We start from the raw sequence: 72,089 nt of genomic DNA, 5'->3' as shown, positions 1-72,089 counted from the left end.
TTTGCCAAGGCTTGCCAATAGACTGGATGTGTTCTTTAGCTTTCATTCTGAGGGCAGCTATGCTGGTATTTCTAGGGTCTATTTCCTCCATCTGATATTTGTCCACAAAGTTGCTTCCGCATTGGTATGGTGGAGGTGGTCCCATGGCTCCTAATGGTTGTAAGGCATGTCCCACTGGTGCAGTGTTCATGAAGGGTGGAGGGGTGTAACTGCCTGGTAGGCTTTGTGGGGTTGTAACAAACCCTGGGAGGCTTTGCAGTGGGGTTGTGTTGGACATTGGTGGTGTAAGCCAAGAGTCCAGTGGTAGACTGCTGCTGATTGCACTTAGGCCAGAGGACTGAGGGGATCTATTAAAGGAAAGCATGGGTGAATCTTGTAATTTCATTGAGGTCACCTCCAACTTCTCCTGCCTTCTCCATTTAGCTCTTCTGTTCTGAAACCACACCTGAATAAAGAAAAATAGATATGAGTCTCATTGAATCATAGGAATAGAAACAGACATGTATGTCTAATATAGTATGAGTACCAGAACTTTTTTCAACTGTAGACATGTTTTGTACTAGTTACTGCTAAATGCAGGTTTATTTGTGTGTTTAGGGTGTTTCCTTCCTTTCCTTCCTTTTACTTAGATAAAACCAAAGGAAACTAGGCATGATAGCATTAATATAGATATTAAAAATTAGGTCCAGATGTGCCTTCTCAAGATAACAGTTATCAAAAATCCACAAATTTGACACAAAGGGATATGACTAATTGTAATTTAAGATAGTCTCCACGATTGGTTCCAAATAGTCACTTCATAGAGATTTCGTGCTGGCTACGAAAATAAGAGAAATTACAGAGAACTGAAATGGCTCACTTGACAGTAGCCAATTGAGTAATGAAATGTCTCAACACCAATCCAACCAGCGGTGTTAACCAGATGGCTGTGTTCTAAGATGAAAGCAGGCAAGTGCAATAGTAGAAAAATTGTTCTACATTCTTTCTTAGGGGAAAAAAGAGAAATTAGATAAATATGAAGAATTAGCAGTAAACTCTCATGTGTTTCACCTGACACCGTGGATTTAGTCATTGCAAGAAGAATATAAAGGCTTTCAACTTTTGGACAACTTTTCACAGAATTACTTCCAAATTGACAACAAATTTGAGGGAGAAGAATCCCTTTTTATGGTAATCACACACCAAACTTGAAAATAATAGGAATGAAGGATCCTCTGCTCTGCCGCCTTAAATCCTAATAAACTCGAGGAAGCTGAGACATACACAGTACGCATATTAAGCATAAAACTGGAATGTCTTCTCAGGTTGCAAGTTGCAACAGTCCCACAATGGCCTTGATTTCTTTTGTATGAATCAGCATCCGAAATAATTTTAATCTCTTACAAAAAAAAAAGATCTAATAATTTAACTACAAAAATGTCCATAGATGTTTATGGTGACTTCCACGGATAAATCATTTGGATAGTATTTGTGCCTCTAGATCAGGTCTGACACGGCTCATGAAAAGTTAACATTTTTTATATTTACACATTTAAAATGTTTTAGAGACAGCAATATCTACCCTACCCTAAATCCCTGTCTTATCTATGTGTTTACATTTATGAACTACTGTGCTACTTATACATTCTTCTTAAATAAAACGTATGTTGTTTTTTTTTTTTTCAAGGGGTGCAAATAAAAAGGAATTCTGAAAGGAAAAATTTAACTGCCTAAAATGTAGATACCAGATGTTGTAGAACTACAACTCCCATGATGCTTTGCATGACTTTGGAATACCTTCGTAATGACAAAGCATCATGGAAGTTGTAGTTTTAAAACATGATCTAACTTTCTGGACACCTCTATTCAAGATAGTGACACCAGTCAGAAAGCAATTTAAAGGGACACTATAGTCACCAGAACAACTCCAGCTTATTGAATTTGTTCTGGTGAGTAGAATCATTACCTTCAGGCTTTTTGCTGTAAACACTGTCTTTTCAGAGAAAATGCAGTGTTTACATTACCGCCTAGTGATAACTACACTGGCCACTCCTTAGATGGCTGTTAGAGATCCTTCCTGGGTCGTGGCTGCCTAAAATGCATCCACACATTCAGTATCTCCTCCCTCTGCATGCAGACACTGAACTTTCCTCATAGAGATTCATTAATTCAATTCATCTCTAGGAGGAGATGCTGATTGGCCAGGGCTGTGTTTGAATCATGCTGGCTCTGCCCCTGATCTGCCTCCTTGTCAGTCTCAGCCAATCCTATGGGGAAGCCTTGTGATTGGATCAGGCTACCACTTCTGATGATGTCAGCAGACAGCTTGTTTTTCTGAGGCAGAAAGGGCACAGCCAGCAGCTTCAGGCTTGAATACAATAAGATTTTTACTATATTTATGGAGGCATGAGGGGCCCAGGGGGGCTAGATGGTGGTTTTAACACTATAGGGTCAAGAATACATGTTTGTGTTCCTGACCCTATAGTGATCCTTTAAGAATATTTTTTAGTCTCTAAATCCATAACTTTACCCACAACCAGCAGCTCATTGTATGTGGGGATGTTTAATTAGATCTTTATAACACTCAATATGACGTTTTAATGGCCATCTGCTTGGAATTTGATCCTTACAAGTCTGTTCACTGTGTGTGAGGGAAGCAACCCTTGTTAATAAGGGGATGTTCTTTAATTGTCCTTTAATTAATCACATTAACTGTTTGCTTGTTGGCTTGGGAAGCCAGTGAGACTATTCATTTCTTCAGAAAACATTTTGAGAATTGTTTGGAAATGAATTCTTGCATTGGATACAATGTAATTCTCAGGGTTTTTGACATGCTCGCTGGTTGAGCAGTGGTCCAGGAAAGAATCTCTAGGGAGATATATTTCCCTTAAACTCCTTGTTATCGGCTGTACCATCTTTGTGTTAGTTCTGTTTTAGACTCATAGAGTTTTCATCACTTCTCTACTGTCTGCCGTGCATGCACAAAAGTACAATACAGAGGTCTATGGAAGATCCCACAACACCATGGACTTCTCTGCACAATGTGTGAGAAAATAGTTTTTCCCAGCGCCGTTGCAAGTGGCTGATATTTCTCATGTTTTGTCAAGCTTGAAAATTATCATATGTGTCTTATGATATCCTTTGGTTGTGTCAGCATTTCTGTTGTAGTCCAACACTGTCATTATGAATTATTTCAATGATAAAATGATTGTGTTTTTGCAAAATACTTTCATGTGACAGAGTCCTACTGAGGGTTAATTCAGGTATTTTGCAACCAATGAGGGTCATTTCAGAGAAGCCACATAATAAATTGAATAAATTTCTTCCAAACGTCTGAGTCCACATTGCGCCAAACATATGTCCCCAAAAATGGCTCCTGCCATTTACAACTTTAGAAACTTTCTTTAGTAAATCAACAAAAAAACTAACAGGGTTAATCACTAAAGTGAGAATTCAAAGTGAATTTCAAATGTAAGGACAAAATAGCTGAACTGGATAAATTCTCTAAGTCAGGTATGCTTCCAGTTTGGCTACTTGGGTCTAAAATTTGACATTTACTTTAATTTTCACTTCAGTAAATAATCCAGTGAAATTCTTGGCCATACTTAGCCATCTGGTAAAGGCACTCACCACCCTGTACATGATCAATGGTAAATACACACCCTGTACATGATCAATGGTAAATACACACCATGTACATGATCAATGGTAAATAAATACCCTGTACATGATCAATGGTAAATACACACCATGTACATGATCAATGGTAAATACACACCCTGTACATGATCAATGGTAAATACACACCCTGTACATGATCAATGGTAAATACACACCCTGTACATGATCAATGGTAAATACACACCATGTACATGATCAATGGTAAATACACACCATGTACATGATCAATGGTAAATACACACCCTGTACATGATCAATGGTAAATACACACCCTGTACATGATCAATGGTAAATACACACCCTGTACATGATCAATGGTAAATACACACCCTGTACATGATCAATGGTAAATACACACCATGTACATGATCAATGGTAAATACACACCATGTACATGATCAATGGTAAATAAATACCCTGTACATGATCAATAGTAAATACACACCATGTACATGATCAATGGTAAATACACACCCTGTACATGATCAATGGTAAATACACACCCTGTACATGATCAATGGTAAATACACACCCTGTACATGATCAATGGTAAATAAATACCCTGTACATGATCAATGGTAAATACACACCATGTACATGATCAATGGTAAATACACACCCTGTACATGATCAATGGTAAATACACACCCTGTACATGATCAATGGTAAATACACACCATGTACATGATCAATGGTAAATACACACCATGTACATGATCAATGGTGAATAAATACCCTGTACATGATCAATGGTAAAACACACCCTGTACATGATCAATGGTAAAGAAATACCCTGTACATGATCAATGGTAAATACACACCATGTACATGATCAATGGTAAATACACACCCTGTACATGATCAATGGTAAATACACACCATGTACATGATCAATGGTGAATAAATACCCTGTACATGATCAATGGTAAATACACACCCTGTACATGATCAATGGTAAAGAAATACCGGGCCTGTTTATGGCAAATACACACTCTCCATATACTATACCACGACTCTGTATAAGGGAAACTAAACATACCCTGCATATAGTAAATATACACTCACTATATACAGTAACTATACACACTATATACAGTAAATATACACTCACTATATAGTAAATATACACTATATACAGTAAATATACACTCACTATATAGTAAATATACCCTCTATATACAGTAAATATACACACTATATATAGTAAATATACACACTATATACAGTAAATGTACACACTATATATAGTAAATATACACACTATATAGGAAATATACACACTATATATAGTAAATATACACTCACGATGTAGTAAATATACCCTCTATATATAGTAAATATACACACTATATACAGTGAATATACACTCACTATATAGTAAATATATACACTATATATAGTAAATATACACTCACTATATAGTAAATATACCCTCTATATACAGTAAATATACACACTATATATAGTAAATATACACTCTATATACAGTAAATATACACACTATATATAGTAAACATACACACTATATAGTAAATATACACTCACTTTGTAGTAAATATACCCTCTATATACAGTAAATATACACTCACTATGTAGTAAATATACCCTCTATATACAGTAAATATACACACTATATACAGTAAATGTACACACTATATATAGTAAATATACACACTATATAGGAAATATACACACTATATATAGTAAATATACACTCACGATGTAGTAAATATACCCTCTATATATAGTAAATATACACACTATATACAGTGAATATACACTCACTATATAGTAAATATATACACTATATATAGTAAATATACACTCACTATATAGTAAATATACCCTCTATATACAGTAAATATACACACTATATATAGTAAATATACACTCTATATACAGTAAATATACACACTATATATAGTAAACATACACACTATATAGTAAATATACACTCACTTTGTAGTAAATATACCCTCTATATACAGTAAATATACACTCACTATGTAGTAAATATACCCTCTATATACAGTAAATATACACACTATATACAGTAAATGTACACACTATATATAGTAAATATACACACTATATAGTAAATATACACACTATATATAGTAAATATACACTCAATATGTAGTAAATATACCCTCTATATATAGTAAATATACACGCTATATGTAGTAAATATACACACTATATATAGGAAATATACACACTATATACAGTAAATATACACACTATATACAGGAAATATACACACTATATATAGTAAATATACACACTATATACAGTAATTATACACTCACTATGTACTAAATATACACTCTATATACAGTAAATATACACACTATATATAGTAACTGTACACACTATATACAGGAAATATACACACTATATACAGTAAATGTACACTCACTATATAGTAAATACTATGCACTCTATATATGGTAAATATACACTCACTATGTATAGTAAATATACACACTATAGAAAGTAAATATACACACTATATATAGTAAATATACACACTATATACAGTAATTATACACTCACTATGTACTAAATATACACTCTATATACAGTAAATATACACACTATATATATTAACTGTACACATTATATATAGTAAATATACACACTATATACAGTAAATATACACACTATATATAGTAAATATACACACTATATACAGGAAATATACACACTATATACAGTAAATGTACACTCACTATATAGTAAATATACACTCTAAATATGGTAAATATACACACTATATATAGTAAATATACACTCTCTATACAGTAAATATACACTCTATATATAGTAACTGTACACATTATATACAGTAAATATACACTCTATATATAGTAACTGTACACATTATATACAGTAAATATACACTCTCTATATAGTAACTGTACACATTATATACAGTAAATATACACACTGTATACAGTAACTGTACACACTATATATAGTTAATTTACACTCTATATACAGTATATAGATACACAATATAAGATAAACTAATCACACCCTGCATGCATACTACAGATTCTCGATACTAGCCTATAGTAAATGCCCTCAATTTATATGGCAAATGCTAATGTTGTATCTGGCATATCCAAGTCCTATAATAAATACACAGCCTAGCTATAAACTGTACACACCCTCAATCTATACCATGAGTATGGCAAATTGTCCCATCCCATATTACCCACAACGAATAATCCCCATAAATGGATATCTCATGAAAATCCACACAGTACCAGACACAAACATGTGATAATTCAGTAATATTCAATAAATCAATATACAAGTACTCTCACTCAGCACCTTGCAAGTGGCAACTTCAGTGATTTCTCACATGGGAGACTAGACAATTAGCATTGTTTTAATTATTCCAATTAACAAAGTTCCCGAATTTACAGCTTTATTTATTAAAGTAAGATTTCAAATCTAAGGCCAGCGTAGCCGAGCTAAAAGCATCGCTGAATTTTGAAATTAACTTTTAATTCCCTTTGAATGCTCACTTTAGTGGATAAACCAGTGAAACTGTTAATATCTATCTATCTATCTATCTATCTGTCTGTCTGTCTGTCTGTCTGTCTGTCTGGCTGGCTGTCTGTATATCTGTCTGTCTGTCTAGGTCTCTATCTTTCAAATTGGTAACAATTAATAAATAAATATATAGTTACGTGAGACAACTCTCTGAAACTTTATATCAACTAACAGCAAGGCGAGTTCTGGAGACATGTAACATTCATATCGTTTGCAATATCAATACATATCACCGTTTAGTGAATATACCCCATAGAATGCTGCGGACATCAATAGACCTGTATTAAAATATGTGGTATAAAGATATTGTAATATGTCATGTATTGTCATTAACCAATAGTGAAATAAACGGTTTGGTGGAAAGTCACATTGTAACATTGTTTTATTTTTGTATCTTCTAATAGTTTGTCCTGGATTCATGTGAGCACTATTTGTATTACCAGCACAGTATAATTATAGTGTCTAAGCTAATGTTAGTAAATATCAGGAGAATTTAGAACATCCACAATGCTCAACGTTCTAATGGCAATCAGGATGTGCCTGGTGTCAGTCTGCCTGTTATTATGGCAATGCCTCTAAATTGGGACTGATCTGATGGACTTAATTTATGGATAATGTTATGATATGATAGATAGGAAGCCATTACCCATCAGAATTGCTAGAATTAAGTGGTATCCTGTCTAACAATGAATCGTATTCACTAAGCATCCATTTAAGGTGATTTGGCCAATTTACAAATAATGTGTTAAAATATTAGAATTGGGGAGAAAATTCTCCAAACCTGATGAGCGTCCTTATTTTGACTTTGGTTTTTCAAATCCCGGTATCTATTCATTGTCTGGTTAACAATTCGCTTAGTAGTTTGATAGATTCTACATAATATAAGGCTATTCACTAATATCGACATTTAAAAAAATGTAAGTTTAAATATCCAAGCTGTGGAAGTAGCTGAGATTGAAACTTTTTTTTCTCAGCCTCAGTTTAGCCAAAGGGAAGAAGTAAAAAAATAAAAAATAAAAAAATAAGTTGAACTGACTGAATTTGGAAAAAGTCAAAGTATTTTAATTGTAATCCGAACTCAACATTTAGGCTGGACTATCCAAGTTTAATTTAAAAAAAATAATCAAATCATATCTGAATTTGAGAATGTTCCCGTTTCAGCTTCTTTAGTGTAGGATTTTACAACTTGATTTCCAGCTTACTACAAGTCAGTGTTCAGTTATTAAATGTAATGCTGTCTTTCACATTTAGGAGAATAATTCAACAATATAAAATTAAATAAATAAAAATAAAAATGAGTGTATTTATTGCATTAACTTTCCACAATATGTGTCAATTATTCCTACATAACAATCTACAGCAAGATTTAAAATTAACCATTTATGAAAAGTTCTATATATAGTATTTATTATTAATTATTAATATTATTTATCCCGTGTTAATGTTGTACTTTGTACGTGGTTATTAAACATGAAATCGATCTCAGTTTGTTAATTCTAATGTCACTCCATTAATTAAACATTTGTATTATTTAAAACTTGAATTATGACTGTAGTTGGCGTTATTGTGGTATTCCTCATTTAATGAATAATAATTGTAATCAGCTGGTAAGAAGGAAATGTTTATAAATAAAGTAGTAGCAAACAAGCCTCTCACTGAAGGGTAGGCCCCCTTATAAAATACTGGGTGCATGCAAGCTCCCTCATTGAATAATGGTCCCCTTATAATAAACTAGGTGCATGCAAGCTCCCTCATTGAATAATGGTCCTCTTATAATAAACTGGGTGCGTGCAAGCTCCCTCATTGAAGAATTGTCCCCTTATAATAAATGGGTGCATGCAAGTTCCCTCATTGAATAATGGTCCCCTTATAATAAACTGGGTGCATGCAAGCTCCCTCATTGAAGAATGGTCCCCTTATAATAAACTGTGTGCAAGCAAGCTCCCTCATTGAAGAATGGTCCCCTTATAAAATACTGGGTGCATGCAAGCTCCCTCATTGAAGAATGGTCCCCTTATAATAAACTGGGTGCATGCAAGCTCCCTCATTGAATAATGGACCCCTTATAATAAACTGGGTGCATGCAAGCTCCCTCATTGAATAATGGTCCCCTTATAATAAACTGTGTGCAAGCAAGCTCCCTTGTTGAAGAATGGTCCCCTTATAATAAACTGGGAACATTGAAGAATTATCACCGTATAATAAACTGTGTGCAAGCAAGAGCCCCCATTGAAGGGTGGTCTCCTTATAATAAACTGTGTGCATGCAAGCTCCCTCATTGAAGGATGGGCCCTTATAATAACCTTGGTGTACCCAAACCCTGTCATGAAAAGTTGTCTCCCTTACAATAAACTGTGGGCTCGATTCGGAAAGACACTTTGCTGAAGATATTACTGACCTGCACCCTCACTTCAGGCAGGTTGACTTTCATAGCCAGTTCTTCCCGGCTGTAGACATCAGGGTAATGGGACTTCTCGAAAGCTCTCTCCAGTTCATGGAGCTGGTAGGTGGTAAAGGTGGTCCGGTTTCTCCTGTGCTTCTTCTTGGGCTGTTCATCATCAGAAAGTTTATTGGTGTCACTGCTGTTAGAGGCCGATAGGCAGGGGCTCAGGCACTCACTGGACCCTTTGGTACAGTAGGAGTCTACAGAAAAGGAAACGCAATGTTTGCATGAGAAGGGAACTTCCTTTAATGTAATGCCTTAACTGCAAAAGGAACCGCAAAGAGACTCATATTCGGCAGTTAACGGATTAAATAATCTATTCAAAGTGAATTGTGCGGAAATTATAAATTCGCAACATACCTGCTGGAGAAAAATTAAGTTAAATTAAATTAAGTCTAAATTCTTGAAATCCCTACTCCCCCCCCCCCCCCTCCCTAAAACATGCTATTTGTGAATCTATTAGGAAATAAAATCCTGATGATGTTCAAAAATGTTTAGTTGAAACCTTGAAATAATGAATGGGCTGTAATACGACCATAGAGGTAGGCAAACTTTAATTCAATAAGATATCTCACTTCATGATCTGTCAGTCTAATCAGCATATTTATCTCGGTATACTCCTAAAAAATATTTTTTTTACTGACATATTATATGCAGCTATTTTTTTTTTCTTTTTCGGATAATGGGATAAATACCCCTTATTAAAGTTAATATGATCTCTGTCTGTCTATCTAGTTTCTAACAAAGTTCATTTCTTACCCCCATATCCATCATCATGTCTGTCCTCCAGATCACTCTGCTGGGGCTGTATCTCCTCTGACATTTTGTGCAGACAGTGCTTAGAAGTCCTAGTCTCTGCTTCCTTGCCATTCCTGAGACTGCCCTCTGTCTGGAATGGGCTCAGGACACTGTCCTCTTTAGAAAATCCCAAGATGGCTTCTATGCTGTGGAGTCTGGAAGTGTTACCTCCTGGACTCCTGACCAAATGTCCAGAAAGAGAGAAGTTTCCATCTGCCATGAGGGAAGGACTGTGCAGGTGCATGGGGGGTCCTTCTTCAATTTCAAATACTGGGTTAAAATCAATTCTTTCCTTGAAAGGAGGGGAAATTCAGCTACAATATCATAGGTCCTTTGGGAACTGCAATTAGGCTATACAATTAAAAAAGGGGGAAAAATGCTTCTAGTCCCAGAGATATTTTAGTTTTCCACGAAAAAAAAGAAAGGTTTCTTAAATGTGGAATTTTAAATGACTTAGTGTGATCGTCTATCCCAGAGTGACAGACCCAGAACAAGCTGCAAATCTTCCTAAGGCAGGCTGATTCCTTTAAGCTGGCTGTATATCAGATCCTTCTGGATAGTTTATGGATGTCTGGCTGTCCTTGGAGTGGAGAGGATCATTTCTTTCTGACCTCTCCAGCAGCAGTGACTCAGCTCCAGCTTTGCTGAGATATTTTAAAGCAATTCCTGCCCTGTTGTTCTTTGTGAGTATGTCAGCTGTCCCTGCTGTGCCCTCCAAAGCTGTCACATTATCATTAAATGAGGCTTTTTGTCTTTTTGGGACAGTACCTGCAATGAGAAGATCTTGTCTATAATCCCTCCCCCTCAACCACAAAACTTGCTAGTTTGTCAGCATCAAGGACCAACAGAGCAATATTGCTTTAATCTTGTCCCCTCTCCACAAATTGGAAAAATAATTCACTATATTTCTGGAACATCACATTTTGCACTGTAGAAATATTTTGAGATGGGTCATAAATATTTTCACCTTTTCAGTGACAGAGGAGAAAGGCAATAAAACTCATTCTCGTGTACTATTCCATTCAACGTGTTTTTTTAAACTACAAGATTATAGACATTAACAGAGTCATATTAAATAATCTATTAAATTTAAAATGTGTCCAAAAAAAGTCTGACAGATGTCTGCAGGCAATTACTGAAAGGGTTTATAAATAATAAATAGGGCTTATTAACATAATCTGAATATTTCCCCCCCCCATATGAAAATGTAGAACACAGAAAATAGTATTTTTAAGTTTATTTGTATTTATTTATTTATTTAATTTAATTTATTTTTCCATCTTTTTTTATAATTTTGTAATTTAATATTAAATGTCAGGTTTTTTTTTTTTTGAAGCAGAACTTAAAAATAGTTTCATTATTTCGTAATGAATACTTTAGAATGCCATTATACTTTTGCTGCTACCTGCTCTATCGTTTAATTTTCTATTAGCTAGAATTAACTAATTAATACTCCCAATAAATCATATGAGACAGTTTTGGTTCCCCCCTCAGAACTATTTTTTATTAAATCACTGCTCTTTTTTATGGGTTACGAAGTCATTGCAGATTATATATTGTCCCCAAATATTATTCTTACAAAAATAGTTCATATATTCTGATTCATTATTTTTGGCTAATGATTTATTTATGCAATGTATTCCATGATTAGATTCATGCTTTTGATTTCGTACAGTCTAATCGAATTTTTATTATATTTTTATAAAAATTTCAAAAAGCAAACAAATTGCATCCTTTATTTACAAACGTGATGATTAGTTTTTTAATAGGCTACATTTGTGAAACATTAATTTAGAACAAATTGTATATAATACTTTTTATTGGACGAATGAAACCGATACAACTGGAATTATTCACTTCATATCTTCATAGCACAGAAACTGCATTTAGATCCGTCCATGGAGTTTTATTTGAAATTAATATTATTTTAGTAATAGTCATAACTTTATATTCACCTGGGTGTAATGAATTATCCTTAAGGAATTCCAAACAGAAAAGTCAAACAAAAATACATTCAAACAAATTCGTCAAATATTAGCTCAAATACCAACATTATAAACAGGAATCTAAAACCCCCAAAATTTCAGCAACATCTAAAAATGATTGACTAAACGAAGATTTATAGCGATTTTATTAAATCTTAATAAATGATGTTTAGTTTGACCTGTAACTTTGCAATAATCCTAGTTTGGGTTGTTTAACTAATATCGTGCAATTCTGAGTTTTCAGCACTCACCCCCCCCCCCCCCTCCCAAGTTTTAGAAATGGACGACATCTATGAACAAAATACAACAAAAATGCAAAAATGTGTAGCTATGATTATTACCATTTGTGTCCATTAGAATTCGAATTAATTGCAACTACAAAAACATTAATGAAAAAGTGAATGATAACGAATTCGTTATGTTAATTCAAAATATGAACGTCATCAAAAATAACTTATAAATTAAAATAGAAAACTAGTTTTTTTCAGAATCATTCATGTGTATAATTTCAGCAAATCTAAAAAAAAAACCAAAAAAAAAACCCACAGTGATTATTCACCAAACGGTGATTTTTAGTCAAATAAAACACAATTTTACAAAGTTTGAATAAAGAAAATGTTGCGATAATGTCAGTTTGTTTATTTTATCTAAGATTTAGCAATGTTCATTTGTCAGGCTCTAAAAAATATTCCCAGGTTTTCCAAAAAGACTGCAATATATAGACAATAAAAAAAAAAAAAAATACAAAAGAAAAAAAAAGTCACAGAAGCTTTTAGAAACAATGATTACATTTTGTGTTTTAATCGAAAGTGCATTTATAAGAAGGGTCCGTTTAACCCCTTCGCTGCTGTTGAGATGCCTTCTGGCAAAGTAAAGGGTTTAATAAAGTCTTAAAGGATTTTAACACAAATCCCAGGATTCCACAGAAGTACAATTGTTCTAAGACATGCGGTTGAGTGCTGGAGGCAAATCTTATTTTTTTTTTCCCTTTTTCAATTCTTCATGTCCAATCAATTACAACCACTGATTACTGATTTGGGGTGGGTTAAGTCTAATACATAATAACACACTTTTTGTGAGCACCCCCTGTATTGTAGCAGGCCACCCTGGGTTCTGGGCAGTGCAGCTTGCTCCTTGGAGTTTAATATCCTAATTTAGGGTAGGTGGGCTTGTTTCTACATGCTGCCCCCCCCCCCCCCCTCCTATAGCCCCAGGCAGCTAAGGATGGAGACCTTATTTACTGTTTATTTGGGAAAAATTAGAAGGGAGCACAGCCACCCCCCAAGAAGACACTGAGGCCAAGGGCATACAATGAATCGTTTAGCTGTCCTTTGTCCTCAGTTTAAAAAGCAGATAAATACCATTGGGTACACGCAGGGGGGCACTCAAAGCTCCCACCAAGGGGGGCTATTGTTGCTATATACACTGGACATGTTTTCTTTACTAACAGTTAATTCATTGGATTGGTTTCTGAATCACAATACGTAGCATGATAATAACTAACTTTCCTGTAGCAGATGATATTAATTAGACTCTCTTCGTTGTGGTGTCATAATAACACATCCATTTATATGTCTTGCTGGCAGTGGGTCACTCAATAAATATTCATGCTGTGTAGAGTATCTGGATCTACATACATTGACTTGCATTCACCTATCAGCATTCTATAGGACAAAAGATGAAATGATATGCTTGAGCATGGTACTGAAAGGGTTAACTATGGCTTGTCTTTGGCTCTGAAAGGGTTAAATGTCTGCTAATGCAGCCGGTCGCCGACTGTATGTATGTTCTTCTAAGTAGTCTTTGGTGTCTAGTTACATGCAGCCTATGCAGTCACTCTTCACTTGCTCTGGATTCCAACCCCCACAATGCTCAGTCAAATCTGGGATTTAACAGAACATGACAATTCCAGGTATGGATAAACGATCTATGGCAGTGCAGTTTCCGTGGACAGTAAATCTCAGTCTGGATGGGCCTGCCGGGGGCTTGCTGAGCGTGATGGGAGTTTTAGACCACACCAATCTGACTGCAAGAGATACATCTTTACTCAACTTTCAGGCTGAGAGCAGTGATGGTTAGCATTGTGTCTGCAGATGTGTGTGGACTACAACTCCCACGATGCTAAGCCAACATTTGCAGGGTAATGGGTAGCCATGGCGGCCATACACGATTTGGGTGGAACTTTGCACCAACTATTCTATGTGTTCGATATTAGATCAATGGAGGATATTAATAGCACAGGGTGATGAAGTGGTAGGTTGTGTAATTTCTCGAGGGAGAAGGTTTTAAGGTTTCACCAAGCAAAGCTATATTAATGCAATCCTTCTTTGCTTGTTTTCCAATTAGCTTAATTGAATTCAGATTGCTTGAGTGTGGCCAACAGCGACGTTTAGCTTGATGGGATGACAGCCTGAGCTGAGCAGATCCTATTAGCTCCAAGAATTTAAATCCCAGTTACCTCCACTAGCACCATGTGACTCACACAGAACAATCTGCCCCTCCATTTACTTTCTGTTATCTGCCTGGGCTCCCCGAGTTTCCCTTTCACACATACACCCAGCACACTGCTGGACTCTTAACTGGACACTTCATCTACAATGTATCGTTAAACATCTTTGTTTATTTTACAAAGGGGCAGCATGTTACACAGAGTTGTATGACAATGTTACAGAAAACACAAACATACACAAATATAATGTTACAGTTTGACAGAGTCAGAGACCGTGACATATGGAGGAGGGGGCTCCTGGGTAAATGTCCCTAATGCAAGAATGCAGTTGGGCAGTGCATTTCTCCTAGCTATTAATCTAATGTGGCAGTTTTAAAGGAACACTATAGACATTTTCAGCTGGAGTGTGTCCTCTGTTTTTCATTCTACAAAAACTACAGATTCCAATAGAAATTAACACTGTTGTAAATTTACCTTCTTACACCCCCTGGCTGTCAATCAGTCAGCCAGTCCGGTTACTTCCTGGTTTGGTTAGCTCAGTGGAGCTAAACACAAAAGGCAGTATTTGCTCAGAGCACCTGTCTTGCTAAGACTTCTCATTTGGAAGTCTATGATTGGATAGCCACCGAAAGTCTGGGTGGAGTTAGAAGGGGATGGCTTGCAAAGGCAGCAGACAGGAAATCTGCAGGTTTTTTCAAACTGTTTTTAGATATATAAAAATGTGTGATTAAATACATGCAAATTTTCATTGGGGGTATATCTACTAACTTATTTATTTATTTATTTGGGCAGTGGAGTGCCCATTTAAAGCTTACACAAAAATACATATTTCATTTCTGCCTGCGGCCTGACCAAGATGCTCACAGTCAAGTAATACTGTCTCAATGTATTATAGGTTGGTGTGATAATGCAAAAGTACAAACGTCCATTTTACCATAGTATCATACAGAGACAGGCTAGTGTCAAACTGTTCTTAAATGGGTTTACAGTTTACTCTCACATGGTGCCAAGGGTGGACTTCTGGCATCATAACCACTAAAGCTCACCATAGTGGTAATAGTGTTTACAGTGCCCCCTTAATGTATAATAAAGTTAGTTGTTGCATGAATTTGTCAGCAATCTTGGGGTACATCTACACACAGCTGTGGATCTGTTTGAAAAAGTCTTAATTCTGGTCTGCTGGTGCACCCCGAAGATTAAGGGTTGAAAAGCATTGCTCTAGAGCAGGGTTCTCGAAACACTGACCCTCCAGATGTTGCTGAACTACAACTCCCATGATTCTTTAAATGAAATAGATAGCCAGAGAATCATGGGAGCTGTAGGCTACAGAACATTTGGAAGGCCAGAGTTTGGAGACCCCTTCTCTAGAGATCGTTGGTATGGGAAACAAAGAAATGTGGGGGTAAAGGAGAGGGAGTGGGGGGAGGCATAAATTGGACCATGCAGTTTTTTTATGAAAAGCTATCCCTGTGAAGGCTGTTGGTAAAATGGGATATAGACCTATTTATTCATTATCCCAGTTAGTCTCTATGGTTGTCCCTTCTTCACTTCCTGGACATTTACAGGAAAGACCATAGAGACAAACTGTCTGCTTTCAAACACTATCTGATCTGACATATAGTATATATATATTAAATATATACAAATTCTCACAAAAGATCAAATATTTAAAAAAGGTATATACATATTAAAATGGATGTTGTATATGTCCGTCTTTCCACTATCTTTGAATGCTCTTTTTGAAATGTGATTGTGTTAAAAGCTGTTTGGAGAAGATAACAAATTAATTTAATATGTTTTGCTTTTCTCACATTTCTTAATCAGTAAAATACATGATCTCAAAGATACAGCAAAATGCATGGAAGCAAACTTAACTATATCACCTCCCCACTAAATTACCTGGGGGATATGTCTCCCCTTTTCCCATATCACTTCCTACACCCATGACAGATGAGACCCAGAGTGTGCCCCTTACTAACCAGAGCCAGGCCAGTTTCTCACAGAACATATACTCCTCAAAAGCATATAACCGTAGCTAATACAGTAATACAAAGAAACTACAGTCTAAACACCACATGCCATCAAACGTACCATGCATGGCATTCAATTTTACAAACTTTTGTGAGAGTGGCTTTTTCGGGTATGTAATAATCGGAACTCTCCTAATTGCCCAGACCATCTTGGAAACAGTTATAAAATAACTTGCAATCTGATTAACCCTTTAATTCCATGTATTCATTTATACATAACAGAGAGGACTAAACCACTAACATCCCTTTAATTTTACTTTCATTTTTCTAGACTATTTAACCTGCAGGATGATTCACAGAAACAATAACAGGCTCCATACAGTGCTCACAAACACCTGAATAAAAAAACAGTGGGACCAATGCTTTATGCTAAAAACACATAGTGATGCTATTTTGTCAAAATATTAGAAACTGAAACTGTACTAGGGACTGAAAGTAAAAGAAAATTATAAAAAAAAATAATAACACAGGCCTTTAGTTAATATTTTTGGATACAGGTCTCAAATGATTTAATATGTTTGGATAAACTTTTTAAATTATATAACATTTTAATATCTTGATATAGCTTGATATATTAATATATTTTAAATATTTTTTATTTTTATTTTTTTATATTTTGGAAAAAAAAAAGAAGATGATCCAAAAATATTAAATTGAGGCTTTAGTAGGAAGATGTTTGTGATTCCAGTTAAACAAGCACATGGTAAAACTTAGAAATAGTAAAACATTATCTCAGGCCCATTAGTTAATCTTTTAAACTGTTAAATATTTTTTTTAAAACGGACGATTGTGCAGGTGGAATAAGCGTTTTGCTAAAGGCTGTATATTTGGGAGCACAGTAGAGGATGTGCTTAGTGAGGAATAACAGATTTATTGTTGTTTTTGTTAACAGCAGATTTTCGTACAGGTGAATAGACAGGGATTGTTACATGGTGTGGTTTGTTATGGTCGTTAGATGCATCACTTAATTTGAAAGGGATTAATAAGGTTTATTGTTAATCACTTTGAGGTAATCCTTCGGACACCTATTAAACAAGCCAGTTCTTCAGCTTGGTTTAGGCATTGTAACTATAAAGTACCTGTGCAACAGGTCTAGTAAAATGCCAAACTAAACATACAAATCATTTTGACACTAAGTTCTCTCCTAATGAGCTCTCAGGTGCGCATTCTGACACAAATCCAGAGTACAGGAACACCCTCAATAAATTAGGTAATTAACTAAAATCTAAATCTCCTCGATTTTATCAGAAGCCGATATTAAAAGTTCTTAGCGCTGGATAAAAATTACAACAAAATGGCGGCACTTACTAGAGTCCATATGTAATAAGTTACACTGTCTTAGAGAACTGAGGAACATGGAAGTAGTAACAGAGATGGGTATTGGATGCATTCATGGTACAAATCCTACGCGTGCATATCTCTATACCTGTTGCTATTTTTTTTACTGGGCAACCGCCACTTACTAAATTACCTGTTGGGGTTTTTAGTGCATAATGGCTATTTGATGTCTACCAAATTCACAAGTGGTGTCAGGGAGTTACCAATGACTACCACTAAAAAGCCAGTCATGAATAGCTCCCATTTTTGTCTACTGGAAGAACTTAATGCTGCCGGGGGGCAGAGCCTGAACCTAAAGCAGAGTAGTCACCATATCTGCCAGCTCCTGGCGAATCTGATGATAATCCATAAACATCTTGAGAAGGGACAGAAATATAATCTATCCTGATGATACCTTTTTTTCACACCTAAGGCCTATCCCTCGCTGACCATCCACAGACTGGAGTACTTCCTTGACGGAGCTTATGCTCAAGGTGAGCCAGACCCTGAAGGCACCCGACCTATTCCACTACCACAATGAATATGGGGAGATGCACGCAGAAACTGCAGCCCGGTCCGTCGGCAAAACAACCCGACATCGGAGCTCTATTGCAGAGACAAGTGCAACCCAAAATGGAGGCCCCACAAGCCCCGACACTGTCCCACTCTCCGGCCCACACACATATACAAACGGAACCAGACATAGAGAGCACTCCGCTACCAACCCATGCTGCTCCTGATAACAACACGCTGGCCACTAAACAAGACCTGCAAAATTGGCTGCAAGACATTAAGAAAATGGTGGCCACAGATATGGGCTTAATTAAAGTGGACTTGCAAAATGTAACTGACCGGGTACGAGTGACAGAGGAGAGTATCATGAACATTCACACTGACATGACACATGTGAAAGATGCAGTACAACAACTGCAGACCACCCAGCAAGGGCCCTTCCTGCAAATGTCAACCTATGAAGACCGTGCCCATTGTAACCACATCAAAATACGCTGACATCACAGTGGACGAACTGTCACACTATGTGAGGAGACTCCTTGCTACCATCTTGCCTCCAACGGCCACCAGAACAACCATCCTTGACGGGCTGTACTGGTTCCCATCCTTGCCCAACATGCCTAATACAGCTACCATGGACATTATCTTACGCTGTGCCACCTCTCAGGATAAAACCAACATCATGTCGGAAGGTCATGGCAAATCACCCCTGGCCTTCGAGAATGCACGGTTATTATTCTTTCAGGACCTAACTATAGCCATGCTCCAATGGCGCCTCACTACTGATCACCCACAACTCACAAGATCTAAACGGACACCGAAGTACCTGCAGTGCTAGCCAAGTTGGGACTCCCAGACATGAACACCACTACAAGAAACCCTGCTCGGGTATGGGACCCCACCAACTCTGTGCCATTCATCCCACGACCGACGGAACCGGCAGGCCTGACCGCTTGACTAGCAAGGGCACAACAGGACTCTCTCAAGGTCCAAGCGGACTCAATGCAAAAAGCAGCACTAACAACTGCACAAGCTAATTATAACCTTGTTTTCTTATTACTGTTATCTGTACATTCATTGATATGTTTTACATGCCCGTTGGGCCGCATGAAAGTATTAGTCCTAAGCTACATAATGAAATTTGTTCCCCCCTACCCCGCTACCCTCTTGGTTAGAGGCAAACCCACACCTTTGGTGACCATGGTCACTCTATACCCTGGAGCCAAGTCACTAAAGATTTTCTATGTGAACCCATCATGATAGTACATGTGAAGCCACCCACACTTAACATAACACATCACGCTACTAGGCAAGATTACTACCACCCCGGGCCTGCACACAGGATTCATGAGCTGGGAGTCGATGTATATAGATGGGCTAGTAGGGGGCCCCATATTGTTCTCCGATACATGGGGCTGCGGTCCCAAGGCACACATGGGCATAGGTTAATTGTATGACACAGCTAAGGGGAGATTACCTAAATTAAGTTCCCTCACTAATCTCCTTTCTACTTCTCCCCCCTCTGTTATCATGCACTCATGGTCAAACTAGACCTAGCCCTATCGATCCCATCTCATGGGAGATACTTCCAGTTATGCGACTAGATTGGTTGGTAGCCCTGTCCCCATACTGAGACAGCGCAGCAGGATTACCCTGATATATTTTAATCTCTCAATTTTTAAGTGTGATACCTCGACACCATCTGTCAGTTTGCTCAGATTGTCTATCCACTGTACTGTACTATTACTTACCTGCTGACATATTACACTTGAACACAACTACCGTATAAAAAATGTGCACATTCCTCAAATGTCATGACCATGCTTATCCTGAAATGATTGCTTTGGCTTGTCTCTGCTGTTATGGCTCAACAAGTATGTTTGTACAGCCCTAAGCACAACAAAAATAAAGAATTTCAAAAATAAAAAAAGGAATTACCACCTGCCACTAGACCTTCACACTAACTTACTAATAACGTGCTATCTCACTGTTTATAAAATAGCAATGGCAGATTGTCAGTTTCCCATTGGGCTGGGGTGACCTATCTAATTTTATTGCTACTTTGAAGTCATAACTCTACTTGGTAATATACGACAAATCACACTAGCAAATCTCAAGGATCCTTTGTAAGTTTTTACCTGCACTGATAAATCAAGCTATAACTGGTACGTTCAAAGATGCTTAGAGATTTGGGGTATCCTGCCTTTTGCAAGTGCAGCTAAGTCCCAACAAGCAAAACCCCTTTTTTCTAATATTGTCAGGGGACTGGGTGCCCTTCTGGCCATCTAATTGGAACTGCTGCATTAGATGAACAGGGAGAGAGAGATACCAGGATTATTGGGAAGGGGTGTGTGGAACTGATTCAAGTATGAGGAAGAGATGGATGAGAGTGAGATGAGCATAGGGATTAGTGGGAGGATGCAGAGAAAGGGATGGAATGGAGTGATAGGAGGCTGGACTTTGACTGCTAAATGTTAAGATACATACTGTTGGTTACCATAATGAGAGCACCTTATTTAGCACTTTGCCCCAGAATAGCACCTTTCTTGCCTTGATAATTCTCCCCTTTAAGTCTAGTGTATTGAAACCTAAATGGCAACATTGAGACTTAAATAGCTGATATGGAAAAACAAAACAAAAAAAACTCAGTTGTGGTCACAGCTTGGACATTTTGGACTCGATTAAATAATATTTTGAATGAAGTTTTCAAATTAATTTTTAAAAAAAAATTAAAAAGATGTGGCAAACCTAGCCACTTCTGGACTGTAATATATCGAGGTTGTCCGTAGGCTGGAAGGGGGGACTGTATATTATATATTGTATGTGTATTCTCTAGGACCGTTCGCATGCTGGCAGCCCTAAGCTACCAGCATGCAAACCCTCCGTTTGACGAATTGCGGCTATCCGGGCCGTTCGCCAACCGAATACGGGCTCCCCAGGTGGACCACACGCTTAGAGACGTGTGGCGCTCATTAACCGATTGCAACAATGTTGCAATCGGTAATTAAAGGCTCTCCTAGGTGGCCGTCGTTCGACTACCGACCATGCGGCGGTCGGCCATCTTGGATCCTTTGTCTCTCCAGCAGTGTTCGGTCGTCGAGCGCCTGGTACTAAAAACGGCTACTCAATGATACGAACACCGCCGGACTTCCAGAGCGTTCGGGAGTTCCGCTTTCATCACATTGTGTTCCCCATCGGTGTTCGGTAGTTTTTAACCGAACTCGATGGCTAAGTGTATTTCATGCGGCGTTCGGTCAGTTCAGCTGGGAGCCGAGCGGTATTCTCCCAAAAGATGCGCTCGGATCCCAGCTATCTACCGAACGTTCGGTCACTTAAATCTGCCGAATAAAACGTAAAAAACGTATTTTAATACAGATTGTCAGTTCTGCTGCACGAGGGGATAATCCACTTAATCGTCCATTTTAGTGGGAGTATCCTTCTCGTGCAGCACAGCCTGTTGGGAAAATTACATTGCATGATGGGAGAAATCCCCTGGATTCACTGTATGGAAACCCCTTGCATGGGGAACTGTATAAATTTGCCAGCTGTGAATAAAGCCAGTTAGTTGACTCCCAAACTGTGTTTCGTCCGGTTATTGGGAGGATTTGGGGACTTGCATTACTTTTCAGCGCTGACTGTGGATTTACCTGTGAAACCAGCGGAGATCATGGACTCTAATACTGCCCTCCGCTACAAAAGATTTTTTAAAATATTAAATTATGTAAAAGGTTTATTCAAAAATATTAAATCAAAGTTATAATTTTCTAAAAAATGTGGTGATAAGTGAATAACCCAGGATGTATTGTTTACTTTTTATAGAGGGAGTATGTTTCCAGGGGATACTTCCAATCTCTCACAGTTAGGGATGAGAGGAGGAATTAAATTCTTCCCATGATCTAGATTTACTGACTGCAATACAGGCAGAATAATGATGGAATATGCTTGTCACTTTTTCGAACACTTTGATAAATATCCCCTATTATATACAGTGAAAAACATGCAGGTCTCTCGCTCAGCACACACAGTTCAATGACTGATATTAATAAAACTGTTCTGAAAAGTGATGATTACATCCCATCATTATTTTGATCGCATTTAGTGTTTCAAAAGTAGTGTTTCAAAAGCATTTAGTGTTTCCAAATTGTGTTTCGTCCGGTTATTGGGAGGATTTGGGGACTTGCATTACTTTTCAGCGCTGACTGTGGATTTACCTGTGAAACCAGCGGAGATCGTGGACTCTAATACTGCCCTCCGCTACAATTGGTGGCAAGCGACGGGATCCGACCTTACAGCCGAAAAAGCGCAATTCGTGCAAATTGCAACTGTTGAATGAGAAAAAGGAATGGCAAGCAGAATTCAACGAAAGAACCGACTACCGAAGTGAATGGAGACGGATTATTCTACGCTGAAGAAACAAACGTTAAAGGAACTGCTGGAAGCCAGGGGTAAGATAGCCAGCAACAAAACCAAGGCTACCGTAATTGCCGAGCTGATGGAGGGAGACCAAGGCCGCAGCGCTACACCCCCAGCAGTTATGGAAGAAACGCTCTATGATAGAGAAATGAGGACCAGGCTAGCATTTTTGTCGCAGCCTGTATCGGATGCCATGATGAACCTGGTAATGGCAAATGTGCAGGAATACATAATGGCACACAGCCCGCAGCACACACTAGCTCGAGCAGAGTCCGCAACCGGTTCCCTTTACGGGCTGTGTAATGGCACACAGCCCGCAGCACACACTAGCTCGAGCAGAGTCCGCAACCGGGTCCCTTTACAACTCGGTAAAAGCCAAAATCCCTTATCAGGCCTTCAAAGCATTTTGCGAGGAAAAGGATGAGATTGATGGATACTTGCAGGACTTTGAGAGACTATGTGATTTGCATGAGTTAGAGCGGACAGTATGGGTGCAACTGCTAGCAAGCAAGCTAGCAGGTCGGGCAGCCGAAGCCTACCGTGCTGTGCCCAGTGAGGACAGCAAGGATTACGAGAAGGTGAAGCAAGCCATATTAGAGAGGTATGCCATTACTCCAGAGGCATACCGACGCAAGTTCAGACACTTGCGCAAACCAGCACGAGATTCGCATGCTGAATGGGCGCACAAACTAGATCAGGCCTCCCAAGGGTGGATACAGGCCAGCCAAGCCACCACCATGGAAGAGTTGCGCCAGCTGATGTTGCTGGAGCAGTTTTTTGATGGACTATCCCCTGAGACACAAGAATGGGTGCGGGACAGGAAACCCCTCACCCTAACTGAAGCAGCTAGATTGGCCGACCAACACTTTGATGCACGGAGACACCAGGGACCTATAGCCAAAAGCTACCCTCGACCCACAGGACTACCTAGCGCTCTACCCCCTCCAGCGCCCACAGCCTCCCCGTTTCGTCCTTCCCAAGGGAATTTACCTCCACCTTTCAGATATAACGGACGGGCCAACATCCAATGCCACTCCTGCAAACAATGGGGGCATATGGCCCGGGAATGTACCCAAAACCGTAGCAAGCCCGCCTGGAATCAGGGGCGCCCAAACCCGGTACCCAGGGCTGCTGCCCATCATTATCAAAGGGAACCGACCACTCAGGAGTTGTGGAGTGTTCATGCAGAGGAACCTCTGGGTATATTACATGAAGTAATGTCAGTCCGAGCCACCGATAACCGGCAGCATCACCGGCAGCTGGTAACCCTAGAGGGGAAAGAGGTGCAGGGGCTGCGGGATTCGGGAGCTACCTTAACCCTGATAGCCCCCCATTTGGTCTCCGAGGGGACACATACTGGCGGATCTGTGGCAGTCCGGGTAGCCGGGGGAGCAGTATACCGACTACCCACTGCGAAAGTACATTTGAACTGGGGTGCGGGAGAGGGGACAGTAGAAGTGGGACTAATGCAGAATTTACCGGCAGATGTTGTTCTGGGGAATGATTTGGGCCAGATGACCTCTGCTTTTGTCCCACAGGCTCCCTACCAGGAAGCCCATCCAGTGACCACACGGCAACAGGCTCGCACCATGGCTCCACCAACACACTCTGAGGCTCAGGTAAGAGACCAAGACCCCCACCCGACACGTTTATCCTGGGATACCCCGACCAAGTTTGAGGCCGAGGTGAAGTCAGATCCCACACTACAGATATACAGGGACCGGGTACACGCTGAACAGACAGGGTCAGAGGGGCAGCGATACACGTGGGAAAAAGGGCTACTGTATCGCATTGCTGAACGGGAAGTAGGAGGGTCGGTCACAGTAACGACTAAACAGTTAGTGGTACCCCAGAAGTATAGGCAGGAATTACTTAGGATTGCACACGACATCCCCCTGTCTGGACATCTAGGGATGACCCGTACTCGATATAGGTTGACCCACGCTTTCTTCTGGCCAGGGATTTCTAAGGACGTGAGACAGTACTGCATTTCCTGTGACATCTGCCAGCGGGTAGGCAAGCGGGGCGACCGCCATAAAGCCAAACTCTGCCCCCTTCCCATCATCGAAGAACCCTTTAGTCGGGTGGCCGTAGATATAGTGGGGCCCTTACCAAAATCCAGTCCCTCCGGGAAAAAGTACATCTTAACGGTAGTAGACTATGCCACCCGGTATCCCGAGGCTATAGCCCTCACCAATATTCATGCCGAAACAGTGGCAGAGGCCCTAATGAAGGTATTCTCCAGGGTAGGGTTTCCCCAAGAGATCATATCCGATAGGGGCACCCAGTTTACCGCTGAGGTCACCCAGCAATTATGGAAACTATGTGGCATTAAGCCGATAGTAAATTCAGCGTACCACCCCCAATCCAATGGCCTATGTGAACGGTTTAATGGTACACTGAAACAGATGCTCTGCACATTTGGAGAGGCCCATAGAGACTGGGAAAGGTTTTTACCCCATTTAATGTTCGCGTACAGAGAGGTGCCCCAAGAGTCCACAGGGTTTTCCCCGTTTGAATTGCTGTTCGGGAGGAGGGTACGGGGCCCGCTAGACTTAATCCGGGAGCACTGGGAGGGGGAGAGTAGTCCCGATGGGACCCCTATTGTGTCTTACGTGCTGGAGTTTAGGGACCGACTGGAGGCACTAACTCAGGCCGTGCGCACCAATCTCCAGGCGGCCCAACAACGCCAGCGCCGCTGGTACAATAGGGGGGCCAGAGACCGCAGCTTTCAAGTAGGACAAAAGGTTTTGATTTTAAAACCAGTCCGCACAGACAAGCTGCAGGCCATCTGGCAGGGCCCATACCAGGTGGTGGAACAGAAGTGTGACACCACCTATGTGATTGGCCCCTGCTCAGGGGTAGGGAAAAGACGCATGCTCCACGTGAACATGCTCAAACCCTACCATGAGAGGATAGAGGATGTGGCGGCGATATGCGCCTCTGCCTCGGAGGATCAAGAGAATCTGCCCCTACCTGACCTCTTAGAACCGGAGGAACAGACCGAGCCCTCCAAGGGGGTTCAACTGGGGGAGCGGCTAAGCCCTCAAGAGCGTGCCCAGGTACAAGCGCTGATTGTAGCTAAAGGAGCTACCTTCTCCAATTTACCTGGGTACACTCCGCTGGCCACCCACCGAGTTGAAACCCAGGGACAGCTACCTATGCGGCAGGCTCCATATCGTGTCCCCGAATCCGTGAGGACACATATGAAGACTGAGCTGGACGAAATGTTGCAGCTAGGGGTTATCGAGCCCTCCGATAGCCCCTGGGCATCGCCGGTAGTTCTGGTACCTAAGAAGGACGGCACGACACGTTTCTGCGTCGACTACCGGAGCTAAATGACAAAACCGTGTCTGATGCTTACCCGATGCCCCGGATAGACGAGCTGCTAGATAAGATGGCCCGTGGCCAGTATCTCACTACCATAGATTTGTGTAAGGGATACTGGCAAATTCCCCTAGCCAATGATGCCACCCCCAAGTCGGCCTTTGTCACCCCGTTTGGCCTGTACCAATTTCGGGTCATGCCATTCGGGATGAAAAACGCTCCGGCAACCTTTCAGCGGATGGTAGATCGGCTACTGGACGGTTTTCAAAGTTATGCATGTGCGTACTTAGACGACATTGACATATTTAGCCAGACCTGGGAGGAGCACTTACAGCATATAGGGGCCATCCTAGACCGGATTGGGGAGGCAGGGCTAACCCTGAAACCCAGCAAGTGCCATATCGGGATGGCAGAGGTGCAGTATTTGGGTCACCGGGTGGGGTGTGGGCAACAGAAACCCGAGCCGGCTAAAATTGAAGCCGTGGCCAAGTGGCCTACCCCCAGGACCAAAACTCAAGTGTTGGCCTTTCTAGGTACCGCAGGGTACTATAGAAAATTCGTGCCCAATTACAGTGCCCTGGCCAAACCCCTGACTGACTTGACCCGCAAAAACCTTCCCCGACAGGTTGTCTGGGCCCCAGAGTGTGAGCAGGCATTCCAACAACTCAAAACTGCTTTGACTAATGCTCCCGTACTTGCCGCTCCTGATCCAACTAAAAGATTTCTTGTTCACACAGACGCTTCAATGTTTGGATTGGGAGCAGTGCTGAGCCAAGTAGGAGCAGATGGCGGAGAACATCCCGTAGCTTACCTGAGCCGAAAGTTGTTACCCCGGGAAGTAAGCTACGCCGCCATTGAAAAAGAATGCCTGGCCGTGGTGTGGGCCCTCAAAAAGTTGCAACCTTATTTGTACGGACAACCCTTTTCTCTACTCACAGATCACAACCCGTTGGTGTGGCTGAACCGTGTGGCTGGGGACAATGCCAGGCTGTTGCGCTGGAGTTTGGCGCTACAGCCCTTTGACTTTACGATCCATTATCGCCCAGGGAAGCAAAACGGTAACGCCGACGGGTTATCTAGACAAACTGAACTTGAAAAATTATCTGTGAATACTCCCCCGGACATCCCCAAGCCGATCCGTTGGGATCAGACTGTGTATGCCGGCTTGGTTCTGGGGGAGCATTGTGGCAAACCAAGCCACTTCTGGACTGTAATATATCGAGGTTGTCCGTAGGCTGGAAGGGGGGACTGTATATTATATATTGTATGTGTATTCTCTAGGACCGTTCGCATGCTGGCAGCCCTAAGCTACCAGCATGCAAACCCTCCGTTTGACGAATTGCGGCTATCCGGGCCGTTCGCCAACCGAATACGGGCTCCCCAGGTGGACCACACGCTTAGAGACGTGTGGCGCTCATTAACCGATTGCAACAATGTTGCAATCGGTAATTAAAGGCTCTCCTAGGTGGCCGTCGTTCGACTACCGACCATGCGGCGCTCGGCCATCTTGGATCCTTTGTCTCTCCAGCGGTGTTCGGTCGTCGAGCGCCTGGTACTAAAAACGGCTACTCAATGATACGAACACCGCCGGACTTCCAGAGCATTCGGGAGTTCCGCTTTCATCACATTGTGTTCCCCATCGGTGTTCGGTAGTTTTTAACCGAACTCGATGGCTAAGTGTATTTCATGCGGCGTTTGGTCAGTTCAGCTGGGAGCCGAGCGGTATTCTCCCAAAAGATGCGCTCGGATCCCAGCTATCTACCGAACGTTCGGTCACTTAAATCTGCCGAATAAAACGTAAAAAACGTATTTTAATACAGATTGTCAGTTCTGCTGCACGAGGGGATAATCCACTTAATCGTCCATTTTAGTGGGAGTATCCTTCTCGTGCAGCACAGCCTGTTGGGAAAATTACATTGCATGATGGGAGAAATCCCCTGGATTCACTGTATGGAAACCCCTTGCATGGGGAACTGTATAAATATGCCAGCTGTGAATAAAGCCAGTTAGTTGACTCCCAAACTGTGTTTCGTCCGGTTATTGGGAGGATTTGGGGACTTGCATTACTTTTCAGCGCTGACTGTGGATTTACCTGTGAAACCAGCGGAGATCGTGGACTCTAATACTGCCCTCCGCTACAAAAGATTTTTTAAAATATTAAATTATGTAAAAGGTTTATTCAAAAATATTAAATCAAAGTTATAATTTTCTAAAAAATGTGGTGATAAGTGAATAACCCAGGATGTATTGTTTACTTTTTATAGAGGGAGTATGTTTCCAGGGGATACTTCCAATCTCTCACAGTTAGGGATGAGAGGAGGAATTAAATTCTTCCCATGATCTAGATTTACTGACTGCAATACAGGCAGAATAATGATGGAATATGCTTGTCACTTTTTCGAACACTTTGATAAATATCCCCTATTATATACAGTGAAAAACATGCAGGTCTCTCGCTCAGCACACACAGTTCAATGACTGATATTAATAAAACTGTTCTGAAAAGTGATGATTACGTCCCATCATTATTTTGATCGCATTTAGTGTTTCAAAAGTAATCTAAAATGTGATGGTTTTGTTCAGAGTTAATTCTGCTTCTTTTTACAGAGATTTTCCTTTTAGAAGACTCACACATTTAGTCACCATGTCCACTTTACATACACTGCTTCCACAACACACACACCCTGTATCCACACTACACACACTGCAACCTTGTGGGTGACCTTGGAGGCAGGCCCTGTGGGTGGATTTGGAGGCAGGTCCTTTAGGCGGGCTTGGAGAAGGGTCACTGGGGGCCCAGTTCTTGTGCTGTGTTAGGGGCCCCCACATTTCTGATGGCGGCCCTGACTAAATAAGGGTCATCGGCCACCCACAGCCCAGCCTGTACTGGAGGTATGGCTGAGGCAGAGATTACACACTTCCTTCTAGTCATAACATTTCATACTAGCAATGGGTACTGTGATAGGCTGACAGGAGTCAGCTGGCACTCTCATCCAATCACAACTGTTATTGCTGCTAATACTGAAAGGAACACTATAGGGTCAGGAACAAAAATGTGTATTCATGACCCTATAGTGTTAAAAACACTATTCCCGCTGTGCACCCTTGCTCTCCCTTAAACATAATAAAAACTCACCTTATTTCCAGTGACACGCTGGTCTGCTGGCATGGGCTCCGCCCATGATCCGTCTTCTTGACTGACATCAATAGAAGTGATGATCTCAGCCAATCACAGTGCTTTCCCACAGGAAAGCATTGGATTTCTTGAGATTGTCAATTCTAATGCTCTCAGCCAAGGAGGCAGGATGGGACAGAGTCACTAAAAACACTATTCCCGCTGTGCACCCTTGCTCTTCCTTAAACATAATAAAAACTCACCTTATTTCCATTGAGACGCTGGTCTGCTGGCATGGGCTCCGCCCATGATCCGTCTTCTTGACTGACATCAATAGAAGTGATGATCTCAGGCAATCACAGTGCTTTCCCACAGGAAAGCATTGGATTTCTTAAGATTGTCAATTCTAATGCTCTCAGCCAAGGAGGCAGGATGGGACAGAGTCAGACGCTTCCCTGACCAATCATCTCCTCATAGATATGCATTGAATCAAAGTTCAGCGTCTCCATGCAACACCTCCCCAGGAAGCATCTCTACTGGCCGTCTGAGCTGTTCCTAGGCTGTAATTTAAAAGGCAGTGTAAAAGCCTGCATGGATTGACTATACTCACCAGGAAAACTACATTAAGCTGTAAGCTGTCCCTTTAATCACTAGCCCAAGCAGCACAGTGGAAATTGGCTTTTGAGGACTCTTGTTTAGCAATAAAACATTAAAAATGGTTTACTGCTGAATGTACGAACAGCATCGAGGACTCCAGACACTGAAGCAATTTCAATGAGATGAAGCAGTTACAGAGCCTACAGCGTACCTTTAAACAGTGTTCCTTCAAAGAGTTTAAACAAACTCTTGGGACCCTCCATTATAGTGAATTTGTTGATATAAGGGAGCATTTGGAAGTCTAAGTGACCAGGAGCTCATTCATATAGTTGAGGACCTGGTTGTGCAGTGCTTTGAACTTCAAAAAGTCAACTTGCAAGAGCTAGAACATGAATAGCAAGTTTATATCTGGACTACATCCATCTGCAATATCTGCAGAAAGTGTAATTCATTTTCTGGAAGCGCCAGATATTGTGCATTGCATCAGTGGCATAAATAGTTGTGGGTCTCATTGGTGCCACTCATTAAAGGGGTGTCATTCAGGGGAAGATTGAGGGGTACTGTGGCCCAAGAGGCTCAATTTCTGGGTTCTGGGTGACTGTTAGGAGGAGCTACCTCCTGACACAGCGCTCCCCTCCTGCCTGTCACTGCATATAGCGTGGCTGAGCAGGCGGACCACGGTAGAGGAGCTTCTGTATCCTCTACCCGGTCTGACAGGAAGTGGTCTCCATGAGAGCATCTAACAGTCACAGTGGGTACAGGAAACAGAGGCTTTTCTGCCATGGACCACATGCTTGACCGCGCTACATGGAGCGAGGTGAAGCTGAGCAGGCATGGGTGAGAGGGCCAAAAAAATGGCAAAGGTGGGAAGAGGGCAAAAGGGCACTGCACAGGAGGGGGGCAAAAGAAGGGCACAGGAAGGGAAGAGAGGAAAAAGAAGGGCACAGGAAGAGGAGGCACAAAGAGAAACACGGAGGGGTTGAGGAAAGAGACACACAGAGATTGCTGAGGCGGGACAAAGAGACAGACAGAGGAGCTTATGAGGAAAAAAGATATACACACCCCTCCTGTACAATTATTTTGCCCCCCCACCTGTGCACTTCTTTTGTCCCCTCCCCTTGTGTGCCCTCTTTAGCCCCTCCCCTTCTGTGCCCTACTTTTGTCCTCTTCCCACCTGTGCCCTCCTTAGCCACCCTCCTCCTCTGTGCCCTTATTTTGTCCCCCTCCCCTTTCCCTTCTATTGTCCCCTCCCCTCTTGTGCCCTCTTTAGCCATCCTCCCCTTCTGTGTGTTTCTTTTGTCCCCCTCCCCTCCTGTGCCTTTGTTTTGTCTGACAACCCCTCCTGTGCCTGCTCAGCCTCACCTCTGTGCAAGTGGTCTGTGGCAGAGGAGCCTCTGTTTCCTGTACCCGCTCTCACAGCAAGCAATTAGTTGCTCTCAGAGAGCACTTGGTATCAGACAGGGTAGAGGAAACAGAGGCTCCTCTACCATGGTCTGCTTGCTAGACCATGCTACATTCAATGACTGGCAGGAGGGCAGAACTGTGCAGTATACTCCACTTCTGCCGGTCACCCAGAGATGACGCCCCTCGGGCTCCGGGCACCCCCTTAATGGGTGACACACAGGCCGGACTGCTCGCCCCCCACTCCCTCTACACCACTGGCTAGAATGTTTTGGATTTCACACAGGCACGACCGCAAACAGATTAGGCAGCTGTCTAGGGCGTACTGACCCAGGGCACAGTGCCCAGGTGACTGGCAGGAGGGGAGCAAACAGGAAGTGCTCACAGAGAGCACAGAACAGCTTCCTGTCAGACCGGGTAGGGGATAGAGATGCTCCTGTACCGTGGTCTGCAGTCGGTCCTTGCTATATGGAGTGGTAAGGGTAGCAGGTACATGGGGGGATGAGACCACAAAGGGGAAGGAGGCAGAGGAGAGGCACACAGAGGCCTGAGGGGAGTGAGGAGAGGCACACAGAGGCCTGAGGGGAGTAAGGAGAGGCACACACAGGACTGAGGGGGGTGAGGAGAGGCACGCAGAGGGCTGGGGGTGAGTTGTGGCACACAGGGGGCTGGGGGGGCAGAGGCACACAGAATGCTGAGGGGGGAGGAAGGTACACAGAAGGGTGAAGGAGCAAAGAAATGCACAGAGGGGCTAGAGGACAAAGACACACAGAGGGCTGGGGGTGAGGAGAAGAACACAGAGGGCTGAGGAGTGGCATACAGTGGACTGGGGGTGAAGAGAGGCACACAGAAGGCTAAACGGGGGTGAGGAGAGGCACACAGAGGGATGGGGAGGAGGTGAGGCATACAGAGTGTTGGTGGGAAGGAAGAGCTTCACACAAAGAGAGGAGGACAAAGAGACACATGGAGGGCTGTGGGTCAACAATGGAGGGCTGGAGGGTGAAGAGAGACACACAAAGAGGCTGGGGGAGAAAGAGACACACAAAGGGGCAGGGAGAGAAAGAGAAACACAAAGGGGTTCGGGGAAAAAATACACAGCGGGGCTGGGGAAGGGGAAAAATAAACATAAAGGAGTTGGGGAACAAAGAGAGAGAAAGTTGACAATTTCTGTTATTTGGGGGGTGGGGGGGGGGGGGAGTGTAGCTGGTCTTGCCTATGGTGTAAAATAGTCTTGTACCAGCCATGTCTCCTAACACTATAACCATTTCATCTCAATTAAGTGGTTTTGACTCAGGCTGCAATCCTCTGGCACCATCTTACCTTGCAGTGTTAACTATGGAAGCATTTCTTTAAGCAGAGATGGGGGACAACACAAGACCTTATCCCTGCAGGCTTTTATTATAAAATGTTGAATTCCCAGGATAAATAACTTTTTTTCTGTGTGGATGACCACCTCCTTGGTCTGTTGTTTAGCCAGCAGGAATACCCTCTTCCTGAATGGCAATCACATAACTTTGATCACAGTCTCACATTCTAAAAATGTCTGCTTCCTGTTTTTTCACATGCATTTATTGATAGTTGTGATTCCTTATAACAAATAACTATTATTTAACTCCTTTATTTGAAGAGAAAAATACAGCATATTTACATGAAATATTGGATACACAGCTAAAGAATAATTGTGGAAATAAACAATAGTCTTGGATATAGATTATTATTCAGGTTAACTACAGAAATTATGTAAATTCAAACATATTGATTTTTTTTCCTATTCAGCTTTTACATACATATCTGGGAGAGAAAAGGCTTTAGACACAATATAGTATTATCCCATACATTGCAAAATTTCAGCCATGGTTAGGAATGTTTGCATTTTTTGTGAAGGTGTGACACAAATAAATTAAAATGGCAAAATATTTTGCATATGGCATCTTAGGGAATACATTTTTTAATTCTAAAATTCCACCAGAATGTAAAAATGATGTCTGTATCTGGGTAAAATTACAAAAAACAGTTAGGTGATCAAAAGTCGCCTAACCACCAGGAAGTGCCTCTAGTGGTATTCTGATTGACAGCCACTAAAGGCAGTCTTAACCCTGCAATTTAATTATTGCAGTTGCTCATAAACTGTAATAATCACAATTGCATGGTTAAGGGGACAGTGACATTGCACCCAGACCACTTCAATGAGCGGAAGTGGTCTGGGTGCTTATAGTGTCCCTTTAATGTTGGGAACAGAGGATACGTTTCATTACTTTGCAATGGCAAAACCACAGTATCATGTTACTTGCTTTTAGTGTGTCAGATATTAGACATTAACTTAACATACTTATTATATTTTCAATTTCTTTCACCAATTTGAAGACCTTTATTCACTTTGAGGTTTATTCATTAAACTGGCATTGAAAAGAATTGATATGAGGTTTACTAATGTTAAACCAAAATACACAAATGTGGAAAAAAAAGAAATCTCAACTATCTTCCTGTTTATCTGTTTTGTCCTAAATTGGAACTTTGTCAATCCCCAACAAAACCCCAAGTATATACATAATTACATATATATAGGAAATGGTATGCAATATACGGAGTTATGGATGTGTAATAGCATTCAATAGGTAGGTATTAATGCCTGGCTCTCTCTATGTATTACTCCACAGATGTTAAAACAGAAAGAGACAGATACATTCACACCTTCTTAAACTTGAAAGGCCAGTAAAGCTTTTTTCGTTCGATTGTTCAGTTCAGCATAATTTATTTTGTACTGCTGCAGGCAAGGTGTTGCAGAATGAGTATGCCAAACTTGATTTTCTTAAGACAAGCACACAGTAGCAAAATGGATAAAAATATATCCTATTGCAACAGAAAGTTAAAGGTGAATATAGCAGTGGAGCGGAGGCTGGTTCATAGAGGCATGTGCAGCTTCCACTCCCAAATAAATAAATGGTAAGTTTGTGTTTGAAAACAAAATACATATTGTGTCTGCCATTAATAATTCTGAAGTCTCCCCCCTTAACATTGCTTGTAGGAGATGCTGATGAGAGACTAAACAATTCATAATGTAAAAAATGTGGGGTATTATTTACAATCTCTGGGTGTAGACTCTTTATACGTGCTTTAGTCTGCTCTACCATGAATTCTGGTGACACCCTTTGGTTTTGCACAAGGTCATCAGATGCCAGGCCAGCCTATTGTCCTGTGTTCCAGGGCTGTCATTGGGTAAACAGCATCAGGGTTGGAGATAAAGAGGTTGAATTTTCCACATACATGTATCCTAATGTTTATGGTGCTGAAAAATACATAATTTCACGTTGGGTCAGGATTTAGCATATGTTCTTAAATGGGCAGTACCCAACAAGAGGGTACCATCTTTAAACTCCACCAGCCTCCACTTTATGAAAACAACTAAATAGAATGTGTTAGCAAACATTGTTTTTTAAATTATCAATCAGCAAATTATATTTTTTATGTGTGTGTGTGTGTGTGTGTATGTATATATATATTACTCAAGATCTAGCGCACGCACATATATATTCAAAAAAAGTGTACTCACAGGTCTCTGTAGATAGTTTTAGTTCCTTTATTGTGCAATACGATACACCAAAAAATCTGTAGAGAAGTCTTGAACAAAGTCCCATGTTCAACTGAAACGTTAACAGATTATTTTGGTGTGTTATAAAGGAACTATAACTACCTACAGAGACCTGTGATTGCAATTCTCTTTGACTATATAGTTTGCCTAAAGTTAGCACTCAGACAAGTACAAGACCGAGACCCCCATGGATGGATGGATGGATATATATGTATGAATTGGGTACAAAGTATAGACCTTTGCTCAAAAGTTGTAATTTGTCATTGTCCAGGACTCTTGTTTAAAGGTTTAACACCGGAATTTTTGGGGTATCTTTACACATTTTGGGAGAGGCGGCGAGTACACCATGCTTAAACTTAAACGTTGACACATCAATAAACGTTATTTTTTATTGTTTGTAAAGACTCAGAGTGCTATTTCTTCCTTCCTTCTATTTCTTTAAGCATCGGGCCCACAGAACTTTACCCTAGAGTGCAGATTTCTTCCTCTTATGAAATTCCACAAATTATTTTCAAAATGGTCATCGCACACCATGAATAGTATGGAATAAAATGTGTCTGTAAGGAAGGGGATGAACATAAATTGTAGAATTTCCTTGCTATGAATTCATCAACAGTAGACATGCCCACCAAGAATGTTCCATTCATTAGTCCTCGGGCATTACATCAGAAGACACTTCTCCTCAGCTGCTTGTTTCATTTCAGTGAATGTAGCTGTTGCCTTTTCTTTAATTGTGTCCATATCCATATTTTGAATGTTTTGGATGTGTCCTAATATTGAGTTTTTTTCTTCCTCTTCGTCTTGATCTTCAGCTACCATTTTTTGGAGCTCCTCTGGTAAGTCCACGTCATCGCCTGCCATCTGTATCTGATTTTCATCCTTTTCACTCTGAAGAAAAAAAGAATATTCTAAATTAAAAGCCAATCAAGTAAAATAAATTATTTACCCTAATATGTCAGTGACAGAGTAATTTCAGACATGGTGTATGTGTGTACATGAAGAGATGAATTACTATAAAATGTGATTATATTTGTGAATAAATGGGATAATTTGTGATTCGAAGGACACATACATTTACTATGTCACATTTGAGTCAAGTTTCAGAGGTATTTAGAGATCGACAGAGCTGCAGAAGCCGAATGTAGATCCTGATGGCCATTTATTGACTGAGTGCGTCAGTCAATGCAAAGAATTTGCACAGAATTGACATTTGTCTGACTGGAACAAGGCTGATGATGCTGCCAGAGATAGAGTTACATCTCCAGCAGTACCATAAAAAAAATCTCAAACACTTAAGATAAAATCCATGAATTTGGCACTTATTTGGCATACAATTATATGTTTATACCAGGGCCGGCCCAAGACATTGTGTTACCTGGGTCCAAGGATGAAAAGGAGTGGGTTGCCAGGGTAGGGACTTCCATGCTTCGGTCCTCCGTTTGCTTCCACTTGCCGTTCTCTGTGCAATGGGAGGAAGTGAAGTGGAGTTTGATCACTTCCTCAGACATCGTGCAGGGGAACTGCAAAGGTGAGAGGGGCCCGGTCCGATGTGCATATAAAGTGCTGCAGTGTTCAGCTGGGCCTCTCAGAGGTTTTGAACATTGGAGGGCCTAAAGTGTGAGGGCCAAAACTTCCCGAAGGGCCCATGCTGCACCAAAATTTTTCTGGCCGCAAACCACCATCCCCCGATGCCCTGCTGCTTAAGTTGCTGTCAGAGAGCAGGTAGAGAGGAGAAGCCCTGTCAGCAACCAAAATGCTGCCCCTGTCAAATTGTCACCTGGGGCCATGGCTCCATGGGGACCAATGCACAGGTCAGCTCTTGTTTATACAATGATCCCCAGTGTCTAATCAGTTGTGCGGGTACCTAATCTACCACACTAAAATCACGTGTCTAAAAGTAACAAATTGTGGTGATCACCAGAACGTACCACTCTGATTTGTGGTGTGGTAAGCATGTATTCGGTACTTTTTTTTTTTTTTTTTTAATTCTTTATTTTTGTAGTGCACATTATAACAGACGAGCTTGCGTTACCACAACAGTAGTTGCAAGCTATTCAAAAACAGAGATAATAAAACATTGGCATGGTATCAGTAACATTGGCACTTTTTTTTTTTTTTTGAGGACAAGATAACATCAGGAATAAATTCAGGCTATACATGCACACTCTATATGTGGAGTATAACAGGAAGGAAACTACACCTACATGTCTGTTTCGCAAGTGGCAATGCTCAGTTAGAGTGATATCTAGACATGTGATATGAGTTAAGAGATACAGGGTATGCATATTAATTAATTAGCGAGAATCAGCATTAATATAGCCAGGCTTAGGTATGTAATTGCTCGATAAATGCTAGTGCTGCTGTGCTCATTCTAGGCGAGTAGAGAAGAGGACAAATAGCATAACATGCATTGTAAGAGAAACAGGCTTAAAGTGAAAACCACTGGGGCCGAGCGGTCTATGCTATTACATGTGTCCGTGAGAGACCTGGCAGAGAGAAGTGGGTAGGGTATGGCTGTATGTTTCGTCCAAGAGTGTCAGTTCTTAGGTGGCATGTGTTGAGCGGTTGTCTCTTGAAAAAGCCCGGTCTGTGTCTGGCTGTGGAATACTCTGTGCTTGTATAGATTGGGCAGATGATGTCACTTGGGACTTCCAGTCCATGGCAGGTATCTACAGCAGATCGGCATGGTGCAAGATGATGTGGGCCTACAGGCTCTTCCAGATGTCACTGGTGTACCTTTGGGTGGTAATAAGGCATTTCTTTTTGTTGCTTGGTGGTCAGCCGAGTTAGATGCTTGGCCAGCTTGTTATGTTTCGTGAGCCAGCTCAGTGGGCTCATAATTCCTCTCCCACTCCTGTCTCCACCAGGTGGGCGCGTATTGCGGGCAGACGGTCCGGTGGCTCTCTTGGTCACTTTCTCTCCCCGGCTGGGGCAGCGGTGGATTCGTCGCTGTATTCGCTGCACCGTCCTTTGTTTAGGAGTAAGGTGTTCTCAGCCGCCGCCATCTTGCACTGTGGGCCTTGGGTGTTCAGCACCCTTTAGTCAGCTCAAGTTCGTCCCAGTGGGGACCGGGATGACCCCCCCAGCCCAGAGGGGGGGAGACGAGGCAGGCAAGCGCCCAACAAGCCATCACGTGGGGAGGGAGACGGGGCAGCGGCCGTCTATCCCGCTCCCCCCAGAGTAGGCCGCAGCCTCCGAAGTCCCGCGCCCCCCGCGGGGGGCCCGAAACTCCCGATCTCGGGGTCTGCTACCTTTCCCACAGCTGTGTGAATATTTTCAGGCTCTGATCGAGGAAGGAAGGCTGCCTATTGTGGCTTAAAGGCCCGATTCCTCCGGAGCCCCTCCGCCATGCGACCGGTCAGCATGGCGGTCCGGCCCCGCCCCCATGTATTCGGTACTTATAACATATCTCAGTATGTGCAGAGTTTCAGTAAGTGGTCATGGTGCATGGAGTAATCCTTTAAATCCATACTGTTAAAAGCCTGGTTTAATTTTTATGACTTGACCCTATATATTTCATAATTATACTCTTACTGTAAACTTTAGAATACAGTGGGACCTCGGTTTACAAACGCCTCGGTTAACATAGTTTTCGGTTTACAAATGAAAATCCATTGAAAATAATGCCTCGGTTTACAATTTTTTTTCGCAATACAAAGCAAGTTTCCCCAGGATGCATTGCACCTGGGAGGTTTATAGCACCGCCCCCTGCATGTTGGAGCCTGTGAGTAGCACGTGGCTTTGAGTGTGGAGGTGTTGGAGCGCCTTTTGCATCGAGTTTTGGAGCCATTCTGGAAATTGTTTTCAGTTGTTTTGGGACTTTTTGGTGCATTTCTCAAGCTGTGGAAAGGTAGGGAGCTGAGCTTTGTCGTTTGCATGCCTTTTATTGTGTGTTCTGCATTGTGGTTGGTTTACATGCCAGCTCATTTTGACTTTTTTTCTGACCTCCAGAACAGATTAATTGGTTTTTAATGCATTCCTATGGGAAACCGCGTTTCGGTTTACAAATGTTTCGCAATAAGAAACGTCCCGGAGAACGCATTAAATTCGTAAACCGAGGTCCCACTGTAATGTACTTTCACAGGTCCCAAGCAAATTCATTAAAAGACCAGCTTGTTGCCAACAGCATTATTCATACATTAATCTGCTGCTATCAGCCAAAAGAGCAATGTAGTATTATTATTACTACTGCCATTTATATAGCGCCAACAGATTCTGTAGGGCTTTACAATAGTGTAAGAGGGGGGGATTTAAAGGATCACTATAGTGTCAGGAAAACAAAGCGGTTTTCCTGACACTATAGTGCCCTGAGGGTGCCCCCAGCCTCAGGGTCCTCCTCCCGTGGCGCTGAAGGGGTTAAAACCTCTTCAGTCACTTACCTTATTCCAGCGTCGGGCTCCCCCGGTGCTGGTGACCTCACCTCCCCCGCCGACTTCAGCTCCTCCGTCCGACGTCACTGGAGCCGAATTTCTCAATGCTTTCCTATGGACGCTCTGTGCGATGGAGGCAAAATTCGCCTCTAGTGGCTGTCCGGAAGACAGCCACTAGAGGCTGGATTAACCCCAAATGTAACCATAGCAGTTTCTCTGAAACTGTTATGTCTACACATGAAGGGTTAAAACCTGAGGGACCTGGCACCAAGACCACTTCATTGAGCTGAAGTGGTCTGGGTGACTATAGTGTCCCTTTAACTATAAGAAGGACAACTACAAAAAACTTACAGGAACTTAAAAAACTTACAGGACCCTGCTCAAACGAGCTTACAGTCCAGGGCCATCTTTAATGTGTGTGTCAGTATGTCTGTGTGCGTGTGTGTGTCAGTTTGTCAGTCTCTATATGTGCCAGTATATCTGTTAGTGTTAGTGTGTATTTATGTGTGTGTATCTGTATGAAGTCTGTCTATGTATCTGTATGTTGTCTTTTTGTTTTTCGGTATGTGTGTGTCTGTGTATTTGCATGTGTGTCAGGTTGTGTATCTGTGTGCCAGTGTGTGCCAGTGTGTATATCTGTGTGTCTGCATGTGTTTCAGTGTGTATTTATATCTCTGTGTGTGTGTGTATGTGCATATATCTCAGCATTCCCACACTAACACACAAATACACCCCTGCATTCAAACTTCAACAATACATACAAACACACATCTGTGTTACACACCAAAATGTTATGTAAATATACCCCTGCATTCAAAAATCAAAACTACACATAAATATATGCTTGCAGTCACGCCAACACCACATACAAACATATTCCATATAAAAACCTGTTTACATTCAAACACACAAAAACGGCTAAGTGCTAAATACAAACCTGCAAACATGGGTAACATGGGTATGCCAAGCTGTCAATGCATTTCTGGAGTTGCACAACAGATGGGGATCTACCTTTTAATCACCTGTGCGATAGGGAGGCCCAAAAAAATTATTGCACCACTCTACTTTAGGTTCGCCACTGCATTGGGGTGGAGGACGTGATTGCATGCCTGGGAAGGGAGGACAAGGTCCAGGGGGCCCAAGCAAATGCTTTGCCCAGGGTCCAGTCAATATTAACCCCTTAAGGACCAAACTTTTGGAATAAAAGGTAATCATGACATGTCACACATGTCATGTGTCCTTAACCCCTTAAGGACATATGACATGTGTGACATGTCATAATTCCATTTTATTCCAGAAGTTTGGTCCTTAAGGGGTTAAGGGGTTAAAGACGGCTCTGTTATAGCCACCAGTTCTACATATTATGAAAAAAACTCATAAAGATTCATGAAGATTCTTTAACTTTTGGCTTTGAGCATTCTGAAATCATGCATTTTCTCTCTAGAACGATACACTTAGTCTATTCTCTAGCCTGCATGGAATTTTTGGAACATATATTTTCTATAACTTTGTTGAGATGCAGTAAACCAATATAGCTTGGCTTGCAGCTTCTGGTCAGTACTGTATACAGATTTCTACAAACACAACAGATCTTCATTAAGACCAGCGTGAAGCAAAACAAAACAAATTTGTTCAATTCTTACTCCTTCCAAGCAAATCTCTAAATGGATATTGAGTTCTACCCAGGAACAGACAGAATAAATAACTCAGAAAAGATTAACCAGGCCAACCTCCACATTAACCCGAGCACATATTGGTGTATGCCAAACAAAATCTGAAAAAGGAAAAATGCAATCAAAAGAGTTTCACATGAGGCTGGGAATAAAGAAGTGGGAATATTTAAGGTGACTTAGTAGCAACTGGCAAGTCCGATTCGAAAAACTTAATGTGACTTGCAAGAATGTGCTCTAAAACGTCAATTGAAAATGTAAAATCTTTGCCAAATTAGTTTTTTTTTTTTTTTTTTTTTAAATGCTCCGGTGAGACTTTTCTTGGAAACAGTGATTTTTTTTTTTAAATAGGAAAAAACATCCTGCGCTGAATTGGAACTGTTAATCCTTCATCATCTCATCCAAAGATTGTGACTCACCGCTTTATATTGTCCAATTAGTGTACGCAGGAACACTGCTTCCCAGAGCCGTCACGTCAGACCTCCCCATCAGACCACCATAAACCATAAAATGTATTTTGTGCCTTAATGCTATGCCTAATGCTAAAACTCTGCAAGCTATGTCATTTTATTGTGTAGTCCCAGCCTGTGGCCAAAACTTTGTGTAAACCCAGTTCGTAACTATTCCAAACGGAGTTCATAATAATACTTTGACAGGCTTTGGCTGCCCACACCACCTGAGCATTCTATAGTGCTACCTGAGCCAGGTTATAGTAAAACACCTGGCAGATCTGATTCTTGCTAAGGATACAGCACAATGATGTCAACTTTGTGAAGGCTATGAGGAGAATATTGCAGGCTCCTCGGTGCTGCTTATCACTCCACCTCTCATGACATTATGGACAAGACATGGCCTACTTTGTGATGATCCAATCCAATGCTTCTCATAGAGGAGTATTGGGGAGCTAATGTCCATGTTGTACGTGCATCCATTCTTCCACATAGAAAAGCGGTGAATTAATGGTTTACTATGGTGGATGCAATGTCACGTAACTGAGATTTACCTTGTCAGTGCAATGGAAGCACCTCTAGTAGCCGTCAGTGTAACAGCAAAACGGCAATGTTTTACCTTGAATGGTTAACATGACAGGACCACTGCACCAAATCCATTTGATTGAGATGAAGGGGCTGCGGTGACTATAGTGTAATTTAAGTTCTTGGGGGGAGGGGGAGGGGGCGGGGGGACGGATTGGGGGCAATGATTGAATGTCATATGTAGCAAGCTCGAACTTTATAAATATGTTTATTTGAATGTTAGAGTTTCCCTGTAATTTAGTGGACAAACTCTGAATATGTTGAAAGAAAAAAAGGGTGAAAAAAACTAATGATTTTATCATAAAATACTAGTTGCATTCTCTCCACATTTTACTTTTAGGTTTTAAGTCTGAGAGATCATTCCTGGGACTTTGGTGAAAATCCTCTTCTCTGGATGAGGACAGTGACATTCACCATCACCCATCTAATGTCCCATCAATCTTTCAGCTGGTCAATGTTCTTTTAAAATGGAATCATTCCCCCTTTTCTGTCATGTTTATGGTTCCTATGCCAGTGTAGGAACTATGTGAAATAGAGGGTATGCAAACAAATGAATATTGAACCAAAAAAGATTGAAAGTGTAAGGGGATCAACAATGATTATTTTAGCAGGTTTTCTCTATGTCATGAAATGCACCTCCAAAGGAGAAAAACACATGTTCTGACAAGTGAAACTGAGCAAGGCTATGGACAGGTCAAAATGAAAGTAACAATTGGTTAGCATAGTGACAAACATGGAAAAGCCCCAGCAGAGCACAGGAGAATAATTTAGAAAGTCATGATCGGGGTATGAGAACACACGACAACCGTAATCACAGCAGAAGAAAGCATGATCAAGCAAGCTGTAATTGTATCACTGTCACAAATATGTATGGACTTGGCAATATTATTATTATTATTATTAATATTATTATGTTATTATTTATATAGCGCCAACGAATTTCGCAGCGCTTTACAGTGGGTGGACGGATAAACATGTAGTTGTAACCAGGCAAGTTGGACACACAGGAACAGAGGGTTTGAGGGTCCTGCTTAATGAGCTTACATGCTTACAGGAGTGGGGTAAAGTGACACAAAAGGTAAGGATAGTGTGACGAAAATAACCTCGCCACTGGTTTTTGGAGGGGTCTGTTTGCCAGCCTCCTTCCCTGTGACTATGGCCCCTGTGTTAAACCCTATTTGAAAACACCAATTGTGCCTCTTGGACTTATAACAGGTGCTGTTCGTGCAATTGGGACTATATAGGTCGTTTACTGAACAGCCGCACAAACCGGAGACCACCCTGGAACTTGATAAGCTTAATTGATACATTGTTACAATTTCCACCGCAGTGGTCCAAGTGTTCGTCTGGGTGGCCGCAATTACTATGGACAACCACTAGGTGTCAGCCATCTTGTTCGTGTGGGCCAAAACCGCAAATAGACTTCAGGGAGACTTAGCCGTGAATCCTCTGGAACTATTTTCGTCATGAAAACCTCACGGTTTCCGGTCGATCCTCCAGCGGCACTTAGCCGCGATTCTATGGAACTATTTTCCGCCATGGGACCATGCCTGCAGTCGGTAAAAACTATGACTATGTAACATTTGTGGGTTTTTATGTATTTGGGGTGTTTTTTAAAAAAGTATATTTTTTCTGTACTTGGAGATAATTGGATTAGAATTAGTACAATTACTGATCCAATTATCTCCCAAGCAGGGAGGAGGGATTGTATGTTTGTTTTGGGAGTGTTGGGCATTTAATCACTGTTCTTATTGGTCTGTATCTTTGAGTTAGAGTCCCCAACAAGGTCCATGTAGGAGTACCCCTTGCATGGGGATTGTCATAAAAGGCCAAGTGTGGCTCCCATTAAATTGAGATTGGTTTCCCCTTCATGAAGTGTTGGTTCATGTTTGGGGGATTGGAGAACTACATTCACTCTGGGGTTTGCTATAATCACTATACTCCCCTGAGTATAATCACTAGCTCTTATAAGAGCTGTTCCTGCTACGCTCTCTGGACTAGGAGAGGTCTACCCACTGGAAGCTGGATCCTGGTCTTGCGTCCAGGGTGGGTGGAGGATGGCGAGACCCCAACCAAGCTGCGGCGGTTCGTGGGGTTTACAATGTTTATGGTGCTCGCAAGTACTAGGCAGCAGCGATAGGCGGAGGTACCCGGTCGGGGTGCCAGGCGGTCCGTCACAGATATTATTAGACTAATGACAGTTGCAAGAGAGCAATCAGTCGGGAGCTATTAACAGTTTAATTGATACGCTTTTATGAAGAAGTGGGTTTTTAATTATTTTTTGAAGGAGTGGAGACTGGGTGAGCATCTAACGGAGGAGGGAAGTAAGTTCCACTGGAATGGTGCAGCCCTCGAGAAGTCTTGAAGGCGAGCATCAGAGGTGGGAGTACGGACAGAAGATAGACGTAAGTCTTCAGCAGAGCGTAAGGGCCTAGATGGGACATACTTGTGGATTAGGGAGGATAGATAGGTAGGAGCAGCATTATGTAGACATTTGAAAGCAAGAACCAGAATTTTAAATTGAGCCCTGTATCTTACAGGAAGCCAATGTAGGGACTGGCAAAAGGATGAGGTGTGGGAGGTGCGGGCGGACCGGAAGATGAGCCTCACCGCCGCATTTATTATGGACTGTAACGGCACAAGTTGGGAGCACGTAAGACCACTGAGAAGCGGATTACAGTAGTCAAGACATGAAAGGACAGTGGAATGGACCAGTACCCTAGTCGCATCTGTCGTTAAGTAGGGTCGGATGCGCGCAATGAGCTGGAAGTGGCAGGATGTGGCGATAGACTGAACATGAGGCGTGAAGGAAAGGTTGGAGTCAAAGAGAACACCTAGGCAGCGAGCCTGCGTGGTGGAGCTGATGGTAGCACCGTTGACTTGGAGGGAGACAGGATTGCGTGTCAATTGATGAAATATTATAGAAAACATGATAAAAAAGTGAGATGGGTCCAACTTTTGTGTACTCACAACATGAACATATAAAGGTAGCACAGATATGTTCCTGGCGTGCAAGCACCTTGGATAGTGATGAATGTCTGAGACAGGATAAGAGGTAACCTGATAAACTTGCCCTCCACAAAAAATGGATACTTTTTTTAATGGAGTCAACTCAGGAAATATACTATGCTGTCCTAAATGCTCTAATTGCAATTTGGTTTTGTAAATTGTTACAGATCTCTTTTTCATTTCAGGATTTGTGTTCGATACATTCTACTGCAGATAAATATATTCTATATACCTCTAGAGTAGACACACTTAAATGAAGGACAAGCCTTGTGATACATATATGGATTACATTGCTGTGCCTTCTGAATCAGCACAATTCACATTGAAATCCTATAGTATAACACCTCATATTAGCACAGCAACATATCATTTAACTCAGATTGAGGATGGAGATGGCAAAACAGAAGAGGAAGGGACAGGATCATTTAATCAGCATAATAACATCTCAAGTCACGGTAATACTAATGTTCTGCAATGGAATAACAGTAAAACAGAGAATCTTAAAACAGTATGTAGCCAGTTCATATTGATCAACATTTACTGGGTAAGTAATAGGTATAAAGGGCATGTCCTTACTTGGAATTATTAGGACCCCTCCATTTCCCCAGTTTCTACCATCGAACATTGCTAATTTTAAGGGCTTCTAGGGGTTCAGCCCAATACAAATTTGATGCATACAACCCACCATTGTACCCACCACAGACTTCACCCCTTCCTATTAAGACCCTCTATTTAGATTCTGCAGACTACATCCACCAGACACTTTAGAAGTTTATTTGCTGACAGTTTTGTGCCTTTTGGATTTCGGGTTGGTGGGGAAAAAATGTGACTTATTTGACTAAAATGCTGGTTCAGCTATTTTGACCTAAATGTTGCAATTTATTTATTATTATAATTTTTTAACTTATGTCAACCCACTTGTTGAATACATTTCAAAGGAGTCATTCTAGTAATATAGCTGTTAATATTTTGGAGAATGTAAAAACGGAACGTTCACAATAGATGCAATGTCATTCATTTTTTTATAATAATATTTAGTAAATTCTTCAATAGATACCCCCTTTTAAAACCAACAATTTTAAAGGAAAGTTCATTAAAAAAATTAGAAGAACTTTGAAGAACATTTATTTCAGTTCTCTACTTTCTTTTAAACACTAATAAGATTTAAAGGGACACTCAAGTCACCAGAACAACTGTAGCTCAACGTAGCTGTTCTGGTGTGTATAGTTAATCCCTGCAGCCCTTTTGCTGTAAACACTGTCATTTCAGAGAAAAGGCAGTGTTTATATTGCTCCCTAGGGACACCTCCAGTGGTCAATCCTTTGATGACATGTTGAGGTGCTTCCAAGGGCAGTGCAGTACAATGTGCAGCACTGACATTCAATGTCTCCACCCTCTGCATGTAGACCCTGGAGTTTCACCATAGAGATGCATTTGAACTTTCCCCATAGAGATGCATTGAGTCAATGCGACACTATGAGGAGATGCTGATTGGCTAAGCCAGCATTTGGCCCCACCCCTACTCCACCCCCTTGACAATCTCAGACAATCAAATGCTTTTCCAATGGGAAAGCATTGGATTGGTTGAGATCATCAATTCAGATTATGTCAGCCAAGGAGGCAGATCGGGGGTGGTGCCCGTGCCGGCAGACTGGAAATAAGGTAAGTTTTCTTACCTTTTAACCCCTTAACCCCTTGTGATATGTAGCTTGGATCGATCGATGATAAATCTTCTTAATTTCTTCTTCTCTTCAGTTGATTGATACATACGTCTTTTGTATATATAGTCTCGGGCCAAATGCTCGCCATATTAATATATGTCTATAGTAATAAAAAGTACTAATACGCAATGTGACTTACGGTTTCTTCAGGTTTACTCTTAGTTACTGATACGTATTAAAACAACGAAGGATGTTATAGGATAATGGATTTCAGCAGCAGATGGTAATTGCTGGACTCCTGATGGGAGAGTTACATCCTTACGTCTTTACATCGAGAGAGAAAGAAAGCCAAGAGCCAAGAGAGAGAGAGAGAGAGCCAAGAGAGAGAGCAACCTCGTGTCCCTCTGTTACTATATAGATGTGCCCATACTGACGTCAGAGTTTAACTCTAGCCATATAAGGACAAGACCCCCAAATCCACATTCCAGAGCTCTCAGACAAAGAAAGCCTTGTGACTTATACCATCTGTTACTTATGTCAATCCACACCACATCCATAATCAATAGAAACATAGAATATGCAATATTCTACACCCCTTAAGGACCAAACTTCTGGAATAAAAGGGAATCATGACATGTCACACATGTCATGTGTCCTTAAGGGGTTAAGGACACATGACGTGTGACATGTCATGATTCCCTTTTATTCCAGAAGCTTGGTCCTTAAGGGGTTAAGGGGGGTAAGCCACCTAAATGGTCGTACGGTATTAACACAATAGGGTCAGGAATACATGTTTAGTGTTCCTTTAACATATGTTTAACAATTTATCCAATTAGTGCATGGGAGATGAAAGAAACAAAAAGTGAATGCATAATGCGACAATTTTTTTGTTGTTTTTACCTGTGGAAGTTTATATTTCTCCCTTAAATGCACTCTCAGAGTTGCTCTCTCTGCTTTCTTTTGGGCAAACTTTGCATCACGCTCCATCCTGGAAACCAAAGCAGAAATAGGTTTTACAACATTATATAAAAAGTCATTAGACCCCATGCAGTTAAGCTCCTATTACGTTTGAGCAGCAATATTGGCTATAGTATTCATCAGCCTAAATATATAAACAAGAAGTTACACGTGCACGTTCCCAAATCCAATATTTAAATAGACACAGGGTTTGGGGATAGTGTGCAGGTAAGTCTTTTACAACTTTAGACCAATAAAAAATATATATAATTGGAAAATGGGATGTGTAATATGCAATTCATTAAGTGCTCCTTCAGTACTACCACAGACACACGCCCCTTTTATTTAACAGAAGAAATAGGAAATTAGAAATTCCCTTAAAGAGGAACTTCCTCTTTAAACGAAGTTCAAGCAAAAGCCAAACAAACACACAAACAAAAAAGCTATTAGTTGCATTCAGCTCTTATGACTATAAGCAGTTCACGGTTGTTTTAAATCGGGGTCATGTAGATCTGACGATTAACTGAAGTACAATTCTCAAGATAGCCAGTCTACTGGAAAATGTGTCCCAGGTAATTAGGGTTTTGTTTTTGGTTTTAATTACTCCGGTTGCCTATTTCATCACAAAAAATCACAGCAACAGTGGTTACTGGTTACTTGTGTAAAGAAAAAAGGTTTAAAAGAAATAGAATAAATGAAGTGTGTGACAGGTTTCCATCAAAGTGTTTTTTTGTCATAGTAATTTAAAGGGAAATGCATGTAAAATGTATTACTGTGATCATTAAGCAACATGTGGCAAGAGGGAGTCAGTGGCTCACTCAAGGACACCGTTCTTTACATTTCATTCCTAGATAATCATTTTACGTTGTGTTCAAGCCACAGCTCAGCATTACCAGGAGATGGCAATCCGAAAAAGTTTTTTGTCTTTTATATTTGTTTTTAATAATTAGAAAGAAAGAAAAGTGCAAAAAAACAAAAAAAAAAAAAAACAAAACCACAAACACTAATTTCAATCACATCCATTCAAACAAACAATTTGGAAACACATGCAGGGTTATTCACCAAACTCCAAATTGAGAGCATCTGAAAAATCTCTCCAACTCTGCTATAGTCACAGCGTGGCTATTTTAGCCTCAGTTTAGCCATTCAAACTTTTAATTGCTACCGTTGAGAGTTTAGTAAATAATCTTGAAAAGTTTGTGTGTTTTTGCAAATGTAACAAAACACTTATTTTTACTAATCTACGGACTAATGGAGTCTTGCTGTATACAAGCATGTGGCAAAAATGTGGACTTGTATAACAATAAAACCAAGAGGTATTCCTTGTTCTATCTCAAATCCTCTATTATGCTTTGCCAGCCTCGTACCACCAAACATTTCAAATGGAAATATACAAACACTAACTTTTGAGGTGTCTATAATTTTGCCATTTGAAATGTTGGGAAATTGTAGGTAACTTACTAACTACAATGTACGCACTGAAAATGCTATAAAGTACAAAAATAATGTATTTTAACATGATTATCGTAGTTTAAAGACACATTACTGTGAGTATTATTGTGATGGAACAATGGCATACACCCAGACACAACAACAATATGGAGCGACACTAGGGTAGAAAAACGGGACAGAGGGATTGATCCCAAAATATGGACTGTCCCTCCTAAATAGGGACACTTAGGAGGCATGCAGCCTTACAACTGGCAAAGCATCATGGGAGATGAAATTCTGTAATAGCTGTGAGGTCTTCCTATTAGCAACCATTTTAATAAAGGAATACTGTGAAATAGCAATGTAAATTAGTAACAGACACAAGAGTTGAACTAAGCTTGGACTAAAATGTGTCTTCAACAGTGTTACCTGACATACACAGCCAGTTAGTAGTCTATTAGTCAGTCATTGCTAGTGATGTCCCGAACGGTTCGCTGGCGAATAGTTCCTGCTGAACATAGCTTGTTCGCGTTCGCCGCGGATGGCGAACATATGCGATGTTCGGTCCGCCCCCTATTCCTCACCTTGGGGAAACTTTGACCCTGTACCTCACAGTCAGCAGACACATTCCAGCCAATCAGCAGCAGACCCTCCCTCCCAGACCCTCCCACCTCCTAGACAACATACAATTTAGATTAATTCTGACGCTGCATTCTTTTTTTTTTTTTAGACAGAAGTGTGTTAAATTTGAGCATGCTAGGCTGAACGTGCGTATATCATGGCTAGTTGCACTGAGGGTATGAGTATATAGCAGTACGTTGTTGTGAAAGAAGGCTGTCATGTTTAGGGTGTAGCTTGCACATCAGGGGTGGCCTTCTAATTAGGCGGTTTAGGCTGCCGCCTAAGGCCTCGCGCTGGCTGGGGCCTCGCGGCCGCCTAAACCGCCTGTGGGCAGACTGTGACGGAGGACCTGACCGAGGACCTGACACCAGGAGGGGGCCCGGCGGCTTGCCTGGTATGCCGCCTGGTGCGAGGCCCCTCCTGGCTGCCCGGCCAGCCACCGCAGACACTGGTCTGCAGCTCCGCAGTGAGCAGAGCTGCCGACCATGTGTCTCGCGAAAACCGGCCAATCAGAGCGTTGCCGCGGGTTACCACGGCAACGCTCTGATGGTCTCGCGGGATTACATGGTCTGCAGCTCTGCGGAGCAGTGGCCACCGGACCACCAGGGAGCCCACTGGACCACCAGGGAATAAAGGTAGGCTCTCTCACCCCCACCACACTCAGCCTCCCTACCACCCTCCCCACCACCCTCAGCCTCATCACCCTCCCTAGCACCTTCAGCCAGCCTCACCACCCTCCCCACCACCCTCAGCCTCACCACCCTTCCCACCACCCTCAGCCTCATCCTCATCACCCTCCCTACCACCCTCAGCCTCCTCACCCTCCCTACCACCCTCAGCCTCACCACCCTCCCCACCACCCTAAGCCTCCCTACCACCTTCAGCCTCACCACCCTCAGCCTCACCACCCTCAGCCTCCCTACCACCTTCAGCCTCACCACCCTCCCCACCACCTTCAGCCTTACCACCCTCCCTCACCAGACTCTGCATCAACTATGTAATTTTCCATGGGAGTTTTGCCATGGATCCCCCTCCGGCATGCCACAGTCCAGGTGTTAGTCCCCTTGAAACAACTTTTCCATCACTATTGTGGCCAGAAAGAGTCCCTGTGGGTTTTAAAATTCGCCTGCCTATTGAAGTCTATGGCGGTTCGCCCGGATCGCCCGTTTGCGAACATTTGCGGAAGTTCGCGTTCGCCATTCGCAAACGGAAAATTTTATGTTCGCGACATCACTAGTCATTGCTTGTATTGCTTCATTCTACCTAATATACATCATGAAGAAGTAATGGTTGTCCCCATAAGGTGGTGGTGGTTTTTTTTTTTTTTTTTATTCTTTATTTTTCTTGTGCAATAGAATAACAAGCATACAGGGAGTGCAGAATTATTAGGCAAGTTGTATTTTTGAGGATTAATTTTATTATTGAACAACAACCATGTTCTCAATGAACCCAAAAAACTCATTAATATCAAAGCTGAATATTTTTGGAAGTAGTTTTTAGTTTGCTTTTAGTTTTAGCTATTTTAGGGGGATATCTGTGTGTGCAGGTGACTATTACTGTGCATAATTATTAGGCAACTTAACAAAAAACAAATATATACCCATTTCAATTATTTATTTTTACCAGTGAAACCAATATAACATCTCAAAATTCACAAATATACATTTCTGACATTCAAAAACAAAACAAAAACAAATCAGTGACCAATATAGCCACCTTTCTTTGCAAGGACACTCAAAAGCCTGCCATCCATGGATTCTGTCAGTGTTTTGATCTGTTCACCCTCAACATTGCGTGCAGCAGCAACCACAGCCTCCCAGACACTGTTCAGAGAGGTGTACTGTTTTCCCTCCTTGTAAATCTCACATTTGATGATGGACCACAGGTTCTCAATGGGGTTCAGATCAGGTGAACAAGGAGGCCATGTCATTAGATTTTCTTCTTTTATACCCTTTCTTGGATTAATTAAGGGGGGTGTATTAATTAAGGGGGGAGTGAGGATTAATTAAGGGGGGTGTATTAATTAAGGGGGAGTGAGGATTAATTAAGGGGGGTGTATTAATTAAGGGGGAGTGAGGATTAATTAAGGTTGGTGTATTAATTAAGGGTTAAGGGGGTAGTGAGGATTAATTAAGGGGGGTGTATTAATTAAGGGGGAGTGAGGATTAATTAAGGGGGTGTATTAATTATGGGGAGTGAGGATTAATTAAGGGGTGTGTGGATTAATTGAGGGGGGTGTGGATTAATTAAGGGGGGTGTGGATTAATTAAGGGGGGTGTATTAATTAAGGGGGGTGTATTAATTAAGGGGGAGTGAGGATTAATTAAGGGGTGTGTGGATTAATTGAGGGGGGTGTGGATTAATTAAGGGGTGTGTGGATTAATTAAGGGGGGTGTATTAATTAAGGGGGGTGTATTAAGGGGTGTGTGGATTAATTAATGGGGGTGTATTAATTAAGGGGGGTGTGGATTAATTAAAGGGGGCTGTGGATTAAAGAATTAAAGGGGGTTTAAATAATGGGGGTGCAGGGTTTTTTTGATTAAGGGGGTTGCAGTATTCTATTTATTAAGGGAGGATGTGCACTGCAGATTTTTGTTTTTTTGTTAAGGGGGTGTGCAGGGTTTTTATAAGGGGGGTGTGCAGGTTTTTTGTTATTAAGAGGGGTTGTGCACGTTTTTGTTTTTTATTAAGGGGGTGTGCAGGTTTTTTTATTAAGGGGGTGTGCAGGGTTTTTATGTGTAGGGAGTGTATGACATTTATGTGATCGGAGTGCAGGGTTTTTATATGAAGGGCGAGACAAGGGGCTTTGTAGAAAGGGGTAGGGCAGGAGTTTTCTAGAAGGTTCTCACCAGCCCCTTTCTACAAAAGCACTGGTCTTCCCCCTTTTACAAAACTGGCGCATTTTACAAATTTTACAAGCAGTTTACAAATTTGTGCAATAAATATGATTGAAAACATTGAAAAAAATGTGGGTGTTTTCTTACATTTTTATTATGGGGGGGGGGGGTGCCACACTCAGGGTCCGCCCCGGGTTCCAAATGCTCTAGGTACGCCCCTGGGCCTCGGACCTTTTGTCGGAGCTGGGCCATGTCCAGGGCCGGACTGGGAATTAAAAGCAGCCCTGGAAAAAAATATTTACCAGCCCCATAATGCGTTGCGCCAGCATAGTGTGCTCCCCCCTCTGTCTCTTTCTCCCTCCTTTCCCTGTGGCACTCTCCCTCCCCCTCTGTCTCTCTGTTCTCCCCCCTCTGTCTCTTTCTCCCTCCTTTCCCTGTGGCACTCTCCCTCCCCCTCTGTCTCTCTATTCTCCCCCTCGGTCTCTTTCTCCCTCCTTTCCCTATGGTACTCTCCCTCCCCCTCTGTCTCTCTATTCTCCCCCCTCTGTCTCTTTCTCCCTCCTTTCCCTATGGCACTCTCCCTCTCCCTCTGTCTCTCTATTCTCCCCCCTGTCTCTTTCTCCCTCCTTTCCCTGTGGCACTCTCCCTCCCCCTCTGTCTCTTTCTCCCTCCTTTCCCTATGACACTCTCCCTCCCCCTCTGTCTCTCTATTCTCCCCCTCTGTCTCTTTCTCCCTTCTTTCCCTGTGGCACTCTCCCTCCCCCTCTGTCTCTCTATTCTCCCCCCTCTGTCTCTTTCTCCCTCCTTTCCCTGTGGCACTCTCCCTCCCCCTCTGACTCTCTATTCTCCCCCCTCTGTCTCTTTCTCCCTCCTTTCCTTATGGCACTCTCCCTCCCCCTCTGTCTCTCTATTCTCCCCCTCTGTCTCTCTATTCTCCCCCCTCTGTCTTTCTATTCTGCCACTGTCTCTTACCTTCCCTGAACCCTCTACCTTTCTCCCCCCCACCCACCTGAGAGGAGTCAGGGGGGCCGGCCGCGTTCCACGCTGCAGCCTCGCCGGTCCGGCGGCATTTCTAATGCTGGGGGCTGAAGGAGGAGGGAGGAGCATGTCTCTGTACCATCCACCCTCGCGGTTCCTGTGCTGGGAATTGTGGGAACCGCTAGGGAGCATGGTACAGAGACATGCTCCTCCCTCCTCCTTCAGCCCCCAGCATTAGTGACAGGAGTGCCACCGGACCGGCGAGGCTGCCACCCGGTCCGGCGGCTCCAGCATGGAATGCGGCCGCCGGCCGGCCCCCTCAGAGTGTGTGCCACCGGACCGGCCACCTGGTGCCACATACATTTCCAGCGCAGCCCTCAGGTGCCGCGGCCCACCGGGAAATTTCCCGGTATCCCGGTGGGCCAGTCCGGCCCTGGCCATGTCAGCTTAGAGGGTCCATTGGAGTTCCGCGAGGAGCACTCTCATGATCGCCGTCGTTACCGAGGCAGAGTCTGGTGGAGAGATGGAGGGTTTGATGGTCTGCCGCTCCACTGTGCTCCCCTCCCCTGTGTCATTCCCAGGGAATAATCATCTGAGATTTCCGTGTCTGCATCTGAGCAGTCAGACATTTTGGGCTCTACCCCACTCCAGGCCTGGCAGCACAGATCGCTGATATTCATGCCCATATGCGGTTTTTCAGATCTCAGGTTCTTGTTTTTCTTCTCCATGACTTGTGGGTCAGGGATTTGGGTGATTTGCCGGTAGTTTGGGGTGATATATACCCTATTATGCGGTTGTAGAGGTATTCATCAGCTCTGAACTTAAGTGACATGCGGCCGCTCGGTTCAATGGCTTGGCTCCGCCCCTCGGTGGTGTTTTTTTTTTTTGCATTTTATGCAATTTATATGTTACTGGATAAACCTGAGAATACCTGGGAAGGATAACATTTGAGAGCTTTATTGGGATTTAAAAACCTACTCACAGCTTTTTGTGTAATTAAATATATAAATCCAAAAACACAAACACGGGGGCGGGGCCCGATCGCCATGCTGACCGGTCGCAGGCCGGAGAGGCTCCGGACTACTTTGGTCCCCAATGGCACAAAACTCTACCATCACCGAAATCTGAGGGACCGGAGGCCGTCATGAGCACCCAGGCAGAAGCTGGATCCACCGCAGTCCCTGAGACCGGGAGTTCCGGAGCCCCCAGGGAGCAATATGGGACTTGGGGGCCTGCGGCCTACGGGGGGTGGAGAGCGGGACGGACGGCCGCCGTCCTGCTTGCGAACCTGGCCACCCTGTGACGGCCTTGGGATGCGCCTCGAGGGCCTCGCCTCCCCCCCCATGGACCGGGGGGGTTATCCCGGTCCCCAGCGGAGGGTCACACCGCCCTACAAAGCCATGCGCTAGGAGCCAGGGCACTAAAATGGCGGCGCTGCGGTCCGCAATGGTCGCAGCAACCTCGCCTGTATACAGACGGAACCACTGTGCCGAGCATCACCCCTACCCAAACAATCCTGCCTTCCGACTGCATGGCGGGCGGGTTGGGGCTGGAGGTGGAGAGTATCGCCGGCAGGAGGGGCCCTCAGAAGCTCCACTCACTCACCCACTCTGTGCCCCTGTGGTCGGGTCTGAAAAGGACCGATCGAGGAGGCTCACCAGCGATTAACCTGCTGACCCGGGCCGACACCACAGCCACAACGCCCATCGACTACCCTCAAGGCCCGCACACACCTAGACACCGCTAACCGAGGCACGAACTAACGCCATGCAACTCTGTGACACTACTAAACCGCAGAACCTGCAGCACTCTGTGAACTGTGACAAACATAGGGACAGAACTATACACAGTGACTTTACTGGCAAGCAGTATACCGTACCAGACGGAATCGGCTAGGCTAACTTGCGGGACTGATACTGGTCTGGATGCTCTCCTCAACGACCTGGTTTGCTAATTTAGCCCTTAAATGTCACACATCGAAGCTTGAATGTCATGACCGTGTGTATTATGTTCTCCTACACCTTGCTAACCCCTGCTACTGAGATTAACACAATAAGAGAATAGCAATGAGGATAGCTAGGGTCAGTTTAACAATCTTGCCTCTTCCCTAGACTAAATCTGAATAATGCTATTTGAATACCACTATCTGATCCCCCTTATTGATATTGCTTAGTGTGGAAATTAATCCCACAGGATTCCATTCACAGTTAATGTAGTGCATTCACAGAATAGCTGACTAGTCTGACACAACTGGCTTCTGCCATATGATGAGATCTCTCATACTACTGAATGTATCTACTATGTCCATGACTTGTTAACCTAACAACGACTGCTAAATGGTGATATGTGTACCGCAGTGAATGCTTAAGTCATAGCCTGTATGCCACGAAACTTTAACGGGCACTGTTTTTGATTGTATAGCTACCGCTTTATCCACGCCTACCACAGTCTACCTTACGCTAATGTTACCAAACGATAAAAGGAGTCATTAAGGCTCACCAGCTTGATTTTGTTATCACTATACAAAAAATATGTGCATACCTTCTAAATGCTGCATAACAGTATACACTCTTGTATGTTCACGTTGTCTAAAAATGCTGTTGTGGCATCAATGTCTTGCGATTGTTACACATGCACAACAAAAATAAAGAATTAAAAAAAAAAAACAACACAAACACAAATTATTCAGGCCAGTGGCAGAACTACCGCGGTCGCAGGGGTCGCAGCTGCGACCAGGCCTGTCACTCCAGGGGGCCCAGCTGCCCTGCGATCGCGCTGCCCAGCTGGTCATGTTACGCGGCCCCGGCCCGCGCAGTATAACTGCTGTTAGGGCAAACCGATGCCAATGAATTTCCAGGGGGCCTGGTCAACCCTGTGATGATGCCAGAGCTGGGTGGAAGTGACTGTACTGGTCACTTCCTCACAGAAATCATCATGCAAGGGAGGAGTAAGGAGAGGAGAGAGTCGAAGTGGGAACTCTGAATCCCATCAGCCTGAGCCACTGGACCCCAAGGAAAGTCACCCTCCTGTACCTAAAAGGTAGGAAACAGGAGGGTGACTAAGTCATTTTGCATCAGTGTGTGTTTGTGTATGTGTCTCTGTATGTGTGTGTGTTTGTGTATGTGTGTCTGTATGTATGTGTCTCTGTATGTGTGTGTGTGTATGTGTGTTTGTATGTATGTGTGTGTGTATATGCGTGTGTCTGTATTTATGTGTGTGTGTGTGTGTGTCTGTATGTATATGTGCCTGTACGTGTGTGTCATCTGTGTGTATGTGTGTGTGTCTCTGTATGTGTCTGCATGTGTATCTCTTTGTCTACATGTGTGTGGGGGGGACATATGGGAGGGGGGGTTACGTGTATGTATGTATGTATCTATCTGTTTCTGCCCTCTTAAAAGTTTGCAATGACATAAAAACCGGCATGGAACAAGGAGACCTAACTGTAGCTATTTTCCTTGATTTTGCAAAGGCCTTTGATGCAGTAGACCACGACATTCTACTGCACAAACTCAAAAACTCAGATATTGGTGATTGTCCGCTAACCTGGTTTAGATCATATGTATCGGATCACTCACAATATGTGTCCATTTCTGACAGCGACTCTCTCCCAGTCACGTGTGGTGTTCCCCAAGGCTCCATACTCGGCCCCCTGCTATTCACATTATTTATAAATGATCTGCCTAATGTCTGCAAATCCTCAAATGTACACATGTATGCAGACGACACAGTAATCTATGCAAGCAAATCGAATCTACCGCATCTTGAGGCTGTGCTCCAAGACCAGTTTACAGAGGTAGAAAAGTGGATTGCAAAAAACAAACTCTTCCTAAACACTGATAAGACTGTCACAATGATCTTCGGAACAGTACCTAAATTACACAAAATACACAATCCCCACCTATCCATCAAAACAAATTCAAATAGCACACTGACCGCAGTCCACTCTTTCAAATACTTGGGTATGTTGTTAGACCCCAATCTATCTTTTGGCCTGTACATGGAAAAACTTGCATCTAAACTTTATCCAAAACTAGGTGCCCTGTACAGAAACAAATCCTGCCTAAGCCCTACAGTAAAGGAAAAGATTGTACCGCAAATGCTGAAGCCAATCATTGATTATGGGGATGTAGCATATGCACCTGCACCGCAAACCCACCTTAATAAACTTAATACATTGTACAACTCGTTCTGCCGATTTGTGCTACGATGTAATTACAGGACCCACCATTGTGACATGCTAAAAGAACTAAACTGGCTGTCGCTGGAATCCAGATGCACCCTTCATCTTTCCAGCCTTGTGTTTAAGAAACTCCCACCCTGAGCAGAATGCTCTCCCCGGCTGTTCCCACCTCCTATAACTTCCAATCCAATACCAGCACTTTATTACCAGTCACGTTTACATAGATTGAAATGGAGCTCAACTGCAGATTTCTTGGATTTAGATGTAGAATTAGATTTATAGAGAGTAATATAGGAACTGACAATTCAATATAAGAAATACGGTTACTGTATCTTTAATTATTTCGGTTGAAGGAGAATATAGGTTTTAAGCTAGCAGGATACGTTATCAGCTGGAGCCTGAAAGTTTAGTGGGCAGGTTACAGCAGAATTGATTGGAGCAGACCTAAGGATGAGTGCTCAGGAGTCTTTGAGAGGAAAAGTTCGTATAACAGAGGGTACGAATAACTTAGCTTCCTGAGGTTGAAGTTTGGTTCCAGAGTTCCCTTCCAGGGAGGTTCTTTGGGGAGACAGGACGAGAGGAGTCAGATACAAGCCGTGGTCGAGGAGAGGAGAAGGCGGTTAGACGAGTTACAGTCCGATTCGGTACACAGGTAAGTTGTAGAGAGAGAATTTCAGCCGGTTAAGTTCCGTGGTACGCCGTTCATTAATCCAGCGTCTTGTGTTTGGTGCGGTCGCATTATGTAGCGTGATGAGACCGCGTCAGAGAGGGGGTGTGGCTAAACTCAGTCAACCCGGAAGAGACAGGAATTACTGGTAACGGGCATGACAGTCTAGCTCAATACAAATAGAAAGCAGCCCGATCCTCCTTCTCCTACAGAGCGCCGCAATTGTGGAACGACCTCCCGCACACATTAAAATCTTCCCCAGGCCTAAAATCCTTTAAGAGATCCCTCTCTACATTCCTCAAAACAGAATGCACGTGTCATGATTGATTATATATTTCCTACCTGTTCTATGTTAAATTTTGTATATATTGTGTATTAATATTGTTTTTGTATTTTATTGTAACCTATTCTATCAATGCAATGTTTTGTGGAACCTGCATGTATATCAGGTGGGGGGAAATGAGGGGAGAACGTATGGTAGGGGGGTAGAAATATGGGGGGGGGGGGGGGGCATGGTTTCTAATTATGCCTCTTATTCAGGCGCTTTAGTACTGTGGAACTCTGTGATGCACAAACCAGACTTTGAACTGCTAGAAAAGATGGGCTTCATAGTAGGAATGAAGGACATAGGGACTTGAGAGCAAAATAGGGACACTTGGGAGATATTTATATTGGAGGTTCACAACCTTTTAGGGTTAGGTAACTTTTCACAGTTAAACCCCTTTGTTTACAGACCCTAGCTATACCTTCCCTGGCTCTAACTAACACAGCTTCCCTACACACATAAAATAAAAAGTGTTTTTTTAGCTTCCCTTATTGCACAGTATGTTTAATTTAGAATGTCTTGTCTCCTGTTCTGCTAGTTGCCTGCTACAGCCTTCATCAGCTTCCTGCGTGTGATTAAAATTCAATCATCTCCTTAAAGACATTACGACATTCCATGCTGACCTCAAACTGTGGGCTGTAATGCTAATAGGACAGTGTGAAACATCCTTTAATTTTGGTGCAAGTAACGTTAAATTGATACCAGGGATCCACTGTCAACTAAAGCTGTATTTAGTGGCTCCAGACTGACCGGTGAGCTGTGTGCAGTATTTAAAATGAGTGTTGCAAAAAGCCTTTAAATCCATTCAAATCACTGTGACTAAACAGTTGCATTCAGCCATGGTGATTATCTTGGAGTTCTAGAGGATTCCATGGTTCTTTGTGATAAAGAGAGATCCCTGGAGCATGAAAAAACCCTGAACGGATTGCACTGCATGCCCCCCTTTTGATAAGTGATTGGCGCTGAGCTGGGATCACTATGTGATCAGCAGGGACAGCATGAGAGGGAGATCTCTTTCTCATGGAGCAATCAAACAGTACAGAGTGCTTAGAGAGCACTTTGGGAAATCCCTCTGCTGATATCAGTACCAACACTAGGGAGAGAATTAATGCCGGGTTAAAGATAGGGTTAATGTTAGGAATAAGATTAGGGTAGGGTAGGGTTAGAGGTAATGTAAGCATAGGGTTAGAGTAGTTTTCATTGTAGCATTAACTACCAAAACTTTATTTAGATCCTACACATATTAGGTATTTAACAATTTACTGATATGTAAATCTATTTTGATTTCTTTTTTTGTTGCGCTTTATGTATGAAAAATATTATAACCAAAACCAAAAATTTTTTTCCAAAATGTTTCCCCTCCAATTGTTAACATGCATACAAAAGGCTGGACAAGTTGGACTGACAGCCGTTGGATCATAATTAGTGGCGGAAACTAGAGAATTTTTTTGGGGCCCCCGTATCGCAAAGATGGAAAAAAAGGTAGATTCCTGTGTATATAAGTCCTACAATGCTTTGCCAGTTGGGGATCTACCATTTGCTCATCCTTGCAGGGTTGTACTTAACACTGAGCTTAAAGTGGTCCTAAGTACATGCCACCCGATGGGCCCCCTGAGCCGACAGGCCCTGGTGCAGATGTTCCACCACTGATCATAATACAGTGTAGAAAGAGTGTTTAACCCCTTCCCAACCTTGGACATATCAGGTTAGTCCAACAAAAAATGGTCCTTAAGGACGTCCGCGGGGAATTAGAGCGCCTCAAATCGATCATGATCGCTTCCAGCAGCCCTGATGGTATTGCAGCGATGCCTCGATGTCGAGGCATTGTGCAATACCCCCCACTGCTGGGCCGCCGGGTGATCACTCCCCTGGAGCCATCAGGCAGCTTCTGTGCTCTGCCTGTGCTGAGTGCCTCAAAGGGGTCGAGGCACTCAGTGAAATAAATAATAATAAAATTTTTTAAAAAATCTCCCTCCCACTCCCTCTCCATTGTACTTACTGATCGCCGCCGTTTCCCTACCGGCGATCGGTGTTCTTCTTCTATTGGGGACTGTCTGACAGCCCAGACAGTCCACCCTCTGCAAAAAAGGACCCCAGGAGCCATGTGATTGCTGTGACCAGCAGTCCCCATGCTGGTGAAAAAAGTAAAAAATAAATAAATGTGTGTAAAACAATAAATCTTATATATAATGTACATATATTAATATAAAAATACAGTTAGAGTAAAATTACACACGCGTATATTAATTTAAAAAAATAAATAATAATTAAAAATTAATTAGCATTTTTAAAAATAATAATAAAAAACAAATTATATATGTAATTTTATTCTAACTGTATTTTGATATTAATATATATATATATATATATATATATAATATATATATATATTTACATCAAAATACACTTAGAATGAAATTATATATATATATATATATATGTATACATAAATAAATAAAAATAAAACAAAATATACATATGTCCATATACATAATTACATAAATAATTTCATAAATATACACTTATACTTCAAATATATAAATATGTATATATATATATATATATATATATTTAAATTCTACGTGCATATTTATGTAATATTTTTACATAATTAAGTAATTCTATTGATTGCAATTTGGGGGACCTGCCTGACAACCCAAGCCGAAAGTCCAGAGAATTTAATCTGCTAGCACTATATTTAACATTGTAACTTTTCAAGAAAAAAACCTGTATATAGGGGGTACTGTTTTACTCAGTAGACTTCGCTGAACACAAATATTAGTGTTTCAAAATAGTAAAACATATCACAGCGATGATATTGTCAGTGAAAGTGAACTTTTTTGCATTTTTCACACACAAACGGCCCTTTCACTAATGATATCATTTTTGTAATATGTTTTACTGTTTTGAAACACTAAAATTTGAGTATAACAGTACCCCCCATGTACAGGTTTTATAGTGTTTTTGAAAGTTACAGGGTCACATATAAGGCCGTTTTTTCACATAGAAATCTGTCAGATTGTTTATATTGCCTTTGAGAGCGCTTGGTAATCCAGGAATGAGAATTACCCCCATGGTGGCATACCATTTGCAAAAAAATTGAGTATGTTCAGTCTAACTGGCCAAAGTTAGCGTTCATAATAGTTTTTTGCATTTTTAACACACAAACAAATATAAATGCTAGCTTTGGCCAGTGTTTGTGACTAAGTGGCAAGTAAAAAAGACTGGACATACCCCAAATTGAATACCCTGGGTTGTCTACTTTTCAAAAATATATGGTTTGATAGGAGTAAATTGTAAATATATGGTTTGATAGGAGTAAATTGGCCTGCTTCAAAAATGTCCCAAATAAGACGTGGGTACATGATGACCAACTGTGAAAATTCCAAGTTGGAAAACTGGAATGCGCACCCTCCAAAAAGGTATTTTAGCCCCCAGAGAACCCGACACACCTATACATAGGTGGTATCACTGTACTCAGGAGATGTTGCTGAACACATATTTGGGTGTTCTTTTGCAGTAACCCTTAGAGTTCTCAGTACATGTGTTCTTAAATTGCTATCTGTGCAAAAAAATCACCAATTATTATTATTATTTTTAAATTTGGCATAGATTGATGGTTGCATGAAAAGAGTCGAAATACCCCAAGTTTAATATCTTAGGTTGTCTTTTTAAAAATATATATACATATGAAGGGTTATTCAGGGATTCCTGACAGATATCATTGTTACAATGTAACTTTGGAAATAGCAAAGTGCTACTTGTACTTATAGCCCTATAACTTTCCAAAAAAGCTGAGAACATGTTAACATTGGGCATTTCTAAACTCAGGACAAAATTTAGAAACTATTTAGCATGAGTGTTTTTGGCGGTTGTAGATGCGTAACAGATTTTGGGGGTCAAAGTTCGAAAAGGTGTGGTTTTATTTAAAATTTTCATCATATTTTATACATTTTTTTATAGTAAATTATATGTGTAACGGATTGCTTGGCACCCCGACTGGGTACCTTCCATTGACGGATGCTCCTAGTGTGTCTCGAGGGCTCCAGGCACTCCACTTGACACCATAACCACCGCAGACCCCACGAACCGCCGCAGCTTGGTTGGGGTCTCGACGCCTTCCTCCTACTCTGGGCCCAAGACCAGGGACCAGCTTCCAGTAGGCAGACCTCTCCTAAATCCAGAGAGCAGGAACAGGAACAAGCTCTTACAAGAGCTTACTCTGGGGAGTATAGTGATTATAGCAATCCCCAGAGTGTAGGTAGTTCTCCAATCCCCCAAACATGAAGGGTAGAACAAGTCTGTTTAATGAGCACAAAGTCATTTCTTTTATACACATTTTCCCCACAAGGTTGCCACCCACGTGGAACTTGTGGAGCACAGGACACAAAGGACACAAACAAATCAACACAGTATTGTACAGTTAGACAGTCCGAGCTAATGTACACAAACCCTCCCCTCTGCCTGTGATACAATTACCAAACACAATGGACTAACTCAATTACCACAGGCAGAAAATATTAATTTTTATCCAAAGTCCAGAAACACCCCAAAACAACAACATATCCCCATATCCTACATCCCTGGATAGCCTGGATAGCCCTGATCTGGGTGAACAACATATCCAAAAATCACCCAGATCAGAGCAGGGGTTCAAACGTTTTATAGAAGTCACATTTAACCGACCGCAAGCATGGCTATCTTCTCCTCTATCCTGGAGATAATTGGCTTAAGTGGCTGTGGTAACTTAATTATCTCCAGGTACAGGAAATATCTCTAAATCCAGAAACTGTTACAAAAACCACATAAAAATACATAACTCATATAATACAATGTTTAACCTATATGTGCACCATATCCCCAGATAGATTGGATATTATAAAAGAAGGTATAATATCTCACATCACAATGTGGCTGACAGACAAGTTCCAAATGTCTAGATCTATATGAATCTGGAAGTAAAGATTTTCCAGAATGGCTTAAGTGGTATTTTACAGACTTGAACAGTTTTTTAATGAAAGAATGACCATCAAATAAAACGGGCAATAACAGACCTTAAGAAAGGCCTTTTCATAGACTGAACTTTAAATGCATAGCTAGTTGAATAAGGTAGATCTCCTGGGTATTCTTTCTCCTCCATTCCTTGTTCTGTGACTTTCAGATTTATAGATATCAGGGGCATTGAGCCACCATTATCAGAAGTTGGAACTCCTGCAGAGGATTTTCCACAATTTTGACTGTTAAAATGAGAATTTTTAAGCTTTGAAGAATTGTATCATATTGCGAGACCTTCTAGCGCGTGAAATACTTTGTGATTAAATTGAATGTGGAGCATTGGCACCATGGGACTTATTTTATTAGGGGTGAAAACACAACTCCTGGTATATTTTTAAATTCCATAATGAATATTATCTGAAATGTGGGAGTAAGAGGAGATTATGCAGGAATAACCATAGAGACACAGGATATTCCGTGCAGTATTAAGCATAGATCCTTGGAAGAGTGATCAGGAAAGAAGAGATTATAAGGACATGTTACTGATCTAAATGACAAAAGATATGAGCAAATTGATCTAGAGAGTGTGACCAATGTCTGTAGATTGGAGGCGGGAGAAAGTATATACATAACAGCATTGGATTTAAGACTATTCTCAGACACATGTTCTGTTAATCCTATACATTCAAGAAGTGGACCAAAATGTTTGTATTAGGAACTTCAATAAATACAAAAATATTCTCATACCTTAAAACCGACTTTTTCTTTACACTTCTGCACATTGAAAATTTGTCCCCAAAGATATAGTTTTTTTGGATGAATTTCAATGAATTTCGCCCATGTGAAAATATATTTACAGCTATATCCTTCAGAGGTACACTTCATATTCTAAGTGAGGCTAATTACTTAAAATATAAACATCTGGGTACATTCTTACAGTTTCTTGTGGCTTGGGAGCAACAATTCTGTTGAAACTCTTCAAAGACACATTTGAGAAAACATTTCAAGTTTGGTATAAAAAATAAATTGGATCTTTTGATTGTTTTTGATGACACTGAACAGGGAATTAAATTATGTGTCATTTTTTAGAAGATATTATTTGTGGCATTTTCCCAGTCACTATCTACACTAATCCATGCCAAGGATATTACAAATCCACATTAGAGTATGTTTCAATAAATAATGATAATTGGAAAAAAAAAAAATTATATTGATGTCTCCATTATTCTAACATGTCGTTTCTAAATAAATCTGTATCTGCTAATGTATATAATTCCATATCAATAAAAGAACAACAAACAAACAATGAATTAATATCTTTTATTTACATGAAATACACTTTTACAAGCTGGACATCTCACAAGTTGATCTCTAACAATGCTTAATGAACAAAATACTTTGATTATTGGAGTAAAGTCTATCTGTGTGGATATCAACAATTCTAATAATGAAAGATCCAATCCATATTCTTCAATCAATCTTAATAAGGAATCGAAAGTTTAGTTTATCACATCATATTTCTTTCTCAAAGGTATAATTGTAAACGTGATGGTTATGCCCTAAAAGTGGTTATATCATTTTTACAGATTTAGATCTCCACAAGAGCAGTTACAGGTCATAGCCAAATATATTTCTGAGATTTTTATATAAAACACCCAGGCTAAGCACATTCACTTCACCATACAAGATTTGCTTCTCTAATCTCCCGGCCTTTCTTTCTTTCCCCAAAAATCTTCTCCTGTTCCCCCCTCCCATCCCCCCTCTTAGGCCTGTATCCCACTCTCAACCATAGTTTTATCGAATCCATTCATGTCACCCACAACATCAAATCATATATGTTTCATTCTCTCTCCATTGCTGGGTTTGATCTGCTCCTTTCTTTCGACCCTTTTTATTTTTTTTATTTTGGGTTTTCTGATATGCTATAGGTTCTGAAGAGACTTTTCACCACAATATTACTTCTCTGTGATATACTGGCAATAGCTCAGACAGTGGACGCCAGGATCTACGACCCAGGCCAAGGGATAGTGCTTCATATAGGTGAACAGGTACGTGGCATCTTGAAATTTTGTAGATCCAGATTACAAATATATTAATATATTTTGGTTGGTTGTTTTTTGTTGAGGTTTTTTTTTTTTTTTTTTTTTTAAGGCCATTTTCTAAGCAATTCTGTTTGTCTTAGAAGTTAAGTGAATCCCCTGTTTTCATGAGAACTCTAACATGACATTGGTCCTGAAAGAGGTTACACCTGTGTGTGCCAGGTGGGGGATCAGTGCTTCCCTCAATCCTATGGCACTTAGATAATAAACAAAATATTTACATTTCCAAATACATTTTCATTTTTTTCACCTCAAAACACATTTTTAACATTCACATAAAATAACCAGGTAAAGTAAGTAAGTAAATGAATTAGTAATACTCACTGCTCTTCAACCAGCTGTCTTTGATACTCCTCATATTCCTCCCGACTCATTCCTTGGGCAGCAGCTGGATCCGAACCTTCGCTTTCCTCTTTCTTCTCTTCACTCGAACCTCCCAGACCAAAACTCTTCAACTGACTACCCACCATGCTTTTCAACAGGAAAGACATGGTTCTCTCTATCTCCAAAACATAAAACCAAACAAAATAAATGTATATAAAAGCAAAATTCAACCTGGCAGAAAAATCCGGCCAGGAGAAACTTCGTGAAGCGGTATCAGCTGGTCAAGGACACACTGTCACTGAAAACTATACGCCAAAAATGGTTTGTCAGCCATAATCTGGATTAGAGTGTGAACTGTTTAGTATAGTAGGGCAGATGGTTCAGATTACTTCAAAAAATCATTAGATGCAGCTGCCTACTTTCCATAATAACAACCTAAGCTAATTTCCAAGCATTGCAACCAATACATTTTCATTTACAACCCATTTTATATTAACAGAACAACAAGATCGTATGCTAAATAGATTACTGAGATGTAATTTACACAGATATTTATTGTTTCTGTAATGAAAGGTTGCTGTGTCGTGATCATGCAGTGTATATCGGGAATACACAAATCTGTCCCAGATTTGTGGGCCTTTGCATTCATTCTGTAGGAACCTGTGGTGCAATCTGTGCAATGTGGATATTGTTTTCATAGAACTATTTTGATTTTTGCATTATGGGAACAGGCTGGGTTGGTAAATATGTAATTCAGCGGGTGAGGAGGACTTGATTGTTTGTCGATATGTGACTGGGTGTGTGACTAGATGAATATGAATGGGTGAATGAATGTGACTGAGTTGGCATACATATGCAATTCAGGGAGTGGGGTGGGTGTGACTGTAAGGGTGTGGTAGGGTGAATGTGATTAGATGGGTGTATGTGACTGTATGGGTGTGGCAGTGTGATGTTACTAGGTGGGTGTATTTATTATTATTATTATCGCCATTTATATAGCGTCAATAGATTCCATAGCGCTTTACAATATTATGAGAGGGGGGTTTAACTATAAATAGGACAATTACAAGAAAACTTACAGGAACGATAGGTTGAAGAGGACCCTGCTCAAACGAGCTTACAGTCTATAGGAGGTGGGGTGTAAAACACATTAGGACAGGAAATAGCAATCACATAAAGTGGGAGAGAAGCAGAGCTGGAGGAGAGAGTAGAGTGCTGCTCTTTAGGAGAGAGCAAGAGACAGGTATGTGAGGTAGAGGTTACTCTGGGAGGCCATAAGCTTTCCTAAAGCGATGGGTTTTAAGGCACTTCTTAAATGATTGAAGACTAGGGGAGAGTCTGATGGCGGTAGGCAGGCTGTTCCATAGGAAGGGAGCCACCCCCGAGAAGTCCTGCAAGCGTGAGGACGAGGATGTGAAGCGTGACCAGGAGAAGGTCACGGGCAGAGCGGAGAGACCGAGAAGGGACATGCCTATCGATTTGTGAGGAGATATAAGAGGGACTAGAATTGTTTAGTGCTTTATAGGTGTGAATTAGTACCTTGAATTGACTTCTATAGGATACAGAAAACCAATGTAAGGACAGTGGTGGATCCAGGGGGGGGGGGCAACGGGGGAAATTGCGCCCCCCAAAAGTCAATGCTCTCTCCTGCAGGGCCGGTGCTATCCAAGCGCCGGCCCTGCTAAGTGCCTTCACGGACTGGAGGGGATACCAGAGATCTCCCTGACTGGTCCACAGGCACATTGCTGGTAGCCGGGAGAGGAGACCCAGGAGCTCAGCCTGCAGCTCCACCGGGTCTCCTCTCACGAGCACGGAGCGTTGCCGCTGTTACCATGGAAACACTCCGTTCTCGCGAGAGTGAACTCTAGCCCAAGAGCTGCAAGCTAGAGTTCACTCCCCACTAGAACCGCCAGGCAGTTCTAGTGCTCTGGCAGTCCTCGGACCCTCTTTCTTTCTCTGCACACATAGATAGCGAATATCGCTATGTGTGCAGCCGCAGGCCCCCGGCTCCCTGTTACCAGCACACAGCTTCTCCTCTTCTCGCTTCTAATAACTCTCGCCATGGCAACGCTCCACGGGTCTCGCGAGAGTTATTGGAGGCATTGAGCTGAAAGTGAAAAAGATGTGTGCTGGGCCCCCCTCTGCGGTAACTGGGGGCCGGGGGCCCCTTCATGCCACCGGACCACCAAGGATGGAATCTCCCCCCCTCCCTGGACACAGGTAAGAAGCAGGGAGGGGGGAGAAACATTTAATTAAGTTAATATACAATTATAAAATTAATGTAAAAATGCCACTTTCCCCACCCCTCCCCCTCCACAGATTGCACATTTACACACACACACACACACACACACACACACACTGCATCCACTACACTGACACACACTGCATCCACTACACTGACACACACTGCATCCACTACACTGACACACACTGCATCCACTACACTGACACACACTGCATCCACTACACTGACACACACACACTGCATCCACTACACTGACACACACTGCATCCACTACACTGACACACACACACTGCATCCACTACACTGACACACACTGCATACACTACACTGACACACACTCTGCATTCACTACACTGACACACACTGCATACACTACACTGACACACTGCATACACTACACTGACACACTGCATACACTACACTGACACACACTCTGCATACACTACACTGACACACACACTGCATACACTACACTGACACACACACACTGCATTCACTACACTGACACACACACTGCATACACTACACTGACACACACACTGCATTCACTACACTGACACCCACTCTGCATTCACTACACTGACACACTCTGCATTCACTACACTGACACACACACTGCATACACTACACTGACACACACACTGCATTCACTACACTGACACACACACTGCATTCATAACACTGACACACATTCTGCATTCACTACACTGACACACACTCTGCATTCACTACACTGACACACACTCTGCATACACTACACTGACACACACACTGCATACACTAATACAACACACTCTGCATACACTACCCTGACACACACTCTGCATACACTAGTACAACACACACTCTGCATTCACTACACACTAACACACTCTCTGCATTCACTACACTAACACACACACACTCTGCATTCACTACACATTGACACACACTCTGCATTCACTGCACTAACACACACACTACATTCATTACACTGACACACACTCTGCATTCACTACACACTAACACACACTGAATTCACTACACTAACACACTGCATTCATTACACACTTACACACACTACATTCACTACACTGACACACAATCTGCATTAACTATACACACAGCATCCACTACACAAACATCCTGTATTCACAGTACACACACTACATCCACCACACATTGAAACACTCTGCATTCAATATACACAGACACTGCGTCTAATACACACCCTACATCCACTACAGACACTGCATTTACTAAACACAATGCATCTAGTACACACAAACTACATCACTGTACACACACTACATCCACTACTCAAGCACACTCTGCATTCAGTATACACACTGCATCCGCTACACAAACACACACTCTGCATTCACTGCACAAACAGTATCTAATACACACAAACACTACATCCATTACACACATTTCACTTCCACTATACACACCACATTCAGTCCCGCATCATTGTCAGCGGAATAGGTAGGGCGTGGGCGGGCCCAGGGGCCCCAGACCTTGTGCTTTGTCAGGGGCCCCAAAATTTCTGATGGCGGCCCTGCCGCCAGGGATTCATCTCGAGGACCACCAGGGATTGGAAATAATATCCCCCCTCCCAGGCAAAGGTAAGAAGGGAGGTGGGATATAAAGAATATTTTTTTATTAAAAAATAAATAAATACACATTTGTTTAAAACTGCCCCTTCCTTCAGATACACACTCACTGCCCCCACAACCCACCATATACACACTGCCCCCATATACGCACAGCCCCACCACACACACTGCCCCCACAGCCCCCCATATACACACTTCCCCAACATACACACATTGCCCCCACTGCACCCACATACACCCACTTCTCCTCCATACACACACTGCCCCCACTGTACCCGCATACACACACTTCTCCCCCATCCACACTGCACCCCTGCACACACACTTCTCCCCCATACAAATAGACTTCTCCCCCATACAAAAACTGCACCCCCCCACACTTCTCCCCCCCATACACACTACACCCACATACACACCGTTTCCCCCCACACAAACACTGCACCCCTATACACACAGTGCTCCCCCATACACACAGTGCTCCTCCACACAAACACTGCACCCCCACACAATTCTCCCCATACACACACTGCACCCCCATACACACACTTCTCCAACTGCACTCTCACACACACACTGCCCCCACTACACCCTCATACACACACTGGCCCCATACACACACAGTGCTCCCACTGCACCCCACATATACACACTGCACTCCTATGCACACACTACACCCCTCACACAAACACACGCTGACCCTCTTACAAACAGTGCTCCCACTGCACCCCCATACACACTCGAACTCTCTCTAAGGTATCAATATCCTTCTGAAGATATGGTCTCCAGTACTGTGTACAAAACTCCAAGTGAGGTCTCACCAGTGTTCTGTACAATGGCATGAGCACTTCCCTCTTTCTACTGCTAATACCTCTCCCTATACAACCAAGCATTCTGCTAGTATTTCCTGCTGCTCTATTACATTGTCTGCCTACCTTTAAGTCATCAGAAATAATCACCCCTAAATCCCTTTCCTCAGATGTTGAGGTTAGGACTCTATCAAATATTCTGTACTCTGCCCTTGGGTTTTTACGTCCAAGATGCATTATCTTGCACTTACCCACATTAAATGTCAGTTAAATGTAATGTGCATGCGGCACAAGAAGAGTAGGTTTGTGAAGGTGTAGGGAGCTGGAGTGTGCATGTTGTGTAGGTAGAGAGAGTTAATGAAGTGATACCGGAGAAACTGACGGAAGCGAAGCACAGAGAGATGGACACAGGTTTCTTCAGGAAGGAAGAGATTCTTTATTGGATCACCGATCGGGACTCAGAGGGACTAACGTCACCAAAATACAGCAAGTTCTGAGCCCCGGACAATAGTGCAGGCTCCTTATATAGGCACATAACTCCTCCCATATTAAGCTCCACCCGCACATTCTCTTAACCAATCAACACAAATAAGAATTAACTTCCTGTTTGACCGCATGGCCTGTCCAGCACAATGGAGGAGGGGAATACTATATCCTGTATTCTTGCACATGCTCCGTACACTACTGATCGTATCTTGCCTCGTGCAACCAACTGATCGATACGTCAGCATATGCACGTACACATGCCACGTGGTAATCTCGGCCTACTAAATTTATTTTTACCGAGATTCCACCACATTCCCCCCTTTGATGCCTCTTGATATTTCACAATTACTTGAGGCATCACTTAACCTTAGTTTGCATACACCGCAAGTTACCTTGAACCAGACCAGACTTATCTTATGATGTGAATCTTCAACACTCATCTTCCTGCATTGGTTCTCCCTGATCTAGAGCCTCATATTTATAAATTGCCATTATCTGTGCAGCAGCCTTCCTCTCTGCTATATTTTCTATCAGGCTTTGCACAGACCTAACTACTAAGGGTATAAGACACGGCAGGAGTAGACACAACATT

General features: G+C 42.0%; 2 protein-coding genes across 3 annotated transcripts in view; both read right to left on the bottom strand.

Annotated features, from left to right (window-relative positions):
* The window catches only part of RAX (retina and anterior neural fold homeobox), an 11,595-nt gene extending 428 nt beyond the window's left edge, over positions 1-11,167 (bottom strand). Inside the window, exons 1-3 of one of the 2 annotated variants that reach the window (XM_063456830.1) lie at positions 10,427-11,167; positions 9,623-9,867; positions 1-445 (exon numbers count right to left, since the gene is read on the bottom strand). The exon at positions 1-445 is cut by the window's left edge and continues 428 nt beyond it. In XM_063456830.1, the coding sequence (XP_063312900.1) occupies positions 1-445; positions 9,623-9,867; positions 10,427-10,709 (973 nt within the window). In that variant the 5' untranslated portion in view covers positions 10,710-11,167. The remainder of the gene's footprint in view (positions 446-9,622; positions 9,868-10,426) is intronic. The other variant, XM_063456832.1, reaches the window with a different exon arrangement.
* A 22,095-nt stretch (positions 11,168-33,262) lies between these two features.
* Positions 33,263-66,642, bottom strand: CPLX4 (complexin 4). The gene is made up of 3 exons (XM_063456829.1): positions 66,360-66,642; positions 47,846-47,933; positions 33,263-36,089 (listed from the first exon to the last, which is right to left on the bottom strand). Exons 1-3 carry the CDS (start codon positions 66,524-66,526, stop codon positions 35,862-35,864), a joined length of 483 nt encoding a protein of 160 aa, XP_063312899.1. The 5' UTR covers positions 66,527-66,642; the 3' UTR covers positions 33,263-35,861.
* Positions 66,643-72,089: the final 5,447 nt, after the last annotated feature.

The sequence above is a fragment of the Pelobates fuscus genome, chromosome 5 (genome assembly GCF_036172605.1).
Source record: "Pelobates fuscus isolate aPelFus1 chromosome 5, aPelFus1.pri, whole genome shotgun sequence".
NCBI classification, from domain to species: Eukaryota; Metazoa; Chordata; class Amphibia; order Anura; family Pelobatidae; genus Pelobates; species Pelobates fuscus.
Note: the sequence above shows the minus strand (reverse complement) of the source record. Positions and strands in the feature narration are given on the sequence as shown.

What these genes read in the sequence shown, in the direction of transcription:
- CPLX4 (XM_063456829.1), bottom strand. Translation starts at nt 66,526, where the DNA reads ATGTCTTTCCTGTTGAAAAGCATGGTGGGTAGTCAGTTGAAGAGTTTT. An exon ending in AGACAGCTGGTTGAAGAGCA is followed by an intron (nt 47,934 to 66,359) that starts GTGAGTATTACT and finishes TTTGGTTTCCAG; the next exon opens with GATGGAGCGTGATGCAAAGT. An exon ending in AGAAATATAAACTTCCACAG is followed by an intron (nt 36,090 to 47,845) that starts GTAAAAACAACA and finishes TTTTTTCTTCAG; the next exon opens with AGTGAAAAGGATGAAAATCA.